Source organism: Cibotium barometz, chromosome 43 (genome assembly GCF_041138505.1).
Source record: "Cibotium barometz isolate CiBa-2024 chromosome 43, ASM4113850v1, whole genome shotgun sequence".
Taxonomy (NCBI): Eukaryota; Viridiplantae; Streptophyta; class Polypodiopsida; order Cyatheales; family Cibotiaceae; genus Cibotium; species Cibotium barometz.
Window position 1 is genome coordinate 33,678,760 of NC_141088.1, and position 69,809 is coordinate 33,748,568.

At 43.7% G+C, this 69,809-nt stretch overlaps 2 protein-coding genes across 2 annotated transcripts; one reads left to right on the forward strand and one right to left on the reverse strand.

The window, feature by feature from the left end:
- Positions 1 to 3,925: 3,925 nt before the first annotated feature.
- Positions 3,926 to 44,994, forward strand: LOC147613852 (Nitrilase/cyanide hydratase and apolipoprotein N-acyltransferase family protein). Its single transcript, XM_086781827.1, is given in 11 exon segments — positions 3,926 to 4,204; positions 15,072 to 15,188; positions 15,459 to 15,683; positions 15,880 to 15,973; positions 30,158 to 30,178; positions 30,181 to 30,231; positions 41,971 to 42,049; positions 42,178 to 42,193; positions 42,279 to 42,359; positions 42,463 to 42,545; positions 44,562 to 44,994. Coding segments are annotated over 11 exon segments (1,083 nt in total). The 5' UTR covers positions 3,926 to 3,961; the 3' UTR covers positions 44,635 to 44,994.
- Positions 44,995 to 53,151: 8,157 nt separating this feature from the next.
- On the reverse strand, positions 53,152 to 67,966 carry LOC147613853 (T-complex protein 1 subunit epsilon). Its single transcript, XM_086781828.1, has 9 exons — positions 67,717 to 67,966; positions 65,418 to 65,736; positions 64,905 to 65,253; positions 63,823 to 63,955; positions 63,662 to 63,714; positions 63,444 to 63,546; positions 54,302 to 54,468; positions 53,636 to 53,749; positions 53,152 to 53,534 (listed from the first exon to the last, which is right to left on the reverse strand). Exons 1-9 carry the CDS (start codon positions 67,913 to 67,915, stop codon positions 53,364 to 53,366), a joined length of 1,608 nt encoding a protein of 535 aa, XP_086637954.1. The 5' UTR covers positions 67,916 to 67,966; the 3' UTR covers positions 53,152 to 53,363.
- Positions 67,967 to 69,809: the final 1,843 nt, after the last annotated feature.

Genomic DNA, 69,809 nt, shown 5'->3' on the forward strand with positions numbered 1-69,809 from the left:
CATGCCAGGCACACGCTGATATAGAAGTTTCTACATGCTCTACACCTACTCTTGTCAACACCCAACAAAAGACCAATGAGTCTACGTCTCCCCTTGTAATAGTATCGTCGGAAACCATTTCCTCCATTCGTCAATGGGAGCGTACACTAACATCTCTACAATTGGATGTGGCCACAAGGGTCATAAAAAGCTGTCTGCCCACATCACAACCTATGACCCGCTGGACAAATTGGTTCCAAGAGGCTACAACATCATTGCAAAAAATATGATCTACCCAAGGAAAGGGGGAGCATGTACTCACGCTCGACATTCTAATGCTTCCTCCTTAACCTTCTACCCTGACCATGTAATTGCCAAATTCAAGGGGATGTATATATATAGCTTCATACACATAAAAGAAAAGAAACGAAAAGCAAAAAATAGTAAAAAGAGCAAGAGCACATTAAGAGCAGAAATATCCGTATATACAATCAAGAACTAGATTGACCTGTCAAATAAACCTACTGATGCTATATCTGTGTTTGCAGATATGGCAGATGCACGATCATCATACACTTCATCCACTCCCACCTTTGGTGAGAGGTATCATCTGTACCTTTCTCAGATATTTCACATGTGCTATCCTGTAATTGAAACTGCATGGGATCATATAGATGTACTAGCCAGAGAGGAAAATGTTGAGGAATTAGAATGGCTAATTCGCCTATTGACCATGACTGACCCCTACTCCGTAGAGGACATATCCCCGATAGTCCAATGCTTTCCTTTTCCACAAGATGACTATCCTCGCATGGTTACATTCTTGATGAGTTTATGTGGATGGAAAAATGAAAAGGAAATATCTGACAATGATGAATGGACGGATGAAACTCATGGCACTACTGAGATTGACTTTATTTATTTGGATGATGCGGATAGAGGCTTAGTTTTAGGGCTAGAGCCAGGACTCTACAACATCCTCTTACCGTATCCTCAGTAGTAGTGTGGTGACTGGTAGGTAGGTTAGTGTTTTCTAGTTTTTTCTAGTTTGGATTCCTTAAACGAGTCTTTAATTTTTCACACTGATGTGCCTCTCGAGGTATAGTGCTTGTTAGTTGGTTGTACACGTGAAAAAGTTTGAGGTGGGTTTGCTTTCAAGTCCTGAGATAGCCGCAACGCTCATACATAAATATCTCATCAAATTGCAGGCATTTTTTTAATCGAATCAAGGAGATCTCCAAAATACAGGTGTAATTCTTCCATACCCACTCTCTTTCGTTTTTACTGTTCAATTAATTGCATGAACTATAATGCATGACCACATGGAAATTGTCAATGTACTACTTAGTTTTTGAAGTTGCTTGACGTGTTAGTGTAAATCATTAATGAGCTTAACTTTATTGGATATATTCCTAGGTAGCATGACGTCTTTAGCTAACCTTGGAATACGATTGTCTTCGGTCTAGGGTCAAACCATCTTAATGTTTGACACCTGGCCATGTGTGTGTTGACCTCTAGGACATAGCTTTTACCCCTTTGTCGAAAGGATGCAAGACAAATTATAGTTCAGGAGCGAAGATCAAAAGAAATAAATTAAAAAAAAAGCCTACAATAAATGGCAATACAAGTCTATGATGTGCTTTAATGTTGGCCTATCGCCTTATTGATACTTGGTAGGCGAGGAGTATTCTACTCCAGACCGATGCCTTGGTTGGTATGGGGTAGCCTTGCCTAAGGTGAACTAATAGATTCCTGGATAATGCCTTGTGTTAAACATGGTACCAGGATCGATGTTAGTTTTGCCTTAGGAAGGTCGCCATTGTGTGTAAAAATTGTCACGTGCATTAAAAAAAAAGGCAAAAGGCTCCTGTAACTCTGATGTTTCTTGTGTCCCTAGGCTCGTGGTATTAACTTGTTCTTAGAGTAGACACAGTGTGGTCATCTGTTTATTTATTAAGCTTGGTTATGACTTAGGCCAGTTATAAACCTTGATTAAGCTTGGTTTTTTTCCTTAACTTAGGCCAGTTATAAACCTTGATTAACCTTTGACACCTTGCTAACTCTTGATTTACTTTCAATAATTTTAAACTCCTGTTAATTTGCTACACTAGCTCATTCATGTGACCCCTTAAACTAAGTCTCATAGCAACATCCATTGTGGTCTAAACATGCTTGAATTTATACACTTTATATCTTTTGAATTCCAGTATACTTTCACTCTACTTCCCTGTTTTGCAGACGGTCTACCATAACAACCCTATTATCGAGCTTACTATACCATAGCTTCCGAGGACGGAATCTACATCAGGAAGGGGGGCATGTTAACCTATGACGGACATTGAGACATACTATGTTTTACATCATTAATTTAAATATTCTGAGTCATGGGCTGGGCTTGTCGGCACCATATGTTAAGGATAAAGGGATTGGGTGATCGCCCCGATGAGAGGCGCACCTTGAATATCAGTAGGGTAAGGGTTAGGATCGGCCGGCCATGTATGGACACCCATGTGTGAACGGCCAAGTCACCTATAAGAGTCAAATGTAACCCTAAAACCCTCATTCTCATGTGTTGAATACAAGAGTGCTCTTGCCTTATCCTCTTGGTTTCCTTCTCCTGTGTGTGTGTGTGTGTGTGTGAGAGAGAGAGAGAGAGAGAGAGTGAGAGTGAGAGAGCAATCGAGCACTGTGTAGCGGCATGATGGCGACGAGGCGGTAGAGCGGCGACGACGGCTCCTTCTTCACTGCGACGCGGGAATCCTTCACGGCGGTGGTTTTAGCGGTGAGTGACACACCTTTGCATTCTGTTTGAGCTTGCTTTCCTGGTTGTATGCTTGCAGCCATTCATGGCTCGCATACGGTGTTCGGCAAGTCCCCAGCTACGACCTGTGCGGCAAAAGTGCATATCCACTATCGTATGCCTTTGCATAGGTGTTGATTGAGATCCCTTATACGTTGTTGTAAACGGTCATCTACGGCTTGATAGTGTTCCCCATGATGAACTTCCCATGGACAGCAACCAAGTTCTTATGGTTCCTCTTCTTCATGTTCTGCATGTTCATCTAGTTCACGTACTTCGGCAGGCATGATGATCATCCGCTGACTTTGGGAGCAAGGGCGCTGCACCCAAACGGGCTACAATGCAAACCCTCCACACTCGTGCAGGCGGAGGACTTCGTGTAGAGGGGGTTGTGCCAGCGGGGAAACAATAACGGGGGCAAGTGGCGTCCGTCTGGGAGTTCCCGGGGCTCAACACGCAGGGAATTTCCATCGTAAGGGTGGACTTTGAGTGGGCGGTGTGAACCCACCCCATTTGCACCCGTGAGCTATGGAGTTTGCGTTGGTGGCGGAGGGGATCCTCTATGCCGGTTTTGTGAGCAACGACGATGGGTAGCTATACACACAGAGGCTGCAGGCTACTTTCATGAAACAAAGTGCTATGTCTCTGTTGTTGCCATCTCCCTCGCGCTAGAAGCTCCACTCTTGAGTCCGCTTTTGATAAACAACCTCCGCAAATCAACATGAAAAAGTAGCAATGGCTTGCAGCTATGGCCCGGTAACCTCAAGGGGAGAGAGGAAGTGCACAGACATTGCTGGGAAGAGAGAGGACGTGTAAAGGCACCCAAAGCTCCCAAATGTCTACCGTGTCTCTCATTAATGAGGGGAAAAGAGGCCACCGTCATTTAAAATTTAAATTTGAAATCACATTTGAAGAGAAGAGAGAGAGGGGACTTGTAAATGTCTAGTAACTCTAGAAATGAGGGGGAAAAGAGGTTGGCACTGTCAGGAGTTGAAGGGGTGAGATGCCTAAAAAACTTGCCACATGGCATCACCAAAAGTCAACCCATCAAGCCCCTTTATATATTATATATAGATATAGATATATAGATTTCCCTAGGAAGAATTTTTCGAAAAGAAACGTTAAAAAAAAATAAAATACAAGACTATGTTTAATTTCTAGACAGTCAATTTAAACAGTAAGATGAGAGCTGCCATAGCTCATCGTTGTCCATCATCATCCGCAGTTGCATCGCGTTTGCGATCAGGTCAGAGCTCTCTGTCGAAGCGTTGGGCCCCTACACCACCATCATCACTATCCTCTTCTTCATCCCCAGGCTGCAGGATTGGTCGAGCTTGCTTGGCCGCCACCACCACCAGCATGGCTGCACAATCCGCTCGCTCGCCCTTCGCCCTCCCCGTTCCTCCGGTCTCCGGTGATGGCAAGGTAACCTTCATCTCCTCAATCTCTCTGTTGGATTTTTGCTCTTCTTGCAGAAGCGTGCTTTTAGAAGGAAACTAACCATACAGCAGAAGAGTTTCTAACCAGTAAACCGTACAAAAGCATGTATTTAGGAGGAATTCTAACCATGGAACCATACCATAACTTGCTTCTAGAAGAAAACCTCCCCATCGAACCATACCAGCATCTGGAAGAAAACCAAAGCATCAAATCTGAAACTAGAAGAAAACCTAATTTCTGAACAACACCACAGCTTGGCTCTGGAAGAAAACTTGCCAACATAGAAAACATTACATCATACCAACAGCATGCGTTTGGACAACTTTTGGAAACAGTCAAACATCGAGCCATATGAAAAGCATGCATTTTGGAAGCAAAATCTGAACATCTCATGGCGCTCAGGGTCAATTGTATGTGTTTTTGAGAAGGGAAGATCCAAAGCATTCATAGAGCTTAGGAAAAACCTTGAAACGTGTAGTTTTTTAAAAGTATGTGCTGTGAAACCTTAGGACACAATAATAACAAAAGTATACATTTTGGGAGCTTAAAGAGAAAACCTACACATTAAAACCATGCATTTTGGGTGCTTAGGGAAACCCCTAGACATTGAATAGTACAAAAGCATGTTTTTTAAGAGAAAGTGAAAACCTAAGCATTGAATCATCCAAAAGCATGCATTTGAAGAGAACTCCAAAATTTTTACCATATAAAAGCATGCATTTAGACAAAAGCAAGGGAAAAGTGAGGTATGAAAGCATGTATTTTAGGAGCTTATGTTAAAGTTTGGAATTTCAGTCATGCAATAAAATTCATTTTGAGAGTCTAGGTGAAAGCCCAAAAGCATGCATTTGGGAGCTCTGGGAAAATCTAATCATTCCATCCTACAAGAGCACACATTTTGAAACCTTAGGGGAAAACCTAAACATTGCACCAAATAAAAAACATGAATTTGGGAGTTTAGGGGAAAGATCAAGCATGCATTTTTGAGATCTTTGGGGAACACTCAAATTTTAATGATACTCTACTGACAGGTTTGCAATCGTTGAAAGTTGAAACCCTAAAATCAGCCAAATAATGTTTATTTGATTCTTCATTTGACTACAAATAGTTCTTAGAAAGGATTTGCAAAGGGTTCTCCCATCTAGCAATAACACAATTCTCTCTCAACCCATCAAGGGGCTTCTATAACATGATTGACTACCCCCCTGTCCCCGGGCAGCTTGTCCAACGGATGCGGAGTGGCCAATTGGGCCTCTAAGGTTAGACCCCCTTTATGGCCTTTACCTTTAGGTCAATAAATAAATGCCTAGGGCGTCTCCCTCGGGAATTACTCCTCTAATCTGCCACTTGATCCGTTGGTATTAGTCCTCTAGGCTTCCTCTTTATGTACCAGCTGTAACTATTTGGGTCTCCTAGATCTATTTCACATGATAGAACCCTTGCTCGGACACCAGATAGTTGGAAGAAGCCACGGGGACAGGGACCATAAGATTTGTTCAAGAAAAAGCACCAATCTTGGTCAAAAGGCAAGAAAAAGCAAAAAGTCAAACTAGGTTGACCGCGAGCCAAGGGCATCATTGGAAAGAGGAGAGTGAGCCGGACCAAAAACCTAAAAGCTGCTTTTCAAAAAAGCAGCTCCAGGGCCAAAAAGCAAGGCCCTGAAGCTAGAAAAGCAAAACTAAAGAACTTGAGTAATATTTTATTATTAAAAGTGAAAAAGTGAAAAGCAAAGACTAAAAAAAGACCAAAAGCAAAGTAAAAGAAGAAAACTCAATACAAAGGCCTTTGTGTGAATATATGCTCTTATGTGTGTGTGTGTGTGTGTGGAGTGCGTGTGTGAGAGCATATCTTGATACAGAGTTCTACACCCACTATTGGGCACTGATGACGTTAGTGGGGATGTCATAGTATCTAGTCCATACTATGCATAATGGAGTTGATAGTTATACAGTTTTGAGGGTTGACTACCATGAGTATATAACATGCACGTTCCTAAAAGGTGAATTTGGGCATGTTCTTGGATTTATCTAGGTATATAATTCAGTCGTATTAGCGAGCATGCAGATTTCACATTGTGAAGTTTTCGTCCGAGTTGCGGCCAGTTGATATTGTGCCAATTCTTTCTATCTTTAGTGGTGCATTTGTCCTATCAACTACTTATTTGCTGTACTAATTCTTTCTATTTGCTACTTCCCTTAGTGCTAGGCTTCATTATGGCTGAGTCTGCCTTGCATCTCCGGAGGTTTGACAGAAACTCAGTACAAAGGCCTTTGTGTGAATATATGCTCTTATGTGTGTGTGTGTGTGGAGTGCGTGTGTGAGAGCATATCTTGATACAGAGTTCTATACCCACTATTGAGCACTGATGACGTAATCAAGAACGTGGAGAAGTGAAGATCATCATCCTCGTCAACATCATCATCATCTTGATGTTGCAGTTTGTGCGCCGCCACCTATTGAAAAATACCGTCGTCCTGCTGTATTGAATCAACACTGTATTGTTGCTATGCGTTGCTTGCATCGGTGCGCCGCTTGTGCCGCCAGCCCTCAGTGCCTTTGCACTGCCTACACTAGTGTGTCCCTATTGACAGGGGCTGCCGCCTCTTACCAGCCGTTGCCATCACTTGGAATCTACCGCCCCTCTCTTCTGTTCAACGTTGCTTTAGTCGCTCTCCCCCACCAAAACTGCGTGGCTGTTGCTCGTACAAGTGCGCCCCTGTTATAGCTGCTCTATCTAGAGCTGACAACTGCTGCAACCACCTACCCACTGCCGGCTGCAATGTAACACGTGGAAGCTCTGGGAGTCTTCTTTCAGCCCTAGAACATGCTGATGCAAAAAACGCAGACAGAAGAGAGAGAGAGAGAGAGAGAGAGAGAGAGAGAGAGAGAGAGAGAGAGAGCTGGAAATTCAGTATATTCATATGGTACAAAAAGGTACCCCTAAATCTACAGCCATGGGCTGCCTTCATGAAAAGGTGTAATCATCCAAAACAGTCCTTCATAAAGGACCCACTCCATAAGGGAGTGAATAATCATAACTAGGAGCAAACACGCCTATTTATAGGCTCTTGGACAAATAGAGTGCTGGCCGACTGGTCTACAAATTCAGAAGTGATGATGTGCCTGCAGTCGCCTTTCCTCTGGTACAGCCGACAGCCCCTTCATGCGTCGACAACATCCGTCCAAGTCCTTCTCCTAGTCCAATACTGCCACATCTGCACTCTGTGCTCCAAATCCTAGTTCTAGTCATCTTTTTGTGGTTGCCCCTTCTGGACTAGCTTCTGGACATGTCCATGGGCAAACTTGCACATGACATGCAGTCTTAACCACTAAGCACCACCAGCTGTTGAGGTTCCGCCACCTAGCTGCAACCTAATGAACTACTGTTTGCGTCACCTATAGACATAACTACTGTTGCAGGCCGCTTGCACCCTCTGAATAGCACCGCCATCTACCTGCACTTTTCAAGCGCCACTTGGAGCTATTCACTATTGCCTGGCTACCGTTTGTCAAGCACCTACTATTGATAGTTGAACTGCTGTGCGACCTCCTTGTGGATTGTCTTCTTCTTGAGCTTGGACAACAAGACTACAAGTTGATCGTCATCTCTCTCTCTCCTTCTCTATTGCTGTGTTTTTCTGCCTCTTGAGTTTACAGATTTTGTCTTCATCTCCGCTACATATTCTCACAGTGCCTGCACTTTTCAATTGCCGCTTGGAGCTGTTCACTACTGCCTGGCTACCGTTTGTCAAGCACCTACCATTGATAGTTGAACTGCTGTGCGACCTCCTTGTGGATTGTCTTCTTCTTGAGCTTGGACAACAAGAGTACAAGTTGATCGTCATATTCTTCGACATCTGCACGTACCAGTACAAATTTGGGAGTTTCTTGAATTCAGATTTGGACATAAAACATGGAACATAGAGCTTGCACATGGAGCATAGACATGGAGAACTTGGACATGAACATGGAACTCGGATATATGGCTTGGACATGGATCTGGACTTGGATCTAGATCTAGACATGGGCATGGAACTTGGACTTGAAGCTTGGGCATGGAACCTGGACATGAACATGGAACATGGACATATAGCTTGGACACGAAAGCTTGAACTTGGATATATAGCTTGGGCATGAAGCCTGGACATGGACATGGAACTTGGACATAGAGCTTGGACATGGAACACAGAGCTTAGACATGGAGCTTGGATTTTTGGACTTGGATTTGGATTTGGATCTGAACTTGGTCTTGGTCTTGGTCTTGGATTTGGATTCATTAGACTTAGATTCATTGGATCTGGATATTGGATTCGGTACTAGCCCGATGAGAGATACTCGTGGGTCATCCCCGTGGTGTGCTCGGCATCAGAGATCTTGTGCCCCAACATCGACATCGACTTGGATATCCTACATCGGCATATCTGTTTGTTTTGTATTCATTGATTGTATTGATCCTGGCCAGCGTGCTCGTGGGTTGTTCCTGAATAAATTCTTGAAAGGGGGCGGGGCCTGTATCCTGCTTAGTGTGGTATACTGCGCAAGATCCCTATTCCCTTCTCTCTCTCCCCTCTCTCTCTTTATGATTATCTCTTGGACACGTGGTTGGGTCTATCACGGCATGCCCCGCTGGGCTTACACTAGCCCGTAGAACTCTGTAAATATAGGTGAATTGAAAAGCATGTATTTTAAGAGCCTAAGGAAACCCATAACATGGAGGCATTCAAAAGCACACATTTTAAGTAACTTAGAGAAAACCCAAAACATTGAACCTATTGTCACATGCGGAAGCTCTGGGAGTCTTCTTTTAGCCCTAAACACTATCCTAGAACAACTTGATGCAAAACGCAAGCAAGAGAGATGGAGAGAAGAGAGAGAGATAGCTGAGTTTTAGTATATTCATATAGTACAAAAAGGTGTGTACATCATGGCAAGCCCTGCCCCTCAAAAGGTGGTAAACACCTAGTCTAAATCTAGTCTATTGACCCTACTCCCTAAAGGTGTGAGTGCCCTACAAGAACTCAGCACTTTGCTACTGCCGACCTGCTGTTGGCTAGGTTCCTAGACAAACTCCCTTCTTTGCTACAATCGACTCCGATAAATCTCCATAAATGTTGGCTGACAGCCTCTTGGGTTCTACCAGCGACTTTCCTGCCCATGCCTAGCTGTTGTAGCTCCTGAATCTGGTTCTTTATCTGTTGCCCTTAAAGGATCAACCCTTGGATTAGCCCTAAACACCATCCTGGAACAACCTAATGCAAAATGCAAGCAAGAGAGATGGAGAGAAGAAAGAGAGTTTGAGTATATTCATATAGTCAAAAAAGGTGTACATCATGGCAAGCCCCAGGTTGCCCCTCAAAAGTGTTGGAGTGTTGGAGTATGCACAGGCGGAAGCATAGACAAAACAAGAGAGAGAAGAGGGAGCAAAGGAGAGAGAGCTTGTGGACAAGATCACCTTTTATAATAGCATGAAGCTTTACAATGGCAATAGCCAGCAAGGAAGTGTTGAACTTGTGCTTGGGATTGGATTACATCAAGTGAATATGTAAGGCCCCTTTTATAGTGAAGGGAGTGAGCTGGCCTAGTGCTCACAACTTCCTAAAAATAGGAGAAATAGCTAAAATACCCAAAATAGGTAAAGCCAATAAATACACTGAGATGCACAATTGTAACACCTCCTCTGCAACTCATAGTGTGCAAGAGTCTGAAGAAGATAAGCTAATTAAGATGCAACCATGGACCCTCCAGTATTGCAGATACCAGAATCACCTCGGAGAGAGCACCCGCCAACCTGTTTCCTTGAAACAAAAATGCCACCACGAACAATAAGAAACTTTGCTTGGCTCCGAATTCCCACACAAGTGTGCAGTGAACTCCAAGAGAATAAGATGATGAGTTGTTGGACACACCGCACCCATAATCCCCAACAGTGGACTGTGAACACGTCACGTCCCAAAAGCCTCGAACAATGAACTCGGAACAGATCTTGTCCATAATCTCTACTACACCAAAGATGACCATGTCCTTTCAGATTTTTAATGCTTGGAACTCCAACTCACGGTTCCCATGCACCAAATAAGGGAGCTGCTACTAGTCCCCTCTTCCGCCCACAAGCCTCCTCTGGCTGGAAGGGGGAAACTGCATGTATACTAGAGAAGTACACCATCTTGGTCCTCCCGAGCCGGAAGTGCCTTGGGAGCCCTAGATGTGTTACTAGAAGTATTTGTATCACTGTCGTGTGTCGTATCTTTACCCTTTTGAGATGAAGACTTGCCCTTGGTCTTGTCCTTCTTCTTGGACAAATAATCCTTGGACAGATGTCCTCTCTTCCCACATGAGAAGCAACGACTCCGACCTTTCTTCTGTATTGAAGTAAGTGATCTGAACTGTTAAGAGACACCTTCATCTTACCCTGAGAAACGAGGACAAACTCTTCCTCCAACAGAAGGGAACTAAGGTCATCAAAACTTGAAACTCATCTAGTTCATAATCTTTGCTACACCAAAGATGACCTTGTCCCGCTAGATTTTTAATGCTTGGAACTCCAACTCACAGTTTCCATGCACCAAAAAATGGAGCTGCTATGAGCTCCCTCTCCTGCCCACAAGCCTCCTCTGGTTGGAAGCACATGGGGGAAATTGCAGGTATATTAGAGAAGTACACCCAAGGTTGTTTCCGTACGGCGTACGACAGCTTAGCGTACGGAATACCGCACGTACTCGTACGGATTTTTCAGTTTTTTTTTTCAAAAATAAAATTTTCCCAAAAAAATTTATTATTTTTGGTAGGTAATGGTCTTTTTTTTGCTTATCTATGGTTGTTTGAGCTTCCTCTGTACTATGATGCTTCCCTCCTTTCTAAAATACTCCATATCTGGACTTGGAAATACCTAAGTTTATAAGTATTTTTTTAAAACATCGTATTTTATCGTACGATAAGAAAAAATTTATATCGTACCGTATTTTCTCGCACGGTATCGTATCGTACAAACTGTACAGTATCGTACCTGACAACTATGAGTACACCATCTTGGTCCTCTCGAGCCAGAAGCGTCCTCGGAGCCCTAGATGAGGTATTGGAAGTATCTGTATCACTGTTGTGTGCTGTGTCTTTGCCCTTCTTCTGAGATAAAGACTTGTCCTTGGTTATGTCCTTCTTCTTGGACAAACAATCCTTAGACAGATGTCTCTCTTCCCACATGAGAAGCAATGCTGTACTAAAGTGCTCGATTTGAACTGTTAAGATACACCTTGATCTTACCCTGAGAAACGAGGACGGACTCTTCTTCCAAGAGAAGGGAGCTGAGGTCATCAAAATCCACTTGAGTGGTTGTGACCTGGCACTTCAAAGCTCGAGAAACCACATCATACTCCAAGGGAAGCTTGGTGAGCATAAGTGCAGCCAACTAAGTAGTGGACAAAGCAGCACCCATTGCCAGTACCGGTCATGGATAACCTTGAGGCTTGGCCTTCATGAGGAACAACTGCATAGAACTGCGAGTTGCCCTTGCAAAGTAAGTGCCCGCATCGATGAATCTCGAGCAAAGAGATCCTCTAATTTGGACCATACTTGATGTGCACTGGTAAGAGTTTGCACAGCCGGTGAGACCTCCTTTGTAATGGTTTTCACAAGCACTAAATGCAAATTCGAATCACGATCCTCCCAGTCTTGTAATTCCGCAAGGAATTCATCCTCTTGAACCTGGGTCCACCTCCTCGAGTTCTAAGGATACTCGGGCTTCTTCTCAGTGCTCTGAACAATCTGCCACAAACCCTTATGGATGAACGAGATCCTCCAATGGGCATAGTTGGTTCCGTCCACCTTGTCATTCTTGTTCGTACAAGGGGGAGCCATATCCATAGCAACAAAGTTCACAAATCTCAGCACTCCAAGATTCCTCTCGGGCACTTGCCAACGAAGCGAGGCACCAGGACCAATCAGCCCCTTCTCAAATCTGAGAGAGAAAGAGGCTGGACAGCAGCAAAACAGTCCACCAAAACGCACCAGAAACACCTAACCGGAGTGAGGGGAAGCTCGAGAAGAAGCAGAGATGTCGGGGCCGCTTGTCAGGTTGCACCACATGTGAAGAGAACACCTTCCACTACAGTCCACGCTGTAAAAATGTAACATACGAAAGCTTCGTGGAAGAATCGGTAACTTCAATGCTCAGAATTCAGCAATCCTTCATGATGATTATATTGCACAATACTGAAGTAGATGTGCAGAAAATAGAGAGAGAAAGAAAGAAAGAATGCTGTATTAACATCTATTAGAGGCCAAACTCGACCTATGAGACAAATCAATGTACAACTGTCAATGTTCTCTGGATGTCCAGAAGACACAGTATTGGGTCCCAAATACCCTCTGTAGGCCCCCCCCCCACGAATGGTGTATTTGCTTTATTAGAATGATGTAAATCTGAAAATAAAGACTGAATCCTTTTCACCTTGGTTGGAGTTTTCCGCTTGGCTGTCCTGGCCCTTGGAAAGCAGCAACCTGTCGTGAATAATGAGATACCAAAACTGAATTATGGCTGGGCTTTTTATACCCTCTACTGATGCTGGTCGGCCAGCTCAACATAAATCGGGCTGCTGAATATTCTCACGACTAGGTAAAAATAGCATTTAATGCACCTTTTTGCCATCATTTCATACTGGACAGAGGCTGTCCAGCCTTGTGCATGGACCAGATGGTGTCTAGGCTGCTGGGCAGCCATGCACAAACAGTGTGGGCTGTCCCCACACACAAGCCGACTGGCCGGGCAGGGCCCAAGGCCCTGTCGGCTGCCTGGCCAGGGCCCCTAGGGCTGGCCGACAGCCTGCCCAGCCCATACTAGGGCTGGTGGGCACAGCATGGGGCCTTCCTGGCCCCTTGGGGTGGCTCTAAGCTGCCCCATGCCCACTGCAAGAGCTTTAAGCTCCCTTCTGGGGTAGCCCCATGGGCTGGCCCCTTTTTCCTACATGCAAATCCTACATGCTCTATAGATGTCTGGCATCCAGTTGCAAACCAGATACACAGATCATCTGACATCATTCCAGAGAGGGAGACTCACAGTACGGACTAGCACTGCTTCATGATAGGACAATGCACACCTGACCTCGGACGCGTAGAGTGGAACCCTGCCTGACTCGTCTTGGACTGGGCTCACATGCGACTAGTTTCCACTCCAAGTCCTACACCTTCTTGTTCAAATATGTCTACGTGGCATCCAAGTGCGGGATGCATGTGACAAAAAACAGAGAAAACAGCTCTTTCACTGCGATCAAATGCTGAAAATCATCACCAAGAAGCTTGCTGATGATGCTTGACACGAAACAGCAGCAGAGCAAGGCAGCCTACGGAAGTGAAATGCTGAAGAAGAAGAGCGCCGGGAGCAAAAAAAAGGCAGCTATGTTGAGAAAATACAGCCATTGTTTTGATTGCCAGAAAATGCAGGAGGAGAGAGAGTCGAAACGCAGATGAGAGCAGTCGGGATCCTAAGCGATTGATACCATGTTGGAGTATGCACAGGTGAAAGCATAGACAAGAAAAGAGAGAGAGGGAGCAAAGGAGAGAGAGAGCTTGTTGACAAGATCACCTTTTATAATAGCATGAAGCTTTACGATGGCGATAGCCAGCAAAGAAGTGTTGCACTGTGCTTGGATGGGACACAACAAGTGAATAATGAGGAGACTCCTTATATAGTGAATCAAAGGAACTGGCCGATTGCTCCTAGAAGCTGGCCGACAGCCCACGACCTACTAAAGAGGTAAAAGCCCATAAAATAGGCACAGCCCCATAACACACAAAGATGCACAATTTCTAACAAAAAGGGGGTAAACACCTAGTCTAACTCTAGTCTATCGACCCTACTCCCTAAAGGAGTGAGTGCCCTACAAGAACTCAGCACTTCGCTATTTATAGGCCATGGAAAACCCATATGGATTGGCCGACCTGCTGTCGGCCAGGTCCCTGGAGACAAACTCCCTTATTTTCTGCAGCCGACTCAGATAAATCTCCATAAATGCTGGCCGACAGCCTCCTGGGTTCTACCAATGACTTCCCTGCTCACACCTAGCTGCTGTAGCTCCTGAATCTGGTTCTTAACCAGTTCTTTATTTGCTGCCCTTCAAGGATCAGCCGTGGGATTAGCATGTACATGTGCATACACATGACACCCATTGCAAAAGCGTGATCTTGATTAAGGCTAAGCAAAAGAGTTTAACGTTAATCCTATGTTTAGCCAACACAAGAAGACAAGAGATTTAACCCTAATCTACTGTATATTCCAAAACATGAATATGTACAATGTTTCTTGGATCTAGTTCGTGCATGCTATCCTATGATGCATACCAAATATTTTTGCTGTTCTTCACTCGCTAATGCACAAGAGAAGTAGCTCCAGCTGATCCATAAATGTGCTCTTTTTGCCTTGCTTTTGGTCTAGCATACTATAGCATATGGATGCATATTGAGGTGCCTAATGCCTCCTTTTATAGCCTACAAGTGTGGAAGTCGTGTTCAAGTTGGTTTTCCCTTTTCAACCCATAAAACAGTGTCAAAAAAGTCACATTTTCTGTCCAAACCATGTCCCAGAGGTGTCCCACCCATGGACGCATGTTTTGGCACATCGAGGCTCCATTAAGGTTGCCAAAACAGCCCCAAACAGGCCATATCGTGCCTCTTATCTTGTCAAGATAAGGGTTGCAACGGGAAAGCATGTCGAGGTGGCACTCATAGATGTGATGCACATGACATAACCATTGGGAACTTAAGAGGAAATTAAATTGCATAAAATCTCAACCATGACATGATTTATCATTCTTTAAGGTCAAAAGAAAGAACTAGACTTCACATGGTTTTGCTTTCTGTACAGTTCAAGGTGGCATTGTGCCAACTTGCAGTGACTTCAGACAAAGGCCAAAACATTGCCCATGCATTGGAGAAAATTGAATCTGCAGCAGAGAACGGTGCCAAATTGATCGTGCTTCCTGTAAGCGTGCTCTTAACTTTATATCTACTTTCCCAAAATGTTGACAGTAATATTAAAAGTAGGTATTTTTTTTGTTCGATGAAAAGAATAGAGATTGCAGGTAAAGCTTCAGATGTAGAAATATGTACTGCTTTCGCGCACAGTTTTTCTAGATTTTTTACTTGTGATTGTCTATGGTACCTTTTATATGGTTTAATCCATACTCATTATCATGAGCTTATATATGTTCTGGCCTTATGGAGGCTATAATTATGTATTGAATTTTGACAGGAGATGTGGAACTGCCCCTATTCAAATGCTAGTTTCCCAGTTTATGCAGAAGACATTAGTGCTGGTGGTGATGCCTCCCCTTCAACCAAAATGCTCTCTGAGGTTGCCAAAAAAAAGACAGTGACAATTATTGGTGGATCTATACCTGAAAGGAGCATGGATTCCCTTTACAATACATGTTGCGTTTTTGGAAGCGACGGCAAATTGAGGGCTAAACATAGAAAGGTTAATCTCTGTGCTCATGAATTTTATGTTTAGGGGAGAGGGTGAAAAAACCTCAAGGGAGTTTGATTTTGGAACATAGCTGTTGTCTCATGAGAGGTTATGAGACTAAGCAAGGACTTTTAAGACCTCATGAGATCTTATCAGGTATTTTTTGTCGCTGAATTACTATTTTTTGGTGGTTTGTTTTTTTGGGTAGGTACACCTGTTTGACATCGACATTCCTGGCAAAATGACCTTCAAGGAATCGGACACATTGACTGCTGGGGAGAGCGTGACCGTTGTTGATACAGGTTGTTTGGAGTTTGTTGTGTGACAAATACTTGTTTGGCATTTATTTACAAATATATATATATATATATGTATGTATGTATGTATGTATGTATTATATGTATATATATATATGTATGTATGTATTATATGTATATATATACATTATAATATGTATATATAGATATATATATACATAATATATACTTATGTGTATGTATAGATGTGTGTGTGTGTGTGTATGCATACATGTATATACGTATGTATGTATGTATGTATGTATATGTGTGTGTGTGTGTGCGCACGCGCGTACGGAGCATATTCTACAGTGACCACTTGGGCATCTTCGCCTGTGACTTCTCTGCCTTGCGCACGCGTGCGTGTGTGTGGGGGTGTGTGCGTGCACTGGTAAAGAGAGAGTCAGTGTGTGCACGCATTGTATGTCTGTGTGTTAGGCTGCTCCAAGCATAGTCCAAGGACCTTGTTGCCCGGCTTCTCCAAGCGCTCTGGGATCCTCGAAGATCTGGCCTCGATGCCTCCCACAAGGCTCACTTCTAGGATCAGCTTCAACTTCCGTCCGTGGTCCGAGTGGATGAGGTGTCGGAGTGTCTTCTTAAGCTAATCAGAAAGTCTGTTTATGAATCACTCAATCAAACTGATATTTAGGGGCTTTGTGTGTTAGCTATTTTGTTCATAGTCTTTTTACTACCTTCTGACCCCCCTCAGGGTTTCTGCGTGTGAATCTCAGTAAAATAGTGGTTTTCACCACGCAAAAAAAAAAATACTGTACAGAGATGGGCTATTTCGAGTAGATTCATAATGTGTATACCCGACGCCACTTTGATCCCAAAGAAACAAAAGCGAAACAAGTCAAACTTGCAGAAAATCTGGAAATTCATTTTCTATATGATGTTCTGCACAAAGACTATGAATTGGCATAGAACAAGTGGAGCAAGGCAAAATTGTATGTGAAAGTGGTGGTGCAGAGAGAAACCATAATGCCTAAAGTGAGGAAATTTTCATAGTAAGCTGCAATATTGTTTTTCTTGGGACATATGCCCTCAGCGAGAGATATTCATAAGTGGGTCAACAATCTTTTGGTTGAGAATGTGTGGACGGAGTTTACTATGCAGCAAGAGGTTTCTCAGAAATCCTACTTAACTCAGTGTAGGCAAAGCAAAAGTTGTTTGAGATTGCACCTCTCTTTTACGCCAAGCAAATGGTGCATGTGCTGCCATGGGTGCCCACTGCCTACTGCTGACTATCAAGGGCTACTAAAACATCAATGCCCGGTATGGGTTGAGGTTGTGAATTTCCCCACCGATCGATCTACAAGATGCATTGCCGTAGATAGCTCAGACTTTGGGAAAAGTAGTGTGTGCACCGAGAATCATGGGCAATAGAAATAAATTCTGGGTGCTGTGGGATATGGATGTGCCAACACCTGAAAGCATCGAAATTGAAATTGCTGATGTTCCCATGGTATGGCACAAAATAAAGGGAAAACAGTGCAGCAAGCACAAAGTAAAAGTAATGTGCAAAACAAACAAATCAACCAAAGAAAAGATGCTGATGGTTGGATAACACCAAATGCTCGAAAAACAATGGTCTTAAAAAATAAGCCCTTGATTGCAAAGCAGTGGGATAAAACATCTATGGCCTCCACCTTGGGCTAATCAACCACATGTACATCCATGAATTGGTTGAATGCAATGAAGGGAGGAATGGAATACTTGCAACAAATGCATGGAGAGCTACAGAGAGATTTGGTATTAGCAAATGATTATATGCAAGATGCATGATGGACACGACACCATGTAAATATATAACATATAATGTACAAGGCTTGTCTAATCTTAATAAATGGAGGTTGCTTTGGGATTATGTTGCTTCGGCAAATCTTGACGTGGTTTGCTTGGAAGAACATAATCAACATGCTTTTGGCAGGTTGTTTTAGATATTTTATTATATTTTATGTGGGAATTGTTGATTATTCAGATACATGCATAATGATATTTTATGTGGGAATTGTTGATTATTCAGATACATGCATAATGATATGGACAGCTTTGAGGCCAATGCTTGCCATCATCTTGGTAGATACATCGTGCTGCAATGTATGTTGAATGAGAAGATGCATGAATTTGCAAGTGTATATGCATTGACAGTGTCATCTAAAAGGGCAGAACTCTGGAGAAGATTGACTGTCTATTCGTGGTTGACAAATACATTTGTGTTAGGAGACTTCAATAACTCTCCATCGGTGCAAGATAACACATCTAGGAATTCACACATGGTCGCAGCAGAAAAAGTTGCCTGGCAAATATTTATTAGAGACACTGTAACAATGGATGTGTGGAATGTGAATTGTCCTAACAAAAGAGGATTCACATTTGAGCATAATGCTAAATTAGAGTATCAAGCGAGACTTGACAGATGCTATATGTCAAATGTACACAATGGGGATCCGAGCCTTGCAAAGGTATGGGTGGATTAAAAATCACAATTATCGGATCATTATTCATTATGGGTGGGGATGAATTTTGAAATTGCTATGGACTATGTAAGACTCCCATGTAAACGACTGTGTGTAGCCAATAACTCCTACCTGTCACATGATACTTATCGAGCAAAGGTGTACAAAAACATTGCATTATTTAGAGAAGATACCTGCTATGAACTGGACTTAGCATGGAGAAACTTTGCAAGAAGGATGCAATCTATCATTATAGAATATGGCAGATGGTATATGGGGCGGCAAAGAAAGGAAATAAACCGTTGCAAAGTAGATGTGTAGGCATTGCATGAGGTTGCACAAACAAGGCAATTGAATCAGCAAGAAGAAGAAAAGCTTTTAAATGCACGATATATGATAGATTGTAACAATCAGAGGAAATTGAAAAAATGGCAAATACGAGCTAGGCAAAAGTCTTTGCTAGATAAAGGTTGCTCATCAAAACATTTTTTCAAAAGCTTGCATGCTAAGAGACAAAAGCAAAGCATATATCATGTACAAAAGACTGATGATCAGCGTAAATGATCTTGAAAGGGAATGTGTGGCACATTTCCAATCAATCTCTGCTACACCAAGGCATTTCGTGAGAAGAGTTGAAAGCGAAAGCCAGGATGCTTATCAATGTGACACCAATTCTTAATCAACAAGAAGCTGCACAGTTGGAATCTCCTTTCACGAACATGGAATTGCAAAGTGCTATTGCCAAACTGGGTAAGTGGAAGTCACCAGGATGGGATGTATTGACCGTGGATTTTTTTCAATATTTTCGAGAGGAATTGGAAGACATTTTATTGGCAATGATAAATGTTGCATGGTTTCTAAGAGTAATGCATGCTTCTTGGCAAGAGGGCCTGGTGAAATTGGCTCCAAAAAAGAATGCATGCCTAAACTTGGCTAGTTGGAGACCTATCACTTTAATCCCAGTGCTATACAAATTGGTGACAAAGATGATCTCCAATAGAATAGCCAATGTGCTTAACAAAGGGTTGAAAATGACACAAGTCGTCTATTGGTTGTATGCAGGAAGCATAGCTAGATGTATCATTGGGAAAGGATTATCATCACCCTGGACCCTGAGAAAATCGGTTAGACAGGGCTGCCCAATAAGTGCAATGTTGTTTGCAATTGCCACTCATCCTTTGCTGATGTACATGGATATTCTTACTTGAAAAGGAAATTTAGATGGACTGGTGTAACTAGATGGGTCATCAATGGTTGCACATGCATATGTTGATGACTCTTTTTTCTTCCGGGCAGATACTCCAAGGGATTTGATAGTGATTATGGATGTTTTGCAATTGTTTGGGACAGCAGTGGGGCTGAAAATTAACTTTAGAAAGCCAAAGTTGGTACCACTAAAACATGCAGATTGGCATAGTATACTCTGGCCAGGAGATATACTATTACTGTGAGAAATCTATGCTATTGCTGTAAAGCTGAAAACAGAGAATAAAACAGCATATATGTGTAGACAATAGATTGCAAATGATCAAGAACTTGAATATGAATGAAGGTACACCACGAGGGAGGCCCGTGAGTGCTGGTATGTACAAGTCAGGGCTGAATCAAGATGAAAATGATGTGGGAATGAGGCACCTATTAATATAGGTCCTCATGAGTTGGTTGGCGAGGTCCCACAGGCCGACCTGGACAAAAATCCATAAAATGCTGAAAATTTCTTTAAAAACTCCTAAAAATGGTGCAAAAAATAGCATATAAAATATGCCGTGCAGGGCCTCATAAATGGGCCGAATACAAGCATGCACGGAGTCCATCTGGGGATGAACAATATTTCCAACACCTCCTCTTCAGCGCCAGATGGGCGGACCAACGCCGGCACGCTAAAGTAAGACGTCCGGTTTGGTGAAGAGGTCTGCAAGGTTGTCCTTGGTAGAACAACACACCAAGCGAAGAGGACCAAGTTTGATCCAATCTCGAACAAATTGTAATGTACTTCGATATGTTTGGATTGACCACGAATCACCAGGTTCTTTGCCAAACCAATAGCACTCTGGTAGTCCGAGAAAATTGTGACAGGAGAATCATGTGCACAGCATAAATGTTCCAAAATTTGATGAATCCACAAAGCTGCAGTAATGGAGAGAAGGTAGGACTTATACACAGCCTCAGTAGATGATGTAGCAACAATCCTCTGTTTCTAAGACTTCCAAGAAACCATTCCAGATGCAAGTAGAAACAATATCCAGAAGTAGATCGCCGAGAATCAACACAACCAGCCCAATAAACACCCGTGAATCCCACCAAATCAAAACCACTGGAATAAGTGATACCATAACTGGATGTGCCACAAAGACCGAAGAACTCGCAAAGCAGCTTGCCAATGAGACCATCGAGCCATAGAGGAGAATTGACTGAGAATACTCAAGGCATAAGAGATATCCGGATGAGTGTTGTTGAGGTAGAGCAATGAACCAACCAACTGCTGGTACTCAGTAGAATCAACCAAAGGAGAATCATCGTCCTTTGAAAGCTTGGAACTAGGATCCATGGGACACGAGAGTGGAGTACAATGTGTCAAACCATAAAGAGAAAGCAATTTGCGCACATACTTCTCCTTAGAAATAAAAATGCAATCATCGCGCTTCCATACTTCAAGACCAAGAAAGTAATGAAGTAATCCAAGATCAGTCATCTCAAACTGCTGTGAAAGCTGAGACCGAACATGAGCTATAGCCTGTGAAAATCATCCTCTTGGACTTACGTGCAAGAGTAGTCCGCTTTGTATATGGGACATGAACAAAAGCAACACAACCAAAGACACGAAGATGTGATACAGATGGCTTATGTCCAGAAAATGCCTCCTCCGGTGTCAACTCGTTAGCTGCCTTCGTGAGTGAGTGATTTATGAGATAAACAGAAGTAGCCACAGCTTCTCCCCAAAACACGAGAGGAAGACCAAAATGATGCAATAAAGATCTCGCCATCTCCTTCACGGTCCGATTTTTCCTCTTAACTACATTTTGCTGAGGAGTATAAGGAATTGTTGTCTGTCATTGAATACCTTTCAATGCAAGAAACTCATCAAAGGGTACAAACTCACCACCATTGTCAGTCCACAAGAATGAAACTATAAAGTGAGACTAATTCTCAACGATGGCTATCCAAGTCCTAAAACTGGCAAAATCATAAGACTTTCGAGCCAAAAAACATGCCCACACTTTTTGAGTATAATCATCCACCAAAAGCATGAAATACTTAGCCCCTTAAAGGGACTCAACCTCCATAGGTCGAGCCAAGTCTGCATAAATAAGCTCGAGCTTTCGTGTAGCCTCCTCTAGAAAAGCATCTCTGTGATGTTTACCCATTGTGCAAGATGAGCATATATGTGGTAGTTGACGGAGCTTAGGTAAACCAAGAACCAACTTTTGGGAGGAAATTTTCTGCAAAGCAGAAACGGGTACGTGACCAAAGCATGAATGCCACAAAGAAGTCTCATCAACAAAGACTGAGGCATGAGAAGGAGAGGATAACTAATGGATATGAGAGTTGGATGAGGGAATCTGTGAGCAAACTGGTCCTTGAAGGTGGTGCTCAAACCTCGAGATCAGGCCTCTGTGAAGATCCATCGTACACTGGGAATCCAAGGGCATATTCATATACTCACACACACACACACACACGCGCGCGCGCGCGCGTAGATACATACTTATATATGTGTGTGTGTATATGTATACACACACACAACCCATGGTTGTCCTTGTTCTACGAAAGTTATTATCATGGTACTTTTCCGAGCCAGTATATGGTAATGCACATTCAAAATATTCAGTCCACCATGCATTTTAGGGCTGCAAACATGCTCCGTTTTTAGTAGCCTCAAAGCCTTTCTTATCAAAGCTAGTTTTCCATAACAGCTCCATTGCTGATGACATTAATGTGTCAATCGATTTATTGTCCCACATCAACGACAAGAAGAACTGTATGTAAGCCATTATGCTTGATTGTACTATTCGCAACTTGACATGCAAAGGCCATGTAGACGAGTGCCAGTAATCATCCTTGAGCTTGACTTTTGTGAGCATCCATTCAACTGCTACTTTGAAAGATATGTTCCAACCCAAAGGGTATCCCAAATGCCTAGTGATTTGGCCTGAGGGTAGTATATGTTGGAAATATTGTTCATCCGCAGATGGACTCCCTACATGCTTGTATCTGGCCCATTTATGAGGCCTTGCACTGCATATTTTATCGACTATTTTTGCACCATTTTTAGGAGTTTTTTTTAACCATTTTATGGATTTATGTCCAAGTCGGCCTAAAGGACCTGGCCGACCAGCTCATGAGGACCTATATGAATAGGTGCCTCATTCCCACATCATTTTCATCTTTGATTTCAGCCCTAACTTGTACATACCAGCACTCACGGGCCTCCCTCGTTCTGTACCGTCATTCATATTCAGGTTCTTGATCATTTGCAGTCTACTGTCTACACATATATGCTATTTTATTCTCTGTTTTCAGATTTACAGCAGTAGCACAAATTTCTCACATGGTATCAAAGCCTAGAAGAGCTCTAGGACCTGCGTTTTTTCTTTCAAGAACCTGTTGTTTACAGATTTCAGCACATAAAGACTTGTGTTTTCAGATCTGGGCCTAGAAAGCCTCTCGCCTTCTTTCTCTCATGTTCCATCCTAACTCCTTCCCAAATCAGTGATTCCATGATGCTTTTAGCCACCAATTATCATACTTGGTCTTTTTATACCCAGTTGCTACTTGAAGGTGCTAGTGTTTGGACATCAGTTATGACACCTGCCTTGGTGGATCCAGGAGTTTTGGATGCTCGTGCACGCCTCATCATCATTTCATTGCATGACTCGGCCATATAGGCACAGTTTATCTGCACAAGGAAGATTGCCAAGCTGGAGGCGGATCTTGAGAAGATTTCCATCAATGAATTTGACAATATCACTGATAAGATTGGGGACTTCACTCGCATCAAGCGACAACTTGAAGAATATGGGAGCGCAATCAACAACCTGATCCATAAGCTGCTTGGTAAATTGCCTCCCTCTTTTGATTCCTTCAAAGATCATATTTACTTTTGCCAGCCTCTTCCATCTTTTGAAGTTATGAGTTATCTACATGACAAGTGCTTGATGAGAGCCAAAGGAAAGTTGGAATTTGCTTTTGTTGCCCAAGATAAGTGCAAGAACAAAGGAGGACGAGGAGGCAACAACAACAACAACAACAACAACAACAAAGCTGCCTAAGGCAAGGGCAAGAAGGATTCTACAGAGGCCAAAGGTGAATGTTCTTTTTGTGGCAGATTAGGCCATATGGAGGAATGGTGCTTTGCTTGATGTTACAGTTCTTAGGCAGCCAAAGCCAAATACAAAGACAAAGATAACTCTCAGGATTCTAATAAGAACAAAGACAAGGAAAAGGTGAAGGATGAGGGTAATGCCAAAGTGGCATATATGGCAGTTACAGATTCTCCCCCTACCTCTCCACAGGATACTTTCCTCGTGATCACAGATATAACTTCTTCCATAGAGGTTAGTGACACACCAACAAAGGTTGAGTGGGTCAGTGAGACAGCGGTGCTTCCACCCGTATGACCAAACATTCACATATTTTGGAGGATTACCAGTCGTTTTCTTCTTCGGTTTGCATTGGAGATGACTCTTGACTCTTCCTTACCCGTTCTTGGTATTGGTAATGTTTCTCTTGGTTCCTTTGCTACTCTCCATGAAGTTTTACATGTGCCTCGGCTTTCAAAGAACTTTTTTTCCGTTCACGTGGCTATTCGAAAGGGACTTGGAGTTTATTTTGATGATGAGGTGGTTGAGGTCATTGGCCAAAAGACACTCTCGGTTGTGGCCAATGGAGTTCATGATGGAAGCCTCTACAAAATCACCAATCTTGGGGTCACCTCAAGCCAATCCCCCCCCCCCCCCCCCCCCCCCCGCGACCTCGAACAAGGAGAGACTTCGAGAGTAGTTGATGTGGAACCGCCACTTCATGATGCCCAACCATCATCCTATGGGCGCGTGTTGTCACATCTCCTGGGGCCCCATCCAGTCTCTTGTTGAGTGACTAGCTTCAAGCGGCTTCCACAGGAGGCTCAGGACAGATGCCTCGCAGTAATCAGAGGTAGAGAGCAGATAGTCCTTGCCAGTGATTCAATCATCCCTCTCGGCTGGTAGACCCACTGCTCCCTCCCTCAGTGGCTGGGAGCTTTCACGCGTCACGACATCCCCTTGGCGGTTCTAGGCTTTGACGGGGGACCAGCTCTCATTTTCTCAGTCGGATGTCATGGATGTCGGACCCTTTCCCCAATAGAGGACTTCAATGGTGGCTCAGTTCAAAGGGTCTGGATCATCGGCTTCCATGAACACCGCCGGCACATTGACCCCTCTCCCCCCACCCAACGCATGTTGCTTGAGAGAGGTCGTGGAGACTCTAGCTCTTGGAGGGCCAGCCCTTGATGCGGATTTAGTGGGACCCAAGCAAGTGGGAGTGGATGACCCCTTCAGCGCTGAGAGTCCAACCACCCCCTTTTTCCACTAGGCTTGGCTGCCATAATCCAAATGCACGAGATTGACAGTATTTGCGCTTCAGTAGACTTATGGTTCTCCAATGACATCTCACCTAGCTTCCTCAGAGACTTATTGGAAGCGACTATGGAACAACTTCCGACCTTGGAAGGTGACTCTTAGCTCACAAGAGTCTAGCAGTTGGCACGTGGCTAGCCATTGGTGGTCGTCCAGCTCAGTGCACGAGATGCAACCATCCGTAGGAGTCACAGCGCCATTGCGTGTGGGACTGTGCCCCAAAGCGCAGTAGGTTTGGCTGAGTATTCTTCGTCTTTTCATCACCTCTCAAACTTCCTCTTGCATCAACACTTGGGGGGTAGTTGCATGGGTGACAAAATGAGGACCCGCCCTTCACCATGGGGAGAGAGATGACAATCAGGCCCTTAGGATCACCCATTGCAGGATAGAGTCTATCCCCACTCCCAACTCTTTAATAGTAGCTTGGTCCCTCGGCACTTGCGAGCGATGGGAGATCATCAGTAGCATTGCCGCATGGCACATCTGGTCAGTGGGGGAAGCTCTAGGGAGATTCGGACCGCATGTGGAGACGTTGAGAGGCCTTCCTCTACACCTAGCAACAGCTCCCCTTCCTATTGGATAGCACAGATGACCTCACTTGGGACTACATGCCACCAGTTTGGCTCCCCCCCCCCTCCTCCCTGAGGTAGTCACCTCCAAGAGTGGTCAACCATGAAGGGGACTACCCTCCCCAATGTTTTTTCTCGTTTGATAGGCTTTGGGCATGTACTTTTTACATATAATTAATAGAAGGATCTAGTTTCTAGAAAAAAATGACACTTTCATAGGACTTGACCACAATCTTGGCTGTTGTAGATACCTATTTATAGGTCTAATAATTGTGGAGTAGGCTTGTATAACATTATAACTTGCAAAATGGGTTACAAAAGACTTGTGCCACCACGGGCACAATAGGACCAAATCCTCATGACCTAGATGGCGCGTGGTGACTTGTCCCTTGGACTAAGGCTTACAACATGTTCTTGGCCCATTAGAAAAGGTATCATCTGTCCTAGATGAAGGAGAATGCCCATGTAGCACTCTAGGAAAGATGGTGCACATCACATTTTTGCTTGAAGAAAAGGAGAAGCGATTCTCGAGGTTCTAGCATGTTGGATCATTGTGGTACGAAACAATTGGACATTGTCAATGGCAAGTGTTGAGATCCAGAGGCGGGTGTGAGTCCTTGATACACATTGACAGATTCAATGAGGTTATGCTTATGTTTTCTTCATCGGCAAGATGGGAACGCTTGCAGGAGTTGGGTGTAACATGGGTGCTTTATGATTGATTAATTGTGATGAGCACCTAATGAGAGACTTGAACCCATGTAACAAAAAGTGACCAAATGCTGGGCAAAGCTGGGCATAAGCTATAGGCGAACTGTGAAGCTATCTTCGAAGAGAATAAACCGGCCTGACATCGAGGGTTGGTGTGCTGAGAATTCTGGAAGAGACCGAGCTTCGGATGCCTTGGGCTTGAATGCACAAAGAATGCTTAAAAAATTATGCAAAGGCTGGATGCCTAAGCACACATGCTTGACTGTTGTTGAGAGCTCTGATTTTTATCTGATGATTTATGGATTGAGGATGGCTTGCCTTTTTATATGTCCAATGGGAGCAAGTCGGCTGGTTTAGAAGCTATCGGCTTGTTTTAAATATGCCACGATTGGATTAAACAGCATTAAATGAAGGTCATGGGCTTTTCTTGGCTGTTGGCCGACTGCAATCTGGTCTAGCTTGGCCGACTATACTGCCCAGGTCCTATCTAGGTCTGCCGATTGGGCCTTGGTGATGGCTGAGGGTGTTGATACCCACGCAAGGCTGTCCCTCCTTGGGGCTGACCTTAGGGCTGGCACCTACTACGTGGATGTAGCTAACATGCCTCTGAAGACTTCTACTCCTGAGGCTGACATCTACATGCACCTACATGAGGGCTACTTGTTGAATTCTCCAAAGTGGGTTAAGAGGACTGACTTGACAGACCTCTATGGCTGGGAGACTGACCTACGTAGCTCGTGCCTGACATGTCCCGGGCTGGGCTCACAAAGGCGTCACGGCACACAACAAAATATCCTATCAAGGTACTACTTCTGTACATGTTCTTGCATTGTTGATGAGTGTACCACAGTGCATGGGTGCACCTGACAACAAATCCGGTCCCTAAAGATGTATGTAGAGAACCGAAAAATACATGAACGGTCCCTAAAACGCGCCTGGAATGAAAATTTGATCGAAGGACTCCTTGATCCAATTCAAGAAGACAGGTGACTCAAGGTGAAGGGTAGGCAGGAGCACTGGGGCGAGGAGCGTATGCTCTGATACCAAATGTTGGAAACAAGGTTGTAGGAATGCGCGCGCGCACGCACACACACACAAAATGGAGAAGCTCAAGGGAGCACACAATGAGATGATAGATGGATAATGAATGTGTGCTGTACAAAAAAAAGATAAGTATACCCCAAGATAGGCATATACTAGCACGGAGAAAAAACGTCTTAAAGAGGAAAGAAGTGCCCCGGCTGGTCCTAATGTGTTCACACATCACTACCAAATATGGCTATAGTATGGATTTCGTAGGTCCTTTTCCAACCGCTACAGAACTTGGAATACAAAGTGTTTGACCATTGTGGACTGGTTCAACAAATTTTGCATGCTCATTTGGTGCAAATAGATGGCCACAACGGAAGATATTGCTTGCTTGTTCATTCATCTTTGGTACCCAATTTGTGGATTACGAAAGACGATCACTTCAGATAAAGATCCAAAGTTTACCTCTGATTTTTGGAGAGCGTTGTTTGATAACTTTGGACTAAGCTAGTGCTTTTCATCCACAGATAGATGGCCAAACATAAATTTACAATCAACTGGCTTTCGACGTTCTCAAGTCATACTGCCAAGACAAGCAATCAAAGTGCAAACAATATCTTCTATTGGTGCATGCAATTCTCAACGATACTGGTTCATCTAGCATTGGTAGGACTCCATATGAGACAACATTTGTTCATCGTTTCTCATCACTTCTTACAAGGATGGTATCGGGCCAACAAGACCACAGAGACATTCTTAGAGATGGAGTCAGTGAAGGAGTGCCTAATCAAAGCAAAGGAAGCATACACCAGGCAAGCCAACAAGTCTCACAAAGATGTCAACTACAAGGAGGGAGATTGGGTATTTCTCCGCATCATGATATGTTGAACTATCCTTACAAGAGGTTTTGAATGAGTAGTAGCTTGAAGTGGTCAACGAATCAAAACTCATTGAGCTTGAGATTCTCCTCCATAAGTGGAAGCATGGTTCCGATCGAAGAATGAGACAATTCTACTCAAAGTTCAAGGGCCGAGGCACTCACGAAGCCGTTTGGTTGGACAAGGATTTCTTCTAGGAGGACCCCTAGTTATCGGGAGACTACTTGGAGGCCATGCAACTACCGCCAAGCTAAGGAGGAGACAATTATCACATGCACCATGCACTAAGGGCTCATCAGCAGTGCTATACTTACACAAAAATTTAGTACCTTTTTAGGAATACTTATCATACGCCATGACCCCATTGTGAGTCCAGTCCGGGACATGTCAGGTACGAGCTACGTAGGTCAATCTCCCAACCTTAGATGTCAAGGTGAGTCCCTTAACCCACTTGGAGAACAGACATTTCGGTCATCTGAGGATTAGGGCATGTGAAGTCAGTCCTTTAGGTGCATATACAAAGCATATTACAACATGCAGAAGCATAGGTACATGGGCCAGCCCATGGGGGAGCCTCTAAGAGTCAAGACCCAGTTGGCAGCCCTTCAGGGCCTAGAAACCATGTTGGCCAGGTGGTGTAGTTGCCGATTGGCCAGCATCAAGAGATGCCACAGCAGCCAGGCCTCACACAAGAGAAAAGCGCAGCATTTAATGCTTGATTATTCAGGTCATGGGCTTTTTGATGCAGGCCGACAGCAGTTGCAGCCACCGACCAACAGCCTGTAAAAGTATATGAGCAGCCCCTAGACCATTGCATAAATCATCTCATAAATCATTCTCCAGTCATAGAAACAGTGCAGATATGTGTGCCTAAAGACCTTGGTCTTTTACACGCATAAATCTCAGCAAGCACCTAGTGCTTCAGTCCGTAGGCAGCCCCAAAGATTTCTTCAGCAGTCAGCCTTCCAGTTGTGCATCTCCCTCTGCAAATCTTGGTGTGCATAAGGCTATCTGAAGTGGCTTCAAATCGCTTGATGGTTCAGTAGACGTCCGGTCTACAACGTCCTTGTGTTTGGCAGTCTACGTCAGTCAATTTTCAGTAAGTTCTCTTCGTTGTAACAAATCTCCAAAGAAATATAAGCAAATACAGCAGGGGGGGGGGGGGGTTTCAGTGGGTAAATTGGGACCCAATCTGGTGTCGTCTGTGGCTCTCTCTCTCTCTCTCTCATGTTTCTATGTTCTTAGTATTCCATGGACAGTTTTGTATCACCCCAATGAGATAGCTATGTTTATGTTTTCTTTCTGTTTTATTTTCCATTCCATGATGAGATATGCCATGGACATTATTTGGTCTTATACGCCCATTTGGGTCTTTAGTAGACGCTTAATATATCTTTCTTTCTTTCTCTCTCTTCAGCTCTACCTCCTGTGTATAAAGATTAAGTGGATTGCTTCATGCTCACTACATAAGGTATAAAGAAGGTCTTGCTATGCGTAACACAATCTAGCCAGTTGCGTGTTACAGTGATTCACTAGGTAGGTTGATACAAATATAGAAAACAGTTTTGAGTGCTTTGAATCTTTCCCCCCTCCTCCCTTCCCCCCTTCTCCCGGTCCCCCGTGAAAAAAAAATCCTCTTCCCCATCCCTGTTGGCCTCCTTAAACGCAATGAATTTGCACTATAAACTTGGCTGGTAAATTGTCATGTACCCATTTCTAATGTCACACTTGGTGTGCTGAAGAGAGACAAAGGTGTGTGTGCATAAAGTGAAGCTATGCCCACATCTCTCAAACTCGGTGCTTGTCTTCTAAGGCTACACCTTCATGGGTAAGGTGTGAGAAGTAGCAATGCTAGTGAGAAACCCTAATTTAATTGTTGCTACATATGGCTCATGAATTGCATGCTCTCGTTGAAGTTTGTGCCGTGCAGATGTTGGCAGGATTGGTGTAGGCATTGTTATGACATCCGTTTTCAAGAACTTGCAATGCTGTATGCAGCTCGAGGTATGTACTATTTTACCTCTGCATCAAATTAGCTTTATATATCCAAAATAATTGAAAGACATAGCGTAATACTTTCTGCTGTGCTTGTACCTAAAGTTTCAGTCAAGTGTTATGTTGGACTTCTTGTTCTATAGTTCCCCAAATGACGAGTGAAGTAGCTTGATGACTTTGATTTTTCTCCCTGCGTTCTTCATCAAGTAAGAGTGCAATTTAAGAATCCAAACCATTTGAAGGAGACATTCACAAATTTTGAGAACGTTTCTAGTAGAATTGCTCTCTTTATCATCAAGAAGAGATTTTAATTTTGTTATTTTTCACCATGACAAATTTTGAGCGGCTAATGAGCTTCGTAATTGTTTGTTTGGGCTAAAGAGTCGTTGCTTGGGTACAAAACTTGAGCGTTTTCCTTCTTGCACCAACAAGAGTCTCTAGCTTATGCCAGGCTTCTTTTGCAGTTAATGTGACATGCGGAAGCTTGGAGATAGAATCATTTACCTGGTTAGAACAGAATTCAGCATCCACAAATTGATGATCTGCACATAAGAAAATGAATGAGAGACGGACAGAGGAAAGTACACCGCATTTGGGTCCCAATTAACCTCTGAAGGGCCTCTACCGTGAAGGTGTATTTGCTTCATCGCTGAATGTGTATGGACTGACTTGTGGGCTGTAAATCAGCACCGAACTTTGACCAATGGATTTGTGCAGAGCACCTGTGGAAGAGTAGACCTGGTTGCCTCCTTTGATGCTGCTGGGTAGCACCCTTGATGCCTGCATTTTCCCTTCAGGAACCTCATACGTGCAGCGTTTTGCAACTCTACTGGTCGTCTAGCTTCAAGACCAACCGACCTTGCATTCTTGTCTGTGGGCTGCCTGGGGCATGCACACAATGCTGTGGGTTCTTGCAAAGATCTCAGATGCCTGGAATGAGAGTTAGAACGCCTTTATATAGGGGATTTGGAACATCTGATGCTGGACGGCTGGGGATAGGGGTTGTGTAACATGCTAACTATGTGGAAGTGTGATTAATGATGATTAACACAAATCACATGCGCAATGATGAGTAGAGAAGGAGAAGAGAGAGACTCTTTACCTAACCTACTCCTAATGTACATTATTGAATGAATGAGTGATCACAATGATTGCAGATCACAAATCTGACTCTTGAATGCTATGCATAAACTAAATGCTTAGTGTCCTCCTTTTTGCGTCAGTGGAAAACGCTGATGTGGAGGTTTACTTGGCTGATTGAGATGTTGTGGATATATGCCCTTGGCCTTGGCTCTGCAACCTCTAGGGTTTAAAGGTTTTAGGGCTACGGTTTACAGGACCAAGGCTATGGTGGACAAAAGATACTCAGTGTGTGTGAGAGAGAACAAAGTTCTAGAGAGAGCATATGCATGACTCAATGATTATGATTAGATGTGATACAAGCTACAAAGAGTACAATGATTTTATAGGCTTATAGCCTTGTCTTTTGACACACACTTACTGAAGCAATGACACAAGGCTAGGCCAATGACATTACTGCTTATAACATTCACACATAAAAGCGGCTATAAGAGGTTGTTCACACACATAAACACACTAAGCCATCTAAAGGTTGTGTTTCACACACACAGGGCTCCGAATACCCAACAAACCCCCCCTTTGGAGTGAAGGTGGTGAGACCCAACACGCAAAGGAAGTAGCTACCTTCTAACTCCATCACATGCTACAAGAGAACGATCTAGCCATGCGCACCTCCCGTGCCATGCTAATCCTCCAATCAACTGTATCCTCCCGCCTGCGCCAGACTTGGAACGGAGGTAGCTGGCCAGCTCAATCCGCTGTTTGATCCATCATTTTACGGAGCCAGCAGAGATGACCATTGCTACCTCTCCATTGCGGGCTCTCCCTCCCGAGACGCAAGGCGTCCCCCCCCCCCCCCCCCCCCCCCCCCCGGCCCCGCGGTGCTGGGGCAGCCGGTTGACTAGCTTTTTCCAATGCCTTCCTGTCGAAGGAGCTGGTATGTTCAAAGAGATGGTGGCTCCCATTCGCATATGCACCGCTATTCAGGGGCAGGTCATAGAGCTCTTGCACCATTTGCACAACCTGTGTATCATTGACGTGTTTAACCACCTCTAGCCCTTGGCTCGGATGAAGTTTGGGTGGCTCGGGCCTTAAAGATCAGGCAAGGGAGATGGTGTCCTCCAGCCTGGAGGTGCTGTTTCTTTGTGTTTCTTCATGTTTCAGTGGCAAGACCACTTCCCCCCTCCTACAAATTACTTGCATTATGACAAGTGGAGTCCAGAGTACGCATTCTCCAGGGCTCAAACAAAGTGGCTCCACATGGAGGCTAGGATTTGCGCCCATCTGGCGCAACTTTGCCCCATAGTTGTTACGAGGCGCGCCTCTAACAGTTCGAGGCGTATGACTGCCCGATCGAGGCATCCACAAATTTTTTTTTATTTTTTATTTTTTTTATTTTTTTATTTTTAGCTGGCTTGAGTCTTTAGACGGTGGCTTTAAGGGCCCAAGGCAGCCCCTTTCACACACACTCCCCTCTCCCTCATTCTCTCCCTCCCTCCCTTAAGCCTTTCTCAAGACCCAAAGTTCAAACTTCAAACACACTAGGATGATGATGTTTTTTATACCCACTTTTGGAGCTCTCTCTATACTCTACCGGTTCATTTCATTTTACTTTGTACCCTTGAATCTTGATGATGTATCCAAATGATGAGGATGGACTATTTTGGTCGCATAGGTCATTTTGGCCTTTTGCAAACGTTTGATACAGCTTTCTTTCTTTAACACACACACTCTCTCTCCCTCTCTCATACACACCCTCTCTCTCCCTCTCTCATACACAGAGACGCCCGAGGGTTCGCAAATCCTCACATCGGAGACGGAGCCTACACCGGAGGATTCAGAGCATCATTGCGAGGCATCGGGCTCGTCCGACCAGGCATCTCACTATGGCAGATATCTAGGCCATCCGGCAGAGACCCATGCTAGAGCTCCTAGGATGATTACGACTCCAGCCATATACTGTTGTACTTTTGTACTCCCATATTCATGTATTCATGTATCCATGTACTCATGTACCCCATTTTGACTAGTAGCATTAGCTTCCCACTCTCCCTTGTTGGTGCTTCCGGATGCTCCCTACTGATGTATTGTAGGGCTAGATACTTACCTTCAGTTCTTTCTTTTCTTTTCCAAACAGTGTATCAGATGTCACATGGTTGTAACTTTGGTCTCAGAGGTCACTTTGGCCTTTTGAAGACGTTAATATAACATTTCATTTCATTTCTCTCCCTCCCTCAAGGCTCATACATACACACTCTACTCTCTCTCTCTCTCTCTCTCTCTCTCTCTCTCTCTCTCTCTCTCTCTCTCTCTCTCTCTCTCAACTTACACTACATATTATATATATATATATATATATATATATATATATATATATATATATATATAAAACAGACGCCTCTAACAACCTTGCTTTGCCCTAGGACCAACAGTGATTACTCTCCATCGAAACCCATGCCCAAGACTCTTCAAGTGGAGGGCAGTTTAATAGTTCCGCTTTCCACCGATCTTAGTTATGCGGATTGTCTCATGGAACATCCAAGGTTTGGGGGGGCCACTCTGCTTTCAGAGGCGTGGTGTCTTTAGAGAGGAGGTCCACAGAGTAGCAGTTGGTGGACCCATTGACATACTCTTCATTTAGGAGCACCATCTTTCAGAGGGATGTACCCGCTACTGCGGAAAGATCTTGCAAGGAAGGACTCACACCTGCTGGTCCCGCTCTTTTGGCCCCTCCGAGACACAGGGTGGAGTATGTATTTCCATCAGTGAGCAACTATTGCTGGTAGTGGTGGTCGACTCAAGCACCATTGTCACGGACGAGCTCAGTGAGTGACCATCAAGATTGGAGAGGACTGTGTGGGGTTCCTGAATGTATACACATTGAACGCTACAGTAGGCAGGGCCACAGTTCGTTAGTCCCTACCACAAGGGGATTTCTGGAGTATGGGTGGGGATATAACATGCTACAGTCGGCAGAGGACAGACTCGGAGGTGGCATAGCTACAGTATCTAGTACAAAGTACTTGGCTTGGAAGGAGTTGATTTTGGCTCTTAGGGGACAAGACCCTTGGCATCTTCCAGAGTTTGGACACAGCCTCGGGAGTCTGTGTTGCTCTAGATGCAACAGGAGGAGTATTGGCCCTAACCTATCCAGTTTAGATCGGTTCTATGTAGATGAGTGGGCTTGTGTTCGTGGTGGCATCATTGGTATTTTGGCTTAGTAGCTTTGGCAAAGGATCCTATGCATTTTCACTATGGATCGGGCCCTTGTCTATATTGTTACATGGGGCACATTTTCTTGGGCCACTGAGGCCGTGATCGTCATGCCATATGAGGAGGAAGGTGGGGGATTAGCCCTTCAGGTATCTCACCTTCATATTTCCACAGTGTTAGTTCTAGCTTCTCCTACAGGTCGTTGGACTCTAGGTTCTAGCCAGAGATGGGAGATTTGCAGTAGTATAGCTGCGTGGCATATATGGAGAGCTCAAAGTAGTGAAGGCACCCTCACCCCACCAGCAAAGTCTATTCGGAGCATGTGGCTCAATATCATTCATACTCTCCATGGTCGATGGGGCAACTTCAGGGTGGCTTAGACCTCATGCGGTAGCACCAAGAGGTCTTCCGGAGGATATGGCATCAGGGTTCCTTTCTTACAAATAGTGGTGGCGAGCCCATTTGGCATTATAGACCGCTTGTGTGGTTGTCTACATTGTATGAGATAGCTTTCTCCACCTAGAGCGGCCAACCGGAGGAGAAGAGCATCCTCCCCTGTTATGCATCTTGACTCTCGCTTCCCATTGGGGGACGAGTTTGCACTTAGCCATTTTGGTTGTTTTCTCGGTAACTAATAGAAGGATCTTTTTCTGGGGGGAAACAGAAACCCTTCTAAATTCTAATTTCCTAGGTTTGCCCCGTCTTTAGTTTAAAGTTAAGAATAATTTGTTCATTTACAAGGCCACTTCTAAGGTCATTCTAAGAGAAATGCCAAAACACATGTACAGGTTATTACCTATGGTTTACGACATTAATTTATTGCAGGGTACACATCTAATGTAAACATCATCTACAAAGGTTATCCCTCCATGGATCAATTTAAATCTCTTCTAAGATTGACTGCACACCTTTTACAGAGAGGTTAATTTATTGATTTAGGCAATAAAATGCTTCTAGGGTCATAAACTACTTTCTATTTATTGTTAATTTAACAGAGAGCTAGAAAAGAATAAAAAATGAGAAGCCAAGGATTTCAAAGCTCAAAAAAGGACAATGTACTTGCATAAATTCAAAAATTTGAACGAGGGATTGTCCACTTACATGTAGAAATGCAATTTTGATATATGGGTGGTGCTGCAGGTTGATGTGAAGCCTCCAAAAGCCCTTCTTCTCCACGCCTATAACTGGCCTTGTTTTTAGTGCCCAACAAGCATAAATGTGATTGGAGGTAGTATAACATCTAAGAGGTGTAGTACAAGTATTGTAAGGCTCTAATGAGAGTTTTTACTAGCATAAGAGTGCCATGAAGCAGGAATGGAGTTTATGAAGAGACGTGACCCCCTTTTATAGCTTGGGAGCTCCCCATATGCACGGATATCACCCATATAAGGCATTGCAGACCATAGGCCCTAGTTTACTACCACTAACTTAAGTAAATGTGGGCTACACTAAGGATATCCAATGCATGAGCCTACCATGCCTAATGTAACTAAGAGAAGAGGAGCCCGACACCGTCCCATGCTAAAAACCACCAGCCAAAACTATTTGCTACATACCACCTTCCTTTCAATGAACCATGGTTTTTGGGTTCTGATCATTTTACCTTAGACTATCTTTTTAATTTTATGGTGCATACACATTAAATCCTTTTAACCAATTAATTTTTTCCATGGTGCTAGCCTCTTAATTTCTAACCATGCACGTAACTGTATGGTAAACCTCACCTTATGATTCCAAATATGAGCTTATTTTTCTTAAATTTTATCATTAACAAGGTGCTTCTTCACATATTCTTATATGCACATGGACTTACAGATAGGTATGGGTCACAATTTATTTTTTTTCTAAGTGGTGTGTGCACTAGTATTACTATTTGACCTTTTTTTTAAATTTTCAGCGCATGTAAATCTTATATCTTTAGGTTAAAACTTATGCTCTTATCTAAATGTTAATTTTTTCAAGGTTTTTACTAAACTCAAACAATTTTTCTATGTGACTAAATTTATTTCACATTTTATCTTACTTCGAAAAGTACACAACTTTGGTTATTTTTAATCAAAAATTCTTGATTTAATAATTCTTTTTACACGTACAAGAGTACCATATTCTTTAGAAAAGTCAGAACATCTTCTTCAAGGAGATTGGCATGATATTTCAAAACTTCCTATCCTAATCAGAGAGTCAGACCCATTAAAAGGTGTAAAATAGTCTTGACCATATAGAGCTTTGAAAGGACTCATACCAATACTCCGATGATAAGAAGTATTATAAGCGAATTCCACCAGAAGTAGGTAATTCAATCATATTTTTTGCTCACGTCCACAGAAAGCTTTAAGAGTATCCTTAATGTTTTGATTAACCCTTTTGGTTTGGCCATCTGTTTTCGGATGATAAGTTGTACTAAGGTCTAAAGAAGTTCCAATTGCTTCAAAGAATGATGTCCAGAATCTAGAAGTAAACTTCGCATCTCTGTCGCTTATTGTTCTACGAGGTAATTCACATAAACGAAAGATTTCTTGCAAAAATATCATGGTAATATCCAAAGTAGTGAAGGTCTTCTTTATTAGGATAAGGTGTGCAACTTTTGTGAGACTACAACAAATATGGAATCATATCCGGCATTTAGTGACAATCCAATGATGAAATTCGTACTTATGGTCTTCCATTTCATCGTCGGAATATCCAAAGGATGTGATTCCCAAGCAATTTGACCCTTTCAGCTTTAATCTTTTGACAAATAAGGCATTGGTGGACATATTCAGTACATCCTTTTTCAATCCTGGCCAAAAAAAGCCCTTCTTAACCGTTGCAAAGGTCCTCAAATAACCAGGATGTCCTGCAATTGGGCTAGCCTGAGCCTCAACTAAGATCCACTTCTCAAATTTCCCATTGTATGGAACACATAAGTGATTGTTGTAGTACAAGCATCCATCTTCAAGTTTATACCCTTGTACCTTGTTTATTTCCTTAACAGTTGGATTTGATATAACTGTTATAGCAAGCAAGGATACTTTCCGACTTAGGGTATCTGTAGTTGCATTTTCTTTTCCTGACTTATATTTGATCTCAAAGTCAAAACTCTTGCAATATCTACATCCATATCCTCTGATACATATTGAGATCACTTTGGGTAAATATCCACTTCAAACTTTTGTGGTCTGTTACCAAAGTAAATCTTTGTCCAAGAAGATAATATCTCCATACCTTCAATGCATGAGTGACTGCCAAAAGTTCCAAGTCATGGACTGCATAATTCTGCTCATGAGGCTTGAGCTTTCATGACTCAGAGGCTGCTAGCCTTCCATCTTGCATAAGGATTCCACCAATTGCAAAGCCACTTGCATAAGTAATCACCACAAAAGGCTGCCAAAATCTAGCGATTTCAGCACGGGGTTGGTCACCAAGACAGTCTTAAGTTTTTTGAATGCACTTTGACACATCAGCGTCAAGTTGAAGAGAATATATCCTTCTTTAGAAGAGCCGTCAAAGGCGAAGGAATCTTGGCATATCTTTGGATGAATATGTGATACCATGCTGTCAATCCAAGAAAACCTCGAACTTCTTTTACCGTTTTTGGTTCCGGCCAATCTAGAACAACTTGTACCTTAGCAAGGTTAGTCGAAATGTCATCCTTAGACACAACAAACCTCAAGTATTCAATGCGATCGGTGAAGAATGTACATTTACATGTCTTGGCAAAGGCTCGGTGCTTCCTTAGGATGTCCAAGACTTAACGAATGTGTTTTTCATGATCAACATCATCTTTGGAATAAACCAAGATATCATCAAAGAATACTACAACAAAATCATCGAGATACTATCTGAAGATTTCTTGCATAAGCTGATTGAAGATTGCAGGTGCATTTGTAAGACCAAAAGGCATTACCGTGAACTCATTGTGTCTATATTTAGTATTGAATGATGTCTTCAGTCTAACCTGTTCCTTGATCCGGATCTGGTAATGTCCAAATCTCAAGTAAATCTTGGTGAATATTTGCGCACCATGCAATCGATCTAAAAGTTCATCAATCTTAGGTATCGGGTATTTATTCTTGATTGTAAGTTGATTTAATCCCCTATAGTCAATGCACAACCTTAGTGTTCCATCCTTCTTCCTCTGAAAGAGAAGTGGCACACCCCACATGGACACACTGGGTTTGATAAAATTATGTTCCAAGAGTTGCTTTAGCTGCCATAGTACCATAAGTAGTATTGGTCCTCCTGAGTCAAGAAGGAGTGCAACGGCGGATTAAAGTAGGTGCTCAAAAGAGTTGGCAATACGATCCAACTCCTCGTGGGGTACTCTAGTGATCTGAACCACGGGGAAGCTACACACCACGTCTTACTCCTTGATTATGGTCTCTTCATGATTCTCACAAGTAAGAGGCGATTGGCGGCTATGTACAACACATACCGATGTCTTACTCTTCGATCATGAAGTCTCTACACCTTTGGATTGACTCCATTGTTTCCTAGAGTCTAATTTTCTTAGTTTACACATTTTTCTAAGTTTTTCAAAAAAAAATGGTTTCATTTGGAAAGCACCCGCTTATTCAGGTCCACCCCACCACCCGTTTTCCAGTGGTCTATCCATTTTCTACCTCGACTAGATCCATATGCATAGCCTAGATTCCATCTAATCCCTTGGATCTAGCTTGTCGCTTTACCACTTAGCCTATGGAGCTGGCATGAAGACACACACCTATAATTGATATTCCTGGTTCATTACTCACACCCAACTAAAGCACGCATGCGTCTAGCCCAAACCATGCTTGGCCCAATGACACTTAGGAGCCGCCTCCGTCCTCACACCAGTCGTGGTAGGAGCACACCCACATCCACCGAGATGGGTCAAGGTCTTAGACGAATGTCTTCGTGACAAGATTCACTACTTAGATGACATTTGTCCGGCATCACATCAGCTTGTGTGTTATCTTCACAAGCTCGCAGCAAACATTATTTCAACAAACAATATCCAAACAAGTTATCAACATGATCGAGCAACCATGCATGTGAAACTGGGTAAACCATCACAAGCTTTGATGAGACAATCTCGGTCCTCCATGGAATCACCGAATGCGTTTCTCGAACAAGTCCTTGTTCAAGCCTACTTGGTCCTTTGAATAAACATTCGAATTCACAAATTTGTTCTTCCCTTTAGCCATAGGCACTAGGTCTCTACGGGTCATTTCCAACTATAGTCCTTAATCAATCCTTCAAACATTTCCTCTGAAGCCATAGGTCTTCTAAATGTATTTTCAATTTCTCTATTTCTCGGGGTTATAGTTGGGTTCTAAGTCCTATTCAAAAGATCATATTCTAGTCCTTATTCTAAGGTCTTGATCCAAGGTCATAATTATATTCTTAATTCCACCAATATCCGACGGACTTGTGACAGATCGATGATAAACTTCTAACTTTCTAGGTAAAGTTTGGGTTCATGAGATTCACCATGGTAGTCCCAAACTTGTGTCCTTTTTCTCTCTCCTAATGGTCTTTTCCTTACACAGGTTATTTTTATCCTTAGAAAAGTCTTCTAACCTTAAGATGAACTCAGCACCAATGATTGGATCAATTTCTATACGGACTTTATAGAGCATTTTAACCCTCTCTCTCTAGGCCTTTATTGGACATCGGTTAGACTCCTATCCTTTCCATAACGGTCTTGATTTGTACAACTTCCTTTTAAGCTTAAACTTTTCTTAAACTTAATTCTATGGGGTCATCAATTATCAACACTTGACTTTCTCTCTCTAGGTCCACGTTATCTCTCTCTAGATTCCTAATGGGGATTTAAAGTTCTTTCCTTATTCCATTCTCCTCTAAATTTGGTTGCTTCCATATACATTTCTATCCTTTCTTTAAGTCTCCCTTTATTAAATTCCTAAGAAGTAAAGTCCATAAAGGATAGACACTCTCTCTCTAGAATGGTTAGACTTTTTCAAGGTTTATAGCCATTTTCTCCTAGTCTTATTTACCAAAAAATGCTAGATATTCTAGGGTAAATAATCTTGTCTTTTTACTTACTAACGCAAGGGTTCTTATGGACAAGGTAATGGTATGTGTCCCTATGCTCAAGGGTGCACTAGGGTTTTCCCTAATTTAAGCATAAATTAACCTATTTCTAAGCTTAGCCTAAATTCTTTTTTCCACCAATCTTGCTAGATTTAGGGTTAATCTCAAGACTCTTTTATTCCATTATTTACACACTTCAACTAGGGAAAATATGTAAAAAGTCTACATGTGAATGGGGATAAAAGTTACATTTGTGTGTACGTGTACAAGCTAATTAAATAAACCAATTCCTATATAACCTTCTCAGTTTTATAATAGAGAGAGTGAGAGGCACACAATTCAATGTTGATTGAATGGTTGGGAAATGTGCACAAGTACAATGATAAAGTACACCTCATAAGTGGATAAGACGGTGTACACATGTACAGGGGAAAAAACTTCCTAGTTAGGGAGAAAGTGCCCTGGCCAACTAAGTGTGTTCACACACATCACTGCTTGTGACATAAATGTCTACAACCACTGGAAATGCGCCTTCTTCCACCCCCGTCTGGCCACGTTTGAAGCACCAACAGACTGCCTTGCTTGCTTGTTCTATCCACTCTCTACTTGGTGCATTTGACCCTCTGTCTTGCCCTTTGGCTCGGCGCCCATTGCACATATGAGCTTTGGTACAAAATTTGCAAAACGCAACCCTGATGAAAAAAGTGTACCAATGTAACATAGTTGCTTGCAGAAACATGTTGATTGATTGATTGCGATTAGCACCTAATCAGACTTAAACCCATGCGACAAATTGCTGCTTCTTCATTGTCAATACAGTGTAGATACTAGAGAGAGATGACCTAGTCTACCCTATATTACTAACATGAAGTATATACAGTGCTGAATAGAGATACTCAATAGTAGCATTGCTTTTGAGCTCACAATAACTCAATAATGATTGATTGATCAATGAATCCATTTAACTAAGGCCTAGATGGTGAGTTTGGCTATTAACCCTACCAACCCTCCTAATAATAATGTCCAACTAAGTGTGTTCACACAATAACCCAATAACTCATTGGGCTCCTCCACAATATTACAATGAGCTGGCACAATAGCCCTCACAAAGACATGAATTTGGCCGTGTACTCAACCTCTGAGCTGGAGCTGGCCAATGGGTAGAAGCGTGCCCACGTCACACTTGGGAGAGTGCATGTGACATGGATGATTGATTACGAATTTGGTGTCTTTGGAGCTAGCCATGTCTTTGTTATCGACACTATTACAAAGCAACTTGAACGAGTTCCATTTGTAATCAAATTGGGATTTATTCCTCCTATAGTATGGTTTTGGGAGGACAGGCTTTCCTGCACACCTGTATTATTCACGTTTTATTCAAAGTTGTTTGTGGACTCTTGGATGTTTGCATTTGAGACAGTGGTTGGATTGATTGAACAGGTGCCCACATGATTTGCTATCCCGGGGCCTTCAACATGACAACTGGGCCTCTTCATTGGGAGCTATTAGCCAGGGCCAGGTAGGGGCAACACAATTCTTCCCATCCCATCATGCATTGAACGTTTTCAATTGTCATAGTTACCTCTTATATATTGGATGAATGCAATGTTCACATTCTTGGGGTTTTTTGGTACCGTTGACTGGCAGAGCGGTCGATAATCAGGTGAGCTTGCAACTCATGTATCAAATGGTATTTGCTCTAACCACTCTAAAATTGTAGTGTGTACTGACAACATCGGGATTTTCAGTTGTATGTGATGACCTGCTCACCAGCAAGAGATTCAAGTGCAGGTTATGTTGCATGGGGTCATTCCACAGTAGTTGACCCGGTATGCCTATACAACCTATGCTGGTTTTGTAGCAGCAGCTAACTGCTCTCAGCAGGTTGTGCCAAAGTGCTTCTGACTCGTAAAAACTTTCTTCATGGTGCAGTTTGGAGAGATATTATCAACAACAGAGCACGACGAGGCAACAATATATGCTGATATTGACTACTCGCAAATAGGCCAAAGAAGGTAAGCGTGAAAAAGGTAGGTCTAAGCATATGTTATATTTGCTTAGAACTTTAAATAATGCTTAGAACTTTGCGGTTTTTTTTTTTTTTTTAATCCTACACTCCCCCTCAACAAGCCTGACGCCCCCAACCCAACACATCAGGACGCTCCACCACACAGACAGGTTCTCTGCTGACATGACATGCTCCCATCACAGACCCTGACCCTTGAGATTGGTAATAGGTGAGGAGGGATCATAGGATAATCATATACTATCTGGATGTATATTTTCCATTTTTTAAATCTCCTTGTCAATTCTTTCATGGCTCAATATATCCATGTTATCATTATATTACGTAAGGTCTCATAGGCCGACTTTGGCCTCTCGTAGACGTTAATATATCTTTCTTTCTTTCTTTCTCTCTCTCTCTCTCCCCCCCCGTGCCAGTGCCTTACCCGGAGCACCCATCAGCGAGGGGTCACCAGTGAGAGAGGATGCCAGATCCGACGGGCCTGATGTCCACACCCACCCAGGTGCAGACCCTCACACAGCAGCTCCAGATCCGGAGCAGTGGATGCGTCTCATCTCATAGATTTAGATGTGGATGGCATGGACACACCATATACACAGGCCCCAAGCCCCAAAGTCTTGGGGCTTTAGCTAGGCAGCATTATTTTTTCTTTTTCATCTATTTACCAGTTTTTTGTAACACAGTTTATGTAATCCCTTATGTCTGATAGACCTTATGGTCTTTTGAAGACATTTAATATAACTCTCTCTCTCTCAGTTCCAGTTTCATTTTCTAGGTGCCAGTAGTATCATCTTTATTTTTCATTTTCTGGGTTTTTTTATCCAGACATTGTATCAGATCCACCATGATGTAACTTTTGGTCTCATAGGTCATTATGGCCTTTTGAAGACGTTAATATAACATTTCATTTCATTTCTCTCTCTCTCTCTCTCTCTCTCTCTCTCTCTCTCTCTCTCTATATATATATATATATGTGTGTGTGTGTGTGTGTGTGTGTGTGTGTGTGTGTGTGTGTGTGTGTATAGATGTATATATATATATCATAGTTGTTCGCGTATATTATACATTACGGTACAATATCGTACAGGAATTTACCGTACCATATGAAATTTTGGAATATGATACAGTAAAGTACAGTTTTTTTTTTAAACACTTACAAACTTATGGATTATCAATTTGAAAGGATAGAGAGCTCAGAGGTTGTTACAGAGCTTGAGAGCAATGGGAGCTTGAGCTTGAGAGGCTAGAGCTACGAGAGCTTGAAACTTGTGATGGAGAGAACTTAAAAGGTTAGAGGAGAGCTTTTTAAATGGAGGCCCAAGAGTCCAAGGCACCCACCCAAGGCCCAACTGTTGGAAGATGGTCTGCGAAGACATAGAGAGAGGGAGGTAGTTGAGGAGAAGCCTTTGCCTCACCTCAACCCTCCAAATATCACAAGGATAGAGAACAAATCCTTTGCATCCACACCAAAAGTCAACATCCACAGATCCTTGGTTGCTGAGCCTAAAAGGACACCAAAAGAAAGCAAGCCCCATAACAGTCAAAAACAGCCATAAACAGCATTTTCTTTTTTAAGAATCAAAACAGCATCAATCAAAAAAGGAGGGGGGGGGGGGGTGATATATTAAAAATAAATAAAAATCGGTCCGTACAGAACCGTACAATATCATACCATACAATACGACAGTGTTGTACGATGTACGAGAGCAACTATGACATATATCTATATGTGTGTGTGTGTGTGTGTGTGCACACACACACACACACACACACACATATATATCCATGTGTGTTTGTGTGTGTGTGTGTGTGTGTGTGTGTGTTCGCGCCTGTGCGAGAGAGCGCATTTACTTACACTTGCGCACACACATTCAAAACATAATAATGAACTCTAAATCCATTAATATAAAAGATATATATTTTTAAGTACTAGAGTTGTGTTATTTTTTATTGCATATTATTTAATGCCTTGATTTGATGTGAAATTGTCTTTTCTATGGACCAGGACCAATATTCCACTTGAGAAACAGAGGCGGGGGGACCTTTATTGCTTGGTTGATGTAACCAGAAAGGAGTGATTAAAAGTTGATAGGCCAACACATGCCATGTTTTTTTTTTTTTGAAAAGACCTTGGAAAAGCTGCAAAATAAGAAGGGTTGTCAAGAACTTGATTGTTGGCTATGGTGTGCACATTATCAGGTCCCTAATAGGGGCTGTTGGTGCATCAGCTCATCCAGGTCAAATACAGGATGCTGTGGAGAAATTTGTATCTGAGCTGTTGTTCCTAAGGTCCTAGTCTCAGATCTTAAAGCCACTCTTATAGAAAGTGAGGCACGGGATTCTAGGAGACGTGACTTATCCATATCCATTCAACTGTTTGATAATTAACTCTGTGCTGAGCCTCGTTATGTATTTCTTGAAAAGAGGTCTGTTCTGAATCCCTTGTTACTGAGAAGCATGCAAGGTAGTGTTGACCCTGATTGGTCAAAGTATAGTGTCATATGTAGTCTAAGTGCGTGTGTATGCGCGGTCAGCACGGGGCTTATTGTTTGCAATGTCCTTTATCAAGTGTGGCAATAGCTAGAATGAAATGCTGTTGTTCTTGCTAATGCAACAACTTCTATGCTAAGCTCTCCTCTATATAATGCAAGGCATTTCTGTTGTTTAGATTCATGTTTATGTATGTGTGCCCTCTATACTATCAGCCTTTCTAGTTTTCTCATTCAGCGTTTTGGATGATCGTTTTGTTTCACACTAGTTTGGTAACCTAACCAAACATAGAACTGTCCTTACTTTTTTTGGGGGGGGGGGGGGGGGGGGGCTGGGTTGGTGGTGGTGTGGGGTTGTATGAACCTTTCATCAATGAAGAGTACCTTCAAGGTGTGTATTACAGGACAGAGAAAAGGTTGGCACAAAAAACAAGCTCAATATTACTCTCAGCAAATGGGTTACCGTGTTGCCTTTGGTTGCTATAAAAACCTATCTTGTGTCCACGAAGAGAATTTATTGTTATACATTTTTTTTCCCATAATCGTTACTATAGTTAGTAAAGTTGGAGATACTAAAACTTCAATATTGGAGTCCCAACAAAATTTCATAAATGAGAGTACATGTCAACATGTGTAATAGCCTAGTGAAAATAGTTATCCATGAGCATATATTCTAAAACCATGGTAAGAATAGTAATTAGGTAACAATGATTAGATTTATAGCACATCTAGGCCACTCACTTGACTAGATATATAAAGTTTTTACACATAAGAACTTAATGCAAATCAAAAGGGACAAATACATTCCAATGATCAATTCAAGATTGGACAAATGATGTACCTAATATAAGTGCAAGTGATGTGCCTAAGATAAAGTGCTTTCTGACAATACTATGCAAATGAGGTCCACTCCAAGCCCTAATACATGCAATACTTTTACTAAAAAGAAGTTACTATATATAAATGTTAAAATAATACACACAAAAAAACCACTTGCAAAAACCTAAATTTTATTCTAATTTGATTACAAGTTAAACAAGAATAAAGGTTACAATGGATAGTGTGAGATGTTAAAGTAGTGCCTCCATGTATAGGCACATACCTCGTTGACAATGGATAGTGTGATGTCATAGTAGCGCCTCCACGTATAAGCATGTACCTATGTCATCATGATTGGGTAGTGCACCATTAGGAGACAATCATGAGTAAACTACCCCCTCCTTCGTACACACTTTTTTCATACATTGCATTTGACCAACTATTCTCCCCTCTTGCCCTCTCCCCACTCTTTCCCTCTTGTCCTATTGCTCTTTGTTTCCCATTTGCCCTCTTCACCTGCGATCAAAGCAAGTCTTAGTGATCTGTGGACTATTCTTTTTTATTTGGGTGGATCGATTGGAGGAGGATGTTGGTGACTCACGGAGGTTGGTGCAAGTTATCCCGTAGACAAAGTGGCTTGTTTATGTTGAATTTTGTAAATTATGGGCCCATATATGGAAGGAATCACATGCAGAGTCCCTTTTCTTGTGGCTCATTCACAATTCTTACAATTGGAACGTGGCTCATGTTTGTGGGCTGCTACCTTTCAGCCAATGTACGAACTCATGGGAGACACACTGACAATGCCCTTAGGAGGCTTAGCAATTATGGTGGTGGATAGTTTGGCTCTTCATGTTGGATAGCTTTCAGACCCACTTCATTACCTGGGACACTCTTACATGAGCAATGGAGGCAAGCCCCATAAAATGCTACAAGGAGGATGACATGATGACTATTTTTAACTAGATACAATGTGACAACGTTAAGGATTTTGGACCAACTAGTGGTCAATAGTTTAGAAAGAAAGAAAGAAAGAAAGATTTTATTAACGTCTTCCAAAAGACCGAACTCGGCCTATGAGACAAATCGGTGTACCTAAGCCTTGCTACCCATTGGTGGACACAGATAGAGAGACCACAGGCCCTCATGATGGCACGCATGATACGCAGCAAACCGTCACTCAGTACCCCATGACATTATCCGAGCAGAGTTTGCTGCGCCTCTTATGATGGTAGAGGCCATATTTCAGACTATATGCCTGCTAGACAGATTCAGAGAGATGCCACAGGACAGATTGTCATACAGAGCTTTTGAGGCATCTAGACAGCTAGCTGAGGCAGGAGACAGAGGATCCTGGTATGCACAGGTCACACATTGGTTCTCACAGCATGGCCTAGACATGGATCATCTACCACCATTCCAGTATGACATGGATGCACCCCATATCCGCCGTCTCTCTCATAGTGAGAGGAACAGAGTATTGAGACAGGATCTATGGGGTGGCAGCTCTATACACGAGACATGGATATCGCCTACACAGCCTCTTCCACCGAAGATGCTATACTACAGAGATCACTTCATGATGAGTATCACTGATGATGGATTTATAGAGAGGCCTAGATACATGGAGGGCTTTTATCACACGGCTCCCGAGTGGCTATTGGTCAGCTTAGAGTTTCATCACACCGATTGGAGATTGAGACTGGCAGAGCAGCACGGATCCCCCGAGAGGAGAGGGTATGCAGATTGTGCAGAGAGGAGGTGGAGACTGAGGAGCATTATGTATGTAGATGCAGAGCATATACAGCCATCAGAGAAAGATATCCCATTTTATTCAGAGAGCCACATTCCCTACGCCAGATCTTTGAGACAACAGACCAGCGCATACTGGGGAGATTCATTCTAGACATACAACGCCACAGAGAGACATCACTACAGGCTCAGACAGCTCCAAAGGGGGGACAACAGACACAGATTACTACATTTTTTCAGAGATCCATTCCACTCCCAGCCCCTACACGGTAGGGAATTACTCTCCAGAGAGCAGAGACACTCAGAGCCCGCAGGAGATAGAGGATACCTGGCTTTCGGACACCACGCCTATACCAGAGAGAGATGACAGAGATCAGAGCTCAGTTTCACAAAGAGGGTGCGGAGCGACTGACTCGCTTCAGAGCACACCCAGGCATGTTCTTCAGGGAGCTGTGGACACCCCCGTCATTGATGTATACCATTTTATACCCCCAGTATGGTACAGGATGGAGCTAGCTAGGTTGCATATCATGATTGTATACTCCATGCATATAGCTTTGCATTCTCCTAGTAGTAGAGCTCCATTCCCTCCATCATTGTACTTATTGCACACCCAGATTCAGCTTTTTAGTTCAGTACTTTTTCATTTTGTTGGGATGACAGAGGATACATATCGCTGCTCCATACATCAATGCCGGTGTCACTAATGTGTCAAATAGCCACCCCTTCGTCCGGGGCTCCTGAAAATGCACCTGGTCGCATTGTCTCTCTAGCATAGCCAATGCTGCATATCCCCATGTCAATCTAGCTCTGGCTGCTGAACCCATGGTGAAGCGTCTGGCTGCTGCAGAGAAGGTAACCCCTAGGTACACGTATGATGTCACCACCTCCACCTGGCATCTTGCGAGAGTGAATGTCAGCTGACTCCTGCCCTGTCTCGATGTATGAAAGACCATAACCTTGGTTTTCCCAAGGTTCACAGTAAGACCCCTCTGTGTGCAGAAATCATCGAGTGCATGTAGATGCTGTTGTAGACCACCTGGAGACTCAGACACTAATACAATATCATCAGCATAAAGCATAATATGTACTGAGGTACCTGCTAAATCAACTCCATCTCCGCCTCCCCGTGTAATGAAGTCAGCCACCTCATCAATGTATAACCCAAATAGCGTGGGGGAAAGTGGGCACCCTTGCTTCACACCACCAATGGTGCTAGCAATAGTCTCGCCCAAAAACCTGCTCATATAATGCATAGATGCCCCATGTCATATCTGTTGGTATGCCAAGAGACTACAGGCGCTGAAAGAGTCTCTCTCGTAGTACTGTGTCAAATGCCTTGCGAAAATCCACAAAGCAACAATAGAGCTTTCTCTTCCTCACTCTGGCCTGATCAATCATACATCTCAAAGTGAATACATGGTCAGTGGTAGAGAAAGCTCTCCTAAAGAGCCTGCCTGCCCTGATGAGTGTAAACCTACTTGCTCAGCATATAAGCTAAGCTCTTGCTCCAACACTGCACCATAGAGTTTGGCCAGCACGTGGCCAACCATAACCGTCTTGTAGTTGCTCGGGTCGAGCATATCCCCTGTTTGTGAATCGGCACAATGGTGTCCATCGTCCACTCCACAGGTAAACCCTCTGCTAGTGCCCTGTTAAACAGGTGTGCAAGAAAAGGAGCCAAAGAATCAACTGCATATATGAGATGCTCACCCTGCAGGCCCATATGGTCGACGGCCCATCCATGTTGTAGACGGGCGGATAGCTTCCTGTACCATCGAGTGGGTAAAGAAGCTAGCTGTGGTAGGTCGAGGCTCCTGTGGGCTGAGCTGTGGGGCGTGGTATAGGCCCTCTGCATATGTGTGCCATGTCTGTGGGTCTGCAACAATAGGTGTCGTGTCCAGGGCTCTCTGAAGTGCCGCCATGAGACAGGGCTATCTCTACTCATGAAGAAATGAAAGATCTCTAGCTCATGTATCTCTGCGAAGGCCCGCCTTTTGCGGCGAGTAAGTCTCCTCATCTCTCTCCTCGACTCCTGCTCTGTGATGACTCCCAATGCTCTCTGTATGCGGAGCTGTGAGTATAGGGCTCTGCACTCGTCATCATACCATCTGTTCTGGGGCATAGTCCCAGATCTCGCAGGCTCTCCTGAGTGGACACGATGTGGGAAGCTCTGTAATGCATCCGTGTGTAGGAGTGATGCCAGCTGGGCTGTAATGGTCCATAGGTGCCAGGGGATCCATGAGTAGGAGCCCATCCTCTACTCTGCTAGTGTATATGTCTGCCATGTCATGTGTGAAGTAGATGGTAGTGTGTGGGGTCGATATGTGGGGAGCTGGTGATACTGGTGATCTGGCTAGTGAAAATACCAAGTATGTATGATCTGCCCCAATAGGACGAGGTGGTGGAATGGAGAATGAGGTCACACAAGCACAAAATTCGTATGACTTGAACGACGTGTAACTGAGATTCAAATGTGCTAACCAATTTGTAATTATCCTTTTTGCGAGGTAATTCAAGATCATCGATCATAAGCGTAGTCATGCAGTTCATCGATAGCAAATGTGGCTCTAGCACCCTTTCCAAGTATGTTTACATATTCATGTTCCTAGAGCATGCTGCTAGACGGCAAAATTGTGAGCGTACGAGGCCATAGATCCAACTTTGTCAGGGTTTATGGAGGTGCGATGAGAGATAGGAGCATCAGAGTGCTGGCACAAGCATGACACCTCCTTGGAGCATCTGCAAGATGTGTATCAAATTCTCAAGCTTTGGAGAGCACCAAACTTCAAGAGCAGTGAAGGTATGGTGGCCACCTTCAACATTGAAGGTGTATCTTTAGTCCACTTTCGATATCAAAAGTGTTATTTTGGAAACAGGGGAAGGGCAAGTTCCCCTATGTTTATTATTTTTTGGGGAGGACTGTGCCAACTCCACACCATACTTATGTATGGTTTTTTTTCCCCCACTCACACAAACAAGCACAAAAGTCCTACGCCTTGAGTAATGACATAGAACTCAGATTCAAACGTCGTAGTGAATTTGCAACGTTTTGTCTTGTGAGGTACTTTGAGATCTCCACCAAATATAAGCATAGGCTTGAGGTTCATGAATTGTGGATGTCACTCTAGCATCCCTACCAGGGAAGCTTTCAAATTCAAGTTCATTTGAGCACTTCAAGATGACACACACGTCTTTCAAAGCACGTTGGCAACGCATAAGAGCAAGCAATAAGGGTACCCAAGCATTCTAGTTTAGAGTAACATAATGGTTCAGTGCAATTGACTAGCTAGTCACTCAAATAACCTAGCTCTCACCTAGAGATACTCATAAATATCTACTAAGGATCATTCACACCACTTTTTCTTTCAATTTTACATGTTAGGTTGGGCAAGTTGAACATTGTAGTTTATATGAGTTTTTCTAATTCACAAATTTTAATCAAACATTATGTGCGATATTAGAGCTGCAAAACAAGGTAGTTGTAATGTAATTTTGTTATTTTTCAATACAGTAACTTGTTAAAGTTTAATTCAATCGCTTTGCATTTTGCACAAGCTTAACCATTTATAAACCATCAAAAGGGTAAGCTTTGTGCACATTCATGGTTTCTACAAGCTTCCATTTATAAACCATCAAAAGGGTAAGCTTTGTGCACATTCATGGTTCTTCAATTGAACATATGGTCATGTCAAGCTTGCTTGCTTTCTCAATCTTGTTTTTTTGCTGTAGAATTATGTTTGATCTATTTTTTTTTTAGGCTAGGTTTGCTTCCAAACTCTCGAACATGTATTAGAGATATAGGGTTGGGTGTCCTTATATGGTGTCCTTGAGAGTTTATAAGAACACTTGAAAGTATGAGAGGCTAGAGGCATCTTTCCAAGAAAAAGCCTTCCATAGATTGCACAGAGCACGGCCTCCTATAGTCTTTCTAGCTCAAAGAGACAATCAGTGAGAATGTAACATGGCAAAACCTCTCCTCTCCAACTCAAAGAGATGACAGTGAGAATGTAACCAGGAAACCTCTCCTCTCCAAATCAAAGAGACAATCAATGAGAAGATGACAAGTCAACCTGCATGGAAATCCTAAGCTTGGGTTGGCATAGTGGCATTGGTTCCATACGTTAGGTTGAACAGCATGGTGTCAATGGCTACCTTTACGGTATGCCCATAGAGCTGCAGGAAACTTCTCTTCCTAGTTGCTACATACATCCTTCACTTCTAGCCTCTATGGTCTTAGTCCAAATAGCACATGATTTTATTAATGCTCTCAGCCTGGCCATTTTCTCAAGGGTAATAGGGTGAGACGTGGTGTACAACCATAAATTCCTTTTAACAAGAATCTTACCACTTCTTCATTGATGAAATGTGTTCCTCTAATCTCTAATCTAGCAATTATGTTTTTGTATAGGAATTCGGTATGGATCTTGCATCATTTTTCTTGATCGCACGGGCTTCTACCCCCTTGGTATAATAGTATGTGTGTGGTAGCTATAGTGAGCTTGTGTGCTTCTTGCCATCAAACTAATGAGGGTCCCGCAAAAGTAATACCTCATTTCTCAAAAGGTTATAAAGACACTATGGGGTATAGAGGCATCCTGATGGCTAACCATTAACACATCGTAGCCTCTTAGGAATTTGGTCGTATAACTAAATAGCATAGGCCACCACAAGCCTAGTTCTTTGTGGTGGTATCTGGGGCGAAATCTCTCCGCTCTAGCCAGACCAGAGTGGGCTCATTCTAGAATCTTGACATTCTTGTGGTCGTCGATCATTGAATGGCGTGTACTTTGACGAGTGGATTCCCTTTTAAAAAACACAAAAAATTGACAAGAGTGTAGTCTCTCAAAGCCAAAAAGTGGGGATATGAAACTCAGGACTCTTGTACCTCCTCCTGCCCCCATCGTGATGTTTTTTGCTTTAAAACCTGCTAGGCTGAAGCTAGTAGATCGGGGGGGGGGGGGGGGGGGGGGGGATTGTTTTTGAGTTGAAGCCAGTGGATCCTAGGGTAAATACTTCTCAACTGGCAAAGCCAAAGGATGCCAATGTTGATGCAACTATGGTTGTTGTGTCAATTATGCATAGGTGCAAGGATTTCAAATTATAAATTTAATGTTTTACAATAATTGGTGAAATGAACATGTCTTATCACCTTGTCTCTATAAGGTATAGCTATTACATTAATGTCTCCGATAGCTTTAAAGTAAAGAAAAAATAAAGGAAACACTGTAATTTGTAAGCATGAATGTGTGGGGTGTGATAGGAATAACTACAGAAATACCTCAAATTACCACCTACTTTTAAATGATATAATATCATTAGAAGCATTATGGTATAATACTTTTACCACCTTACAAGCATTATGGTAGTCATTGCATTAACATCTATCGCTAAGAAACGTGCTCAATATCAACATCATTTTGTACATTGTTTATTGTTCCACATAAAAGGTAGTGAGGCAAAATGGTATCGAAGGTCTAGCTTAGCTTCTAAATCAATAGATAGAGAAGGCATTTACCTCCATGCAATTTAAAGTCTGATTAAAATGCAAATTAAATCTGCAATAAAGCATTAGGGACCACCACTCCCAAACTCATGATATGGATAAGTAGAGGTGATTTAAGCTGAAAACATGATGGACAATTTCAAGTCACTGCGCTATCACACCCATTATGCTTTGCGCTATCACACCCATGATGGACTCCCATGCAGTTGCCTGTTGCTAGAGCATGAGAGCACCCGAAGTTTTAAAAGCTGGAAGGTGTGATCACATCATCAATTTTCAAGATCATCTTCACAACCTGAGTGGCCAGTAATATCTGCTGCTGTTTCCCAATCAGAGTCTCAAACACATTCTGTTCCTTCATGTCATTGGTTCCCATATTGTTACAGTCAATGCCCAAGTGAGGGTTTCTCTCCTGTACATGATACCAGCACAAAGAAAAGTACCATGCAATTAAAAGTGTGCCACCATTCTCAGCTACAGGGAAAAATAGAAGCATGGAATTTAGGTCCTCACCTTGACTTGCTGTGACTTCACAGCAGTTAAAGTGTCGATTGGTTGCAGGCCACTGTTTTCGGCTAGTGCCATTGGGACCGCATCCAAGGCCTCTGCAAAAGCTCGCATCGCATACTGCAGCATGACAAATCCAGGGTCAAACTTTCTGATCACTTGTTAGTAGTACGTTACAAATGTGTCTGATCACATAAAAACGGGCGCCACGTATTAGCCTTCTTGCCATGAAAGGAAAAGGTGGGGGGATCTTGATTCTTGACCACCAATTATACATGAACTCCCCTGCCCATGAAATCTTGGGTGCTCGTTGGGGGAGTCCAAGCCCCCACCCAAGTACAAGGGACGGCCAAGGTATCCCTCTTTAAAGGGTTGGCAGGTGATAATGTGTGAACTCAACTGTCCCCTGCCTGTGAAAGAGGAGTATCTTGGCACCTGTTAGGAGAGCCCAAGCCCCCATCCATGTACAAGGTACAGCCAAGGTACCCCCACTTTAAAGGGTGGACACCCAGCTCCCCACCAGTCTAATGGGAAGGTAATAATGTGTAGACACTGCAAGTAAAACTGTGCATTTGAGTTCACTAAATATGAAAATCTTAAATGTCAGATAAGCACAATTATCAACCACCAGTAAATCTGTGAAATTGAGTCCTTGGGCTGAGAGAATCACACCTGTTCTACCCCTGGAATCTTATCAGCAGCTGCATCTATCACAAGAGAACATGATATCTCTGCAGACCCCCCTCCGTACACAATTGCATTATTACGAATCAAATTCCGTGCAACACAAAGTGCATCATGGATACTTCGTTTAGTCTCCTCTACGATCATTTTATTCCCTGCAAAGAGAAGAAACAAGCCAAAGACATCAAATACTAAGTATCCTAAGGTCACATCAATTCACAGAATCAGCACCCTATGGTCATTACAAGCAATGTAACTGCAGGAGATTAAACCACATACATATATATCGTGCAGCCAGGAGTACACCCTGGGCCAGCAAGGATATCATGATGCCAGAAGGAAGCAATAAAGGGACTATCGATGAGGATTTGACTACTGGACATCTTACCCTGAGCGCTGGCACCAGATTATATGTATTGACTTAGGCCATGATTCAAACCATGGGTTACAGCATACACTTCATACAACAATACTGGAAGTAGAGTGTGATACTCCTTGGGAAGGCCCGGGAAGAAACAGACCGATACTAGGAAAGCCCGGGACACCAGCAAGGGGTCCGAGTCTAGGGAGAAGCCGTGTCTCTTTTGGGCAAGGAACACCTCAAAGCCCCGCACTGCTAGTGGGCTCAATGCCAGGGCTTTCGTGGCCAAGGAGGGTGAGTCGAATTTTGATCCGGATGTAGTTGTTGCTGACGAAGAGGATGTCCAGGATATTCCCTTGCTAACTGACGAGCGCGGCTTCCAAGAGGCCTTGGATATGTCCATGGGCAGGTCTGCTCCAATGAACTTGCATATAAGGGTGGTAGCCTCGTGGAAGGCCACCGCTGAGGCAAGTAGCTGGAGGTCCGCTTCAGGTAAGTGACAACCGATGTTGGCACCTCGAATGGGGTGGACGGAGTGGCTGCCATGAAGTCCTCCAACAGGAAAGATGCCAATGAGGAACCAACGCTGTGGAGAAAACACGTCGAATGCAAGACTGTTGGGTATTGCAGAGTCTGTTGTGTCCTATATGTCCACCACGTGTACCTGTTAGTATGTGTGTAACCATCTATGTGTTTGTATAGGTGTGAACATCTATTTAGGTGTGAACAACTCATGTATGTGTAAGTGTGCCTACATGTGTGTGAACACCCTCTTATCTGGATAAGATAAGTGTGTGCCATCATCCATGTGTCCCGAGTGTGATTTGTGAGTCAAAAGATAAGGTTTGCAACCTATAAAAGCATGTACTTGGTGTACTTCAAAACACATCTCTAATCAATCCACATTGGGTCTTGTAATCATCTTTCTCAAGAGCATTGAGTTTCTCTCTGACTCTTTGTTTTCTCTCTCTACAGCAGCACACACATGGGAGTTCTATTCTCCATACCTTGTAGCTTAGGCCTGTAACCGTAAGGCTAAGACCAATAATTGGTATCAGAGCACTGGTCCCCTCGTCTACTTCGCACCCCGTGCCGCCACTGTGGTGTTCACCCCACTGGTCCCGCTGCTTCGTCCCAAGCACCATTGTCTCCGCCATTTTCTGCCGCCCAAGTGGACGACCCCATGATAGGGTGCCGGTGGGGCTGAGCTGAGCACCGCCGCTCAGTCGGCTAGGCGGATGCCGGGGGGGGGGGTCTCCCAGGCAGGGCTAGCCTTACAGCACCCCTACTGGGCCAAGCCCCTATTTCGGCCCCCAGGCGGTGATTTTGCTCTCGACTGCTCTTGGCGATTTTTTTTTCCCCCAGCATGCCTCTTGCCTTCCATCTGTTACTGTTTCACCGACTACCCGTCTATTCCTCCCGACATTGACTGTGCCTTGAGCCTCTGTCACCACCTTGTCCAGAGTCTCCTCTTGATCCACAAGATCATGCCAAGTCCACTCTCTCGGTTCCCACTGCAGCAGCGTGAGAGCTCAACACTCCCAAATCCATAGCCGCCATAGCCTCTCCCTAGCCACCTTGGCTAGTGCTAGATCTATGTGCCATTCCCATGCCCGAAAACCAATCACCCTCACCCTCTGCAAGGTGTAGCCTCTGAAATTCTCCAAGGGAAGCTCTGATCTCTCTAGTCTGCCCTGGGAACCAATAGAAAAAGTGAGCAGACCACTGTCCTCATCTGCTCCGTGGATTGCCACAAGGATATCATGTCTGGTAAACACTCCTAGCCATACTGGGGGGGGGGGGGGGGGGGAGTCGAGTCTAGAATAGGCATTAGCCACTCATGAGGGATAGCTGAGTCAATGTTGATGCTGAGCCTATTTCGACCCCGGATCCCTGTCAGGCCTCACTCTTGCTCCTCCAGAGATAGGTGCCTGTGTGCAATCCAATCTCCAAGAGACCTGGCTAGTCCCATGCTCAAGGCTCCACACGATACATGCGATCAGACTCCTAACATGTGGCCACTGAAAAAACGGATCAGGGGGTTCCAAACCAAAGGCTCTTGAAGCCGCTCCTTTGAGGCAATTGGTACTATCTATCTGAGGGCTGGTCTGAGATGATCCCAAGCCCGAAGTAAACTGGTGCAAATCTGTCCTCAAAAGCTAGGCTAAAACCACGAGCTCGCATCTCCGTGAAGATCCATCGGGTACTCTGCGGCCACGGGCCCCCAAGGCTCGGAGTGCGGGCTGAGATCCGAGCTGATAAGAAATCCTTCGACGGCTCACCACCAAGGAGGAGTCCTCTGACAATCAACTTGCCCAGCAAGGCACAGCTCTAAATAGCAGGATCGATGAGGCCAAGCCCCCTCCTGCTACGTGGCTGAATGATCACTCGCCATGCCACCTTGGCCCTAGCTTGCCTCCCATCACTTCCAGTCCATAAGAAGTTCCGGATCAATCGTTGTACCTGGCCAATGCATGCCCGAGAAAAGGCCTAGCACAAAGTGATGTACCACATGGTGGCTAGAAGTACCTGGTTCGCCACCACCACTCTGCCTACTCGGGAGAGCCTCCCTGAGCGGATCGAGTTGCTGATCGGGAGAGATATCAATGCCAACCTAGCAACCGAGATAGCGAACGGGAGTGACCCTTGGGATCCACTGGAAAGCCTTAACTAGTCTCCAAGTCAAGGCGGGAATTGAACCTACCCAAAAACCACACGATTTGTGCTAGTTGATCTGCGCTCTTGATGCACGACAGAAAATCTCAATCGCCTCCGCGAATCTCTACAGATTCCCAACATGCCCTGCAAGGAAGGCTACTGTGTCATCTGCAAACTCTAAATCAAGCAACTCCTCCAGCATACGGAGGGGAAAATGCAATCCCTGGAGCTCGGTCTCTTGGGTAGAGAGAAAATTGCTGATGGCCGCGACGACGAAAAGAAACAAGTAAGGTGCCAATGGACAGCCCTGCCGAACCGAGCGGGAAAGGGAAAATCTGCCACCTCGAGCCCCCTAAATGAGGACCTAGCTATGTGAGGCTGAGTAAAGTCCTGTAACCCCATGAATCCACTCCATGGGGAATCCCATCTAGCTCATCGTGGCCTCCAAAAAGCTCCAATCCACCCTATAATATGCTTTCTCAAAATCTAGGAGAAGCACAATGAGGTCGAAGATATCGCCTCCCAGATGGTAAAAATGCTGTCCAAGATGCTCCTATCCTGAACAAAGCCAACTTGAGTGTCATGGATCAAGTCTGGGAGAAAAGGCTGAAGTCTCTTGCTGATGGCCTTGGCCAATATCTTATAGGCTGTCCCAAGGAGAGTGATGGGTCTGCACTGTCGGATCTCCAATCTATCTGTAGCAAGCGCTAAGCTAGGACCGTGTGAAACAACGGGGCCTTTTCTTTAAACCTGAGTTTAGTGAGTTTAGCAATCCTTTAAAACAGCATACATGAAATTGAAAATAGATGTAGTAGAGCCGACACCACATGGAGTCCCGAATTACCCATTGAAGGGCCCCCTCCTACAAGCAATAGTATTTGCTTTATTTCTTCTTTTGGAGAACTGTAAACAAGCCGAACTGTGTCCACAAGACTAAGTGGACAAACTAACTGATTGACCGCCAACTGCAAGGACAAAGCGACCAAACGTTGGGCAGAACTGTGCATAGGCTTTAGGCATCTATGAAGCTATCTTCGAGAGTAAACACCGGTCCGAGGACTGAGGGAAGGTGTGCTGCAAACTCCTGAAGAGACTGAGCTTCTATGCCTTGGGCTGAGAGCACAAGTAGGCTGAAGGTATGCACAGGCACAGGCTTCAGCATACATGCTTGAGTGCTGATGTTGATCTCTGAATTTTCTGATTGAATATTTTAGGACTGAACTGTACCTGCCTTTTTAAATGACCGAGGGAAGCCAATCGGCTGCTCCAACTGCTGGTTGGCTGGCAGAAAATGCTCATGACTAGCATTAAATGCCAGTCGACTGCAGCAAACTGCTCACGACTAGCATTTAATGCTAGTCACTGCTGCAATTATTTGGTTGGATGTTGTTTGATTAATTGGCTGGTCGGCTGGCTGCCTGTCCTGGCCGATAGGAGCCCAAGACCTCACATGGACGACAGGGGCTTGTGAGCATGGCAAGGGGTTTGGCTACCTCTTGCAAGGCTAGCCACCACTTGGAGCTGCCTTGGGGCTGGCCTTAGGGCTGGCCCCCTCCATATGAAGTGCAACTACATGCTCCTAATGCAACTACTGCTATGGCTGACCCCTGAATGATTAACACTTGCTGAATTCTCCACATCGGGTTAAGAGGACTTACCTAACACTGGGAGACTAACCTACGTCGCTCGTGCCTGACATGTCCCGAACTAGGCTCACAAAGGGGTCACAGTACGACAAATAAACCCTAAAAGGTACCACTTCTGTACATGAATCTTGCACTGTTGATGAGCCAGTTTGTCACCCTGTACCACAATGCGTGGGTGCAAGTGACATTCCCTCCTGCTTAGCTTGGCGGTAGGTTCATAGCTTCGAGGTTGTCCGCCAATAATTGTGGATACTCCAAAAAAAAATCTTCATCTAGCGAAATGGCTTCATGGGTACCTCGATCTTTGAACTTCTTCTGGAACATTCTACAATGAAGGTCCAATAAGAGACATGGAAGACATTGTGCATCGTCCAACTGTCTGGCAATCTGAGTTGCATCGTGACGTCGCTGATCTTCTGTATGATGGGAAAAGGACCAAAACTTCTAGAGGATAACTTTGGACAGCACTTGCCCACTTGCTTTAGTCTTTGCTTCATGAACCTTAAATAAACCCATTCACCTTCTTTGAAATTGACGTCTCTCCATGACTTGTTTGCCTGTCTAGTGTAAGCCTCCTGAGCTTTGGTAAGACGCTCTTTGACGAACTCAATGATGGCTGAAAAAGTTTATGCCATCTTGTTGGCTTCCAAGGAAGGAGAGATCATCCTCGTGAGAAGAGATGACAATCTTCGACCAAAGGCTATCTCATACGGAGTTCTACCAACACTAGATGAGTGAGTGTCATTGAGAATCGCCTGTACCAACGGGAGACGAAGCTCCCACTTCGACTGCTGATCATGGCAGTACGCTTTCAGCGAATCGAAAGACAACTGATTGTAAATCTCGGTTTGGCCATCGGTCTGGGTATGGAAACAACTGGAAAATTGCAATTTGGTACCAAAGTTGTCGAACAGAGCTCGCCAGCAGTGAGATGTAAACTTTGGGTCCCGATCTGAAGTAATGGTCCGTGGCGAACCAAAAACTGGGTACCAATGTCGGAGAAAGAGCCGGGCTATATCTTTTGCTGTGGCCGTCTGTTTGCATGGTATAAGCATACAAAATTCATTGAACCTCTCAACTATCGTCATACACTGAGTATTCCGATATCCAGTAGATGCAAGAAGAGGTCCAACAAAATCCATCAAAATGTCGTGAAACGGACCCTCAAGAACGGGCAATGGTTGAAGCAACCCTGCTGGTTTGGCCCGCAGAGAGCCTCTCTGGCATGGCACCTGTAATCATAATCTCATTGAAGGCAACTCGAAGGCCATCTTCCATGAGGTCCCAATGGCGAAGAAAGGAGACTAGAAGCCTATCCGCCCCTTGGCATTTTCCCCAAGGAAGTGCAATCAATGCCTCTGCCAACTCCTGAGGAGTAAATAGCATCAATAAAAAAGACCAAAGAGAAGTGGGAACCACCTCCCTCGTATGCCGTCAAAACAAGGTTGCATAAATTCGGTCTCTTACCGTAAGGTACGTATAATATTTTTCAATGTTTTTTAAATTTACATATCTTACGCATTTAACATACCTCAAAATCTCAGTGTACCTAAACGTGTACCTTCTGTTCCTTACGTATCTTTCCACCTCGCGCTAGACCCTCTCGCGTGCGTCCGCCACCTATGAAGATGTTGGGGCACCAATGAGGAGAAATCAAAAAAAGTCCATGGCGGTGGCTCTCACCTTTGGGGGGGGGATCTGAAACAATAGCTCCAGCTTGGCCACGCAACCTGCGAATACCATCTCTCCTCTTGTGGGGTCCAACTATCTCAAAGAAATCCCCTATGACTCTGTCGCCTACCTGTGTCAAGAAAGTGGCCCTAGCATTATACCTATACTCCACCCTCCTCTCCTCTATGGATCTAATCTCAGTGCGAGCGGCGGCGAGCTGACTCTCGATCCACTGGCTATCCAAGGACCTCTCCTGAATGTTAAAATATTGCATCTCTTCTTTTATGCTGTCGTGGAGCTGTCAGCTTGTTTTCTTGCAGCCGACTGCTTCATGTACTACTATATAAGAGTTGCTCCCTTATTCATTCCAACATATCATTTCTTGCCCTATTTGCTAGCTCTTGTACTCTGTAACCTCAAGCTAATAAAGCTCAGTTATTGCTTGCAATCTTTCTCTCTCTCATGTTCATTGCTTCCGCTTGTGCACATTCTTTCATGGTATCGTTCGCCTAGGATATGGCTGCTACACAATCTGTTCCTCTACGTTTTCTGCTTCCCTAGATTCTCCAGGTTGTAGATCCTTCAAAACAGTGGCTGCGTTTCTCTCTCTTAGCTGCGTTTTTGCTCTACAAGCTCTCCAACTGCTGTCGGCCAGCCCCCAGGCTGCGTTTTCTTCTACAGAGGCAAGTGGAGGAGGTCTAGCTGCAGATTTAGTAAGTGCATCAGACAAGTGGCACATCAACTCCTCTCCCTCCAAGATCCCCTCCCTCTTCCGATAGGCAGCTCCCGGTGATGTGTTTTTGCGTTTCTTTTGCTGTTGTCCAGCCTGCATCTTCAGAGGGGGCTACTAGTCCCTAGTTGGATCCTGTGGAAAGGTGCATGAGAGAGCATGTGGATTGCTTAGCTACACACGTTGTTTGAGACAGCTTCTTTGAGGCAGACATGGGTTCCCCCTACACGAACAAGGAGGACAAGCTTAGTGGTACAAACTATGATCACTGGAAGCTACAGATGAAGGTCTGGTTCACACACAAGGGTCTCTAGGAGATTGTTCAGGGCCACGAACGAAAGCCCGAACGCCCTACCAGCTCTACGAAGTGGACTCAGGACTAGGAGGATGCCTTTCTCACCGAACTTTCAGATAGGAAGAATCAAGACTCACTCTACACTTGTACGAGCCATCTCACCAGAGGTCTCCCCCGCCGTGCAAACATTGGATTGTGCTGCTTCTGTTTGGAGAAAGCTGACAGACCTATATGCACAGGACTCTACAATGCGGTCTGTCAACCTATTGGGTCAGCTCTTTTCTCTGGAGTTTACAACAGGGACTTCCATGCAGTCATTTGTGATGAAGGTTAAGGTAATTCATGACCAATTAGTGGCAATAGGTACTGCCTTGACCTCTTCTCAGTTAGCTGCTCTCCTCCTCATCAGGCTTCCTGCAGATTATGACATGGTTTCCCGAGCTTTGCGGGTTCAGATCACAACATGTTCCCTCGAGTTTGATGATATGTGTACTCTCCTCTTGGAAGAGAAATCCATCCTAGTTTCTCACGGGAAATTGAAAGTTTCATCGTCTATTGGACCTAATCAAGCACTCTCGACAGTGCAGAAGAAAGTTCGAAGTCGGTGTTACAAGTGTGGGAAGAAAGGCCACCTGTCAAAGGATTGTCAGTCAAAGGACAAAGGCAAAGCCAAGGACAAGGGCAAGTCTTCCAAGAAGGGCAAAGACAAGTCACATGACACTGACACAAACTCGCCTAGTGACAACCCCAACTCTCCCAAGGCCTTACAGTCTGGAGAGAACATGACTGGTGTCCTGCTCTGATCCTAAGGGCATCCCCCGCGTGCTGTCTTCCAAAAACGGCTTGTGGGCGGGTGAGGGAGCTTTCAAAAGCTCTCTTATATTAAATCTAGAGCATGGGACCCTTGTGTCGGAGTTCCAAGTATACTAATACCCAACAATGATGTCCATAAATGCTGTTGTCCACCTTAAAATCCTGATCTACTACACACACTCTGTCTTGCTACGTTATAACCCCAAGTTAAGCAAATTCCTATATTTCTCTCAACTCTACTTGAATCTAGCAATTGAGGTTGAAACTAAACTTGTCATCATTGAATTTTATGCTCAAAGAATGGTAGTTGGTTCTCCATAAACTTTCACCATCCTTCGAGGTACTTTTCTTCGCACTTTGTACTGAACAAAAGCTCTAAAGATGCCTATGAAAATTACTTGTCTTCAAATAATGCATTGGAGACTGACTGGCTATCTAAATCATCCCCAAAACATGAAAAAAATGTGTGGTTGACAATTGGTTATACCCACTCTACCAACTTTGTTAGATAATAGTGCAAAACCATGCTCTAATACCAATGTCAATGTAGCACAAACAAAACTAAAGATAGACACAAAATAGAAAGAGAACGACAATAGAAAACTTTATTCTCGCAGCCTAACTTCTGTAGATTTACAAAGCACTTGATATCCTCTATCCTTGATTCTCCCAAAGCTTTTGTAGGTGGTGGAGATAGGGTTTTTTTTCCCCCCTTAAGGCCACCTAAGCTGGCCAAAACTAGTTGGGTGACTTTGTGTTGATTGATTGCATTCACGCATAGCCTATTTTGTACCTTTTTAGATCAGGGCTAGCACCATGGGTTGATTCTCTACAAAACCCTCACCCTAACCCTACATGATAGCCACATGACACATGCATCCAATGACGGAGGATGCTGCATGTCTTAGGAAGAGATTAGGCAAAGAAGCATTACTCTGTTATAACAGAAAACTTACCTCCTCTTATAAAGATTGTCACTGCTCTAGAATTGGCACACTGTTCAATGTAAAGCATACGATCCTTGGTTGTTCCAAAAGCTTTCTCCCTCACCAATCCAGCCTGGGCACACAAGATAGAACCCATACATATAAGAGAGAGGGAGGGGGAAGGCGCGAGTGAGAGGGAACAAGCAAGCAGGCTGCAATCAAAATGAGTACCATAGATAATATACTACCTTGCCAAGCTTCTCTGGAGTGAGCTCTTGAAACCTCGGGACAATACGTCCCCCTGTTAATAACCATAACATTTTTACATGACTACTTCACAAAAATTCTGAATTTACACAAGAACGTCTAGTAATTTTCTTCTCACTAACCACAAGAGGCAAACACATACCTGTTGCGATTGCAATGAGTTCCAACTCAACACCACCTACCCAACGAACAGCTGGCAACCCACGATTCATCAACAAGTGATTTGCCTCATCATCGAAACCCCATTGGCAGATAACTAAAGTGGCACCAGCATCCTAAACACATTTTTCCCAATAAACAGGTTAGCACCCCCCCTCTCTCTCATTCTCTCTCTCCACACACACACACATATATGAGATACATACATTCAATATATGTAGAGAGAGGTACATACATACATTCAGTTGCATTGAGTTATCAAAAAACATAATTGGGCATGCATTCAGTTGTCCTTATGTAAGGAAAGAGGCTGCTGTATTAGTGGCCTGTACTATCAGTAGTTGTACAGCAGAGCTGTCTGCAACTTCAGGTGCTTGCAATACACAGCAAGTCAACAAGCATGTGCACCTAGTCTTCAAGCACGCACACCAAGTCCACTAATGGGTGTGATTAAGAAGCCGGTGCTGCACAGACCAACTAGGCACACGCGCAACTTGTCCTGCACACATGGTTGCCTATTTGGGAACGTGTGGAAGCCCTTGGAGGTGCATTTAAAGGAAAGCTGGGCAGGCAACTAGTAGAACCACAACTCTCGTGAGAGTTTTCCTGATTCAGGCAAAGCAGACATTCATGAGAAAATCTGGAGGCTCAGGCAGTTGGGAGAAGTGTTGGCATCCACACGAGCTTCGCTGTGGGGGATAAGTGGGTGGCAGGAAGGGAGTGATGCACATTTCTGTCTAGACAGTGGGGAAGGAGACACATCTCCTAGTCATAGACCTACTACGACTAGTCAGGGAAGGCCAGGGCCTACAAGGAAGCACTGCCCTGTTTCTGGGACTGCTGAGCTTGCACCCTACCGCCCACTTTACCTCATTGAGGTCCAGGTTTTGTCCCCATGTCCAAAAACCGCCCTCTCCTAAGCTATAGTTACCATGCCCTTCTTCAAGAATTGGTCCTCTTATTTAAATGAGAAAAAAGACCTATGTGCAATTTATTTTTTTTAAGCCACATAGACTTCTCATTATTCACAACACATTAATAACAAGGTGTTGAAGGCACCCACACCTTACACAGCTGCACCATGTCATCGAAATACTTCTTCTCTTGTTCTCTTAAAGACTCAAACTTTTCAACTGTATCAATGTCAACTTTATGTTTGGTTTTAGGCTTAGGGGGTTCAAAGGGGCAGGTCAAGATGGCAATCTTTGCATTTTCAATTCTCTTGGGCATTTGAGGATGGCTCATGTCCTTGTCCACAATAATCCCATCCACAAGTTCTGTATCTTCAAGCTTGCCTCCAACCTTGCCTTCAACTTTGATAAGGTCGAGATTTACATCCTTTCTTTCCAGATCAGCCACAGCTAGCACTGCTTTAACTGCAATTTCAGCAAGACTGCGTTTACACCGATTTACACTACAACACAACCACCATACAGTCAGCATTCTTGTAAAGATAAAGCATGACCTTGCACTTGTATACATACATACATATATGAAGGGGCCAGAAAATAGGGCATACTTTAGAGCCTTACACTAATGCCACTCACATAACCAAAAGAACAAGGAGAGAAGCCATACATCTTGGAGGACAATGTAGTCATACATGGCTGCACTAGAGGTTCGATATCTGATGAACTGAACTCGAACTTTTGGGCAATATTGGAAAGATGATCAACAGCTATCTTTGAAGCCATCTCATAACCTTCTGCAATTCGAATAGGGTGAATACCTCGATCTAAAAGCAGCTCTGCCTGCTCAAGCAATGCACCAGCTGTTACCACCACTCCCGTTGTCCCATCACCTATCTCATAATCTTGACTCCTTGATAGTTCCACCATTAACTTCCCGATTTGATTCTCCACATCCATTTGCTCCAAAATAGTGGCTCCATCATTTGCTATGAAGTAACCACCATATGACAAACAAAGAAACATTGGAGATTAAAAACCAAGACAGAGATTGCAGAGAAAAGTATACAACTAGTTACTATATGCACGTGCAATAGCAAACAGTTCTGCACATTGACAAATCCTACTGTGTACCATGTCCTAAATGTGAAACACACCAGTAGGGATCTCTAAGATAACTTAAAGCTGCCATAGATTATCCTATTGACCGACCCACCAATCCAAAGTGCATACATAACTTAAAGCTGTCATAGATTATCCTATTGACATGCTGCAAACTGACCCACCAATCCAAAGTGCATACTGTCCATACAGTTCTGCACATTCACAAAATCCTACTGTGTACCATGTCTTAAATTTGCAACACACCAGTAGGGATCCCTATTATCCTATAAACACACTGCAAACCCACCACCGATTCTTAGTGCATACTATCCATACTCGATGTGTCTTATTACCCACTAAACCCTCCCAAGGAAAGCCCTCCTCATAACTGGCTAGTCTTTTTCGACATCCGACTCATAACCAGTTTCTCAGGAAGTGCAGGTCATGTCCATGTATCTGCATGTTTGCAAATGTCAATAACCTACTTAGGCTGTTTACAGCTCATTGAATCTATTTTCGCAAACCCTTAAAAGCCAAGCGTAGTCATCCTTGCCTCACACAATATTTCTACATGTCCGGTCCAGTAGAGACCAATAGTAAATACTGGTTAGGGGAATTGAAAATGGCATGCCTGTGAGAGAAACGGGAGGGGTTAAAACAAATGGGTAACAATTTGAAGAATTTCATGTAATTGAATATATAGTGTGTGTGAGAAAAATCTACAGTTAATAATCAAATGCTGTGATTGAGCAACATTAATACGTGTATGTTATGCACACCACACAAGAGCCTGAGCACAATTGGGTAACATTACCACAACCCACTACTGTATGTTATGCACACTACACCAGAGCCTAAGCATGACTACTAGACTTGCCATCTCTAAGTTGTGTAGTTGGCATAAGAAACAAGGTCATTACATCACAGCAAACATGAGACATCCTACAATCTAAGTCATCTGAATTGTTGTGGGCAAGGAGGGGAGGGGAAACCTTTGAAAGCCACCGCACATGTCTGGGGCTTCCCCAAGTAATCTTAAATTGGCAACTTTGTCAGTAAGCTTACTACTCTATCTAAAATGTGCTCTGATCTTTGGCAGGCCGAAGTGTTAAGAATTCGTGTGAAAAAGAGGTACAGCTTGGTTATAAAATTTATGTAGTTCTTTTAGAACATGTTGGAGAGGGCTATGACATATTTTCTCTCTACTTCTCTCTACTAACATTCAAGACTAAAATATGCTGATCATCCCCGAGGCAATAGCTTAATGGTTGGAGCCCACTACACTCAATGAGAGGTCGTGGGTTTGAAACACCCACCTGGCAACAAGTCACACGTGTACCAGGCAGGTGAACATGGTGTTAGCCACACCCGCGCATTAGCCACACATTGGCCGTCATCAAAAATCGCCAGGTGCTCTCCACTTTTGGCAATCATCCAACGACACCATGCGATCCAGCTTCTCAAAGACTCATCATCTGTAGTGCAGGGAAATTGGCAGCCATGGACATAAAAGATCGTGGATCTGCTCCAAAGCATGGTTCTCCTAACAACTGTGCAGGCGGTGCACTCCAACTGGCCAGGAAGTTCCCTTGTGGGGAGGGACTCGTCTTCCGGCTTGTACACTGCCTTGAATGGAAAAATATTTGGAAGGGTGGTACCCTTTTATAGTAATTGGGTGAGTGAGGGAGACTTACCTTGAAAAGAAAATGCGCTGACCCTTGTCATGTCAAGCAGCTAAAGCAGACAAGCATACGAGACTATTAGATGTAACTTAGGGTAGCATCAAAGAACCTAAAAGAGCAGGTTAAGGTAGATCACAGTTAACTTCAACAGCAAAACAAGTATTTAGGAGATCAGAAACCTACTGATGGTCACATCGCCGTCGGGGCTCTGAAGCATTTTGTCCATGCCCTTGGGGCCAAGAGAGGTGCGCAAGATTCTGGCTACAGACTTGGCGGCCATGATGTTGGCCTTCTGCGCATCCAGGCCGCGCACCCGCGACTTCTGCTCCTGCTCCCTAATAATGATGAAGGGCCGCCCGAACTCGTCGAAGGCCAGCGCCATCTCTCCCTTCCGCTTTGCTTTGCACAGGAAAAAAAGGTCAGACGCGCGCGAAAGGGTTTATAGGTTCAAGAATTGAGCAGTTTCACTCGGCGTTCGGGCGCCTGGTGTGAAACCTCGACTAAGATCCACATTGGACACAAGATTTTGGCTTATGATGTGTGTGTGTGTGTGAGAGAGAGAGAGAGAGAGAGAGAGAGGGGGGGGGGGAGGGGGGGGAGGGACTGCTAGTATCCCTATAAGATGCAATCAAGGATGGATAGACGGTGAGGTCATGATCAAGTAACCATTGAGAATCTTTGATGGGGTGTCCTTTATAATTGACTAGATATCTGTGATAAACATTGCCTTTTGTTCTTGTCTAATTAGGTGGTGAAAATAAAAACTTACGAAGACGTCAATATATTCAATAAAGAGTTGACAAAATATTATATAGTCGAAGCAAAAAGTTATGATGTGGCATGGGTTATGGGTGACAAAATGAGTCTACAATCTTCTTAAAACATTCGTTTCCATGGTGACGAGGATCTTTTCAGGGGGAAGGACAGATTGTAGGAAACGTAAGTATTCAATAAAATTTTCACGGCATAAAGCGGTATCGTCTTCTATTCTATATACACACAAATAATTCTGTGTGGTTTCATAAGTTAAAAAATTTGCATGTTTGGGGGAAATACGCATGTGTTGCCTATGGGTATTATGAATTTTTGTCCATTCTTCCTCTTGTTTATTATTACAGATATGGAGTAATGCTTGGAATAGATGTGCATTGCGTGTTGAAATATATGCAAGATACACACATTTAGCCATAAGTTGTATTTCAGGTAGCTGTCGTGGATTTCACGGATTCAGTTGTCATTGGGAATGGTATGTATTGTTCTACCAAAAATAAAGTCAAAACAGGCTATTCATAAAAGAAAGGTGTCCCAACCTAAACCCATCTAGGAGAATTCATAATATAAAAACCTGGAAAAAAATATTCAATAAATTCTTTTAAGAATCCATAAGTACACAACATGGGAATAATCTGGGTCCTCTCCACGAAATCCGGAGGTGGTTTGTTTTCGAAATAAGGAGGTGTGTCCGTTTTGCAAGCGTGAACTTCACGCTTGCGCTCCACCTCCAAGTTCGTCGGGTCCAGTCCACGTCCACTTTTCGCCTACTATTCTAGGGTCGCCATCATGTCGCCTGCTATTCCACGCTTCTGAGTCGCCTCGAGCTCCACACAGTGCATGTACATTTTGGAAAGCTGTCTCTAGAGTCTAGACCTAAAATGTTACGGGTTGTGTGTGTGTGTGTGTGAAAGCCACATCATTCTCTGCATCCCAATGGGCACACTTTTGTGGCCTTACAAAAGAGGCAACACACATGCAACACAACATACACACACACACACAGAGGGGAGAGGGAGAGAGAACTCACCACAAAAATGCACAAACGCTTGAATCCTTTTGAAAAGAGGAGTAGGTGTCGTTTGAAACCTACACAACATGTAGTTAGTCAAAGCAGCATGCAACACACAACATGTAGTTAGTCAAAGCAGCACAACATGTAGTTAGTCAACACAACATGTAGTTAGTCAAAGCAGCATGCAACACACACACGCACACACAGAGATCTCACCTGTCATAGCTTGCTCACCCCACAAAGGCACTCAGACATTTGAAACCTGCACAAAAACACACAAACAAATATTAGTCTAAACACCATGCAACACACACACACACACACACACACAGAGCAGTGATGAGAGAGAGAGAGCATAGTCGAAACGGCATGCAACACACACATAGAAGAAAGAGAAAGAGCATAGAGAGAGAAAGAGAGAGATCTCACCAGCAGCTTGCTCACCCCGTAAAGGCGCTCAGACATTTGAAACCTGCACAACAACACACAA

Excerpts from the sequence above, each read along its gene's own strand:
- LOC147613853 (XM_086781828.1), bottom strand. The coding sequence starts at position 67,915 with ATGGCGCTGGCCTTCGACGAGTTCGGGCGGCCCTTCATCATTATTAGG. Across the intron at positions 63,956-64,904 it reads ACATGGTGCAGCTGTGTAAG|GATGCTGGTGCCACTTTAGT; the intron begins GTGTGGGTGCCT and ends AAATGTGTTTAG. Across the intron at positions 53,535-53,635 it reads TGAAGTCACAGCAAGTCAAG|GAGAGAAACCCTCACTTGGG; the intron begins GTGAGGACCTAA and ends TATCATGTACAG.